This window comes from Narcine bancroftii, chromosome 8 (assembly GCF_036971445.1).
Source record: "Narcine bancroftii isolate sNarBan1 chromosome 8, sNarBan1.hap1, whole genome shotgun sequence".
Classification (NCBI taxonomy): Eukaryota; Metazoa; Chordata; class Chondrichthyes; order Torpediniformes; family Narcinidae; genus Narcine; species Narcine bancroftii.
In genome coordinates, this window is record NC_091476.1 from 152,288,051 (window position 1) to 152,349,969 (window position 61,919).

The 61,919-nt window shown below is 41.1% G+C and overlaps 1 protein-coding gene and 1 long non-coding RNA gene across 10 annotated transcripts; one reads left to right on the plus strand and one right to left on the minus strand.

The window, feature by feature from the left end:
• Nucleotides 1-8,835: 8,835 nt before the first annotated feature.
• Nucleotides 8,836-48,075, minus strand: pdik1l (PDLIM1 interacting kinase 1 like). Of its 9 annotated transcripts, XM_069895379.1 has the most exons (5): nucleotides 47,516-47,702; nucleotides 47,211-47,328; nucleotides 30,926-31,227; nucleotides 28,927-29,663; nucleotides 8,836-8,958 (listed from the first exon to the last, which is right to left on the minus strand). In XM_069895379.1, the coding sequence occupies exons 3-5, from the start codon at nucleotides 31,208-31,210 to the stop codon at nucleotides 8,919-8,921; spliced, it is 1,062 nt and encodes a 353-aa protein (XP_069751480.1). In that variant the 5' UTR covers nucleotides 31,211-31,227; nucleotides 47,211-47,328; nucleotides 47,516-47,702; the 3' UTR covers nucleotides 8,836-8,918. The 9 variants fall into 9 exon arrangements, with proteins under 9 accessions (XP_069751480.1, XP_069751474.1, XP_069751479.1 ...); XM_069895373.1 differs by lacking the exons at nucleotides 47,211-47,328; nucleotides 47,516-47,702 and adding an exon at nucleotides 47,984-48,075; XM_069895378.1 differs by lacking the exons at nucleotides 47,211-47,328; nucleotides 47,516-47,702 and adding an exon at nucleotides 39,265-39,369.
• On the plus strand, nucleotides 19,646-41,679 carry LOC138741385 (uncharacterized). The gene is made up of 2 exons (XR_011343477.1): nucleotides 19,646-20,194; nucleotides 41,426-41,679. It is a non-coding gene; the product is annotated as an uncharacterized lncRNA (long non-coding RNA).
• Nucleotides 48,076-61,919: the final 13,844 nt, after the last annotated feature.

Sequence of the window (61,919 nt, forward strand, 5' to 3'; positions counted from 1 at the left end):
TGGTTCTGTTAATTTATTTTGTTCCTCTATTTGTAGTTTTGGTAGTTCAATTTTAGTCAAAAATTCATCTATTTTCCCTTCTTTCCCTTCGTTTTCGGTTCGGTATAATTGTTCATAGAATTCTCTGAAGTTTTCCTTAATTTCTTTTGGATTATATGTAATTTGTTTGTCTTTTTTCCTTGTTGCCAATACCATTTTCTTAGTTTGCTCTGTCTTAAGCTGCCATGCTAAGATTTTGTGTGTTTTTTCACCTAGTTCATAATATTTCTGTTTTGTCTTCATTATATTCTTCTCCACCTTATATGTTTGTAATGTTTCATATTTTATTTTTTTATCCGCCAATTCTCTTCTTTTGGTTGTATCTTCCTTTATTGCTAATTTTTTTTCTATGTTTATTATTTCCCTTTCCAACTGCTCTGTTTCCTGGTTATAGTCCTTCTTCATCTTGGTTGCATAACTTATTATTTGCCCTCTAATGAATGCTTTCATTGCGTCCCATAGTATAAACTTATCTTCCACTGGTTCCGTATTTACTTCAAAGTACATTTTTAATTGTTTTTCAATAAATTCTCTAAAATCCTGTCTTTTAAGTAGCATGGGGTTTAATCTCCATCTATACATTCTTGGAGGGATGTCCTCTAGCTCTATTGCCAATAACAGGGGTGAGTGGTCCGATAATAGTCTAGCTTTATATTCCGTTTTCCTAACTCTCCCTTGAATGTGGGCTGATAACAGGAATAGGTCTATCCTTGAGTATGTTTTATGTCTAGTCGAGTAGTATGAGTATTCCTTTTCTTTTGGGTTTTGTTTCCTCCATATGTCCACAAGTTTCATTTCTTGCATTGATTTAATTATAAATTTGGTTACTTTGTTCTTCCTGTTAATTTTTTTCCCCGTTTTATCCATATTTGGATCCAAATTCAGATTGAAATCCCCTCCTATTAGTATGTTCCCTTGCGTATTAGCTACCTTCAAAAAGATATCTTGCATAAACTTTTGATCTTCTTCGTTAGGTGAATATATATTAAGTAGATTCCAAAGCTCTGAATATAGGAGATTATTACAATCTTGCAGTGTAAGAAAGTTCCTTGTGTTTATTAACATGGTGTAGCGGCGGCTACACTGCTAACTGAAGGATCGCACAACCAGATGGGTTGAGTTCAGTGAGCAAAACTGATTTATTGCAGGCTGCCTGGCTGGTCCTATACTCCCAGCCCAGATCAGGCTGAGAACCACACTGGGGAGCCCTGACGTCACCGTGGCGTCACGTGGGTTACCAAGCGCGGGCTTCTGAGCCCGGTGCCAAGGTCGGGAGAAAACCCTCGACGGCACAATTTTGGATGGCTGCCCCGCCACGTGCATGACAAGCAGGGCCAGTTCGCTTGCCTAATGGTGTACCGCCACACAGCCCCCGGTCCCAGAACCGGAGCCAATGTCCTTTTTTGCCAGACAGCCTGGCTTCTTGGGTTGGGCCACAACTACTGGCTCGGTGGGGTCGAGGTAGACGGGCTTTAACCTGTCCACCGTAAACAGTTCCCTCTTACCACCGATGTCCAGTGTGAAAGTGGATCCTGAACGCTGGATGACTTTGTACGGCCCTCCGTATGGTCTTTGTAGAAGTGCTGTGGATGGGCCCCGCCTGATAAAAACGTACTCTGCGGAGTACAGCTCGCTATACATAAGAGGCCCGTGTGCCGTGTCTGGGCGGCGGCGGGTGTGTGAAGGAGTCCAACTGGGCCCAGAGGCAGGGAAGTAGACCGTGCAGTGACTGCTGGGGGTTGTGAGGTGCGTTGACGAACTCACCAGGTAGGGCTAGCGGTGCACCGTAGACCAGCTCGGCTGATGACGCCTGTAGGTCTTCATTGGGTGTCGAGCGGATGCCCAGGAGCACCCAAGGGGCCGGTGAGGAGGGCCATAAGTGCCAACTTAAGATGGCGGTGCAATCGCTTGATTAGCCCATTGGTCTGTGGGTGATAGGCCATGGTGTAATGTAGGTCAATCCCCAGCCTGTTGGAGAGCTGTGCCCAGAGTGCAGAGGTGAACTGGGTGCCACGATCACTGGAGAGGTGGTTCAGGACGCCGAACCGGGCAACACAACCGTTCAAAAGCGCTCGCGAGCAGGATTCCATGGAGGCATCTGGCATCGGGATCACCTTGGGCCAACAAGTAGTGCAGTTACGGTTACCTCGGGAAACGGGTAAGGGTCTGACAATGTCCACATCTATGTGGCTGAACCGTTTCCGGATGTGTTCGAAATCCTGTACAGGTGCTCTGGTGTGCCTGTGTTCCTTGGAAAGCTGGCAATGGGTGCAGGTTTTGGTCCAGTCCACAATCTGCTTCTGAAGCCCGTGCCAGACGAAACGTTCTGCCACCATATGGACTGTGGACCTGATGGAAGGGTGAGAAAGGTCATGGATATGGTGGAAGACTTGCTTGCGCCACTGCTGGGGAACCACTGGTCGCGGGGTGCCCATGGAAACATCGTACAGGACAGTGCCCTCACTGTGAGGAGTCAGGAGGTCCTGGAACCACAGGCCTGTGATGGCAGTCCTGAGGCCTACATCTCCTCGTCGGACTTCTGGACCCGGGCGAGCTGTTCGAAGTCGAGGCTGGGTGTCAGCACACAAATGGCCAGTTGTGAGAGTGTGTCGGTGACCACGTTGTCTTTCCCCACCCTGTGCCAAATGTCGGTAGTGAATTCCATCATGAATGAGAGGTGACACTGTTGGCAGGCTGACCAGGGATCTCTTGCCATAGCGAGCGCCTGAGTGAAGGGGTTTGTGGTTGGCAAAAATGGTGAAAGGCCTCCCCTCCAAGAAATAGCGGAAATGACGCATCGCCAGGTACATGCCCAGCAACTCGCAATCTAAAGTGCTATACTTGCACTCTGGCGGGCTAAGAAGTCGGCTAAAGAATACCAGTGGTTTCCACTGTCCGTTCACCTGCTGCTCCAGGACGGCGCCGACGGCTGTGGCAGAGGCATCGACAGAGAGCACTATATGCAGGTCGGTGCATGGGTGGACGAGCAGGGTAGCCTTCACGAGGGCATCTTTGGTGGCTTCGAATGTTCTGCTGGCCTTTGGAGTCCAGGCGAGTGTCTTGTCTTTGGCCACGATGAGTGCAAAGATTGGCTGCATGATGCATGCAGCGCCTGGAATGAAGCAGTTATAGAAATTGACCATACCCGCGAACTCCTGTAGCCCCTTGAGGTTGTCCAAGCGTGGGAACTCCCTGACTGCAGCGACCTTCGTAGCGGCAGGTGTAGCTCCTTCAGCCGTGATGGTATGGCCCAGGAACTGCATGGACTCTTTCCCGAACTGGTATTTGGCCGGATTGATCGTTAGGCCGAAGTCAGCCAGTTGGGAAAAGAGAGTGCACAGGTGAGACTTGTGTTGTGCCCGATCTCTGATGGCAACAAGGATGTCATCCAGGTAAATGAATACAAAATTCAAATCCCTGCCCTCTGTGTCCATAAGGAGCTGGAAGGTCTGGGTAGCATTCTTTTTTTTTGAGATGATAAGAAGTAGTTTATTAAAGGAAAGGCGGCATTCTTGAGCCCGAACGGCATGCGTAGGAACTCGAACAAACTGAAGGGAGTGATGATGGCTGTTTTGAGTATGTCCTCGGGGTGCACCGGGATTTGGTGATACCCGCGCACCAGGTCAACCTTGGAGAATATCCTCACGCCATGCAGGTTGGCTGTAAAGTCTTGGATGTGAGGGATCAGGTAACGGTCAGGTACTGTCGCGTCATTAAGCCGTCGATAATCTCCACAGGGGCGCCAGCTGCCAGAGGCTTTCAGGACCAGGTGGAGTGGTGAGGCCCAAGGACTGTCGGAGAGTCGAATGATCCCCAGCTCCTGCAGGTGCGAGAACCCTTCCTTCGCTATCTGGAGCTTATCCGGTGGGAGCTGGCGTGTCTTGGCATGGACCGGCGAGCCTTGGGTAGGGATGTAATGAAACACCCCGTGGCGTGGTGAGGTGGCGGAGAACTACAGCTTGAGGAGAGACAGGAACTCGTTCAGGATATGCTGAAACTCGTCCTTGGGCGTGCTGACTGTGGCCGTCTGCGGCTGCTCTGTGTGAGAGGCGTCGAGGCTAACGGATTGAAAGGTATGGGCATCTACCAGTTGCCTACCTCGAATGTCGACCAGGAGTCCATGGGCAAGGAGGAAGTCAACACCCAGAATGGCGTTGGGAGGGTCGAGAACTTCCGCTGGCCGATCTGAAAGTGGATGGTCTTGTCTCCATACATTCTGATCTCTGTCGAATTGGCTGCACGGAGGGGAGCCTCGAGGCCAATTCTGGGACTCGATGGCTGTGGCCGGGATGACGCTGATCTGGGGCCGATGTCAATGAGGAAGCGTCGGCCGCTGACTGAATCCTGCAGGTAGAGTAGGGTGTCTTCTTGGCCAGCCACCAAAGCCATCAACAGTGGCCGGCCTGCTCGTTTCCCTGGACACTTACGAGCCTTGGCTCCCCAGCACTGGTGGAAGAAGCAGAGGCCTGAAGTGGATGGCGTGTTTCTGGCTGGGAGGCCCCTGTAGGGGCTGGGTGTTCCATTGCAGCGCTAGAGGAAGGCTTGGCATGGTCATGCCCTTGACTCGTAACCTGCTGGACTGCTAAGCCCTCCGGGAATCGTTCGAGCCATAGCTCCTGAACCTTTTGAGCGACTTTCCTAGGGTCGATGAAGCTCTCCTGGGACATTAATGGCTGGATATCTTCAGGCAGATGGTCGAGGAAGATGCGCTCGAAGAGTGGGCAGTTGGTGTGATAGCCCGTGAGCGCGAGCATCTCATCCATCAACTCGATTGGAGTTCTGTCCTCCAAGGTGTTGAGGCGCAGCATCCCAGCGGCACGCGCCCGGAGGTCGAGGGAGTCGGTGAGCACCCGTTTGATGGTCCCGTACTTATCTTCCACAAGTGGATGCTGAACGAGGTGTAGCACTCGTTTGGCGGTGGCCTGGTCCAGGGCGGCGACCACATGGTAAAACTTGGTCAAATCCAATGAAATCTGGTGGAGGTGAAACTGAGCCTCTGCGTGGCTGAACAAGGTCTCCGGCTCCTGAACCCAGAAGTCAGGAAGCTTGATGGCTTATAGCGTTGATCGAAGGGTCGTTCATGTCAGGTTCAGACGTTTGAACCTGTCGGGGTCACCAATTGTAGCAGCTGCTACACTACTAACTGAAGGATCACACAACCAGACGGGTTGAGTTCAGTGAGCAAAACTGATTTATAGCAGGCTGCCTGGCTGGTCTTATACTCCCAGCCCGGACCTGGCTGAGAACCCCGCCCCAACGTCACCGGGGCATCACGTGGGTCGTCAAGCGTGGGGTTCTGAGCCTGGTGACGAGGTCGGGAGGAAACTCCCGACAGTGCCATTTTGGCCGGCTTCGCCTGCGTGCGTGACAAGCAGGGCCAGTTCGCCTTCCTAATGGAGTACCGCCACAACAGTCCGATTGCAGTGACATAATTAAAATGGTGGGCTGCAGACCAAACATTTGATAGAAGTCCTAGGGTAAAATAGAGAGAAAAAAGAACTAAAGAAATGCTTAAAAGAGAAAATTGCAGGGCTTAGAACTGATATAGCAAAAGCACAAGAATTTCAGGTGAAGAGGTTAACATGGGGCTATACAAGAGGTTGAAATTGGAATACTTCAGAGACCTGGGAGGATTTGACACATGAATATGAATGAAAGGTGAGGAGTGAAGTGCAAGAAGAAGAGAACAATACAGCACAGAAACAGGCCCTTCAACCCATCTAGTCCATGCTGAATTATATTCTGCATAGACGCATTGACTTGTACTCAGACCATAGCCCTGCATAGTGAACCGGTGCGGACTCGAAAGGCCAACATGGTTTGTTTCCGCTCTGTAAATGGTTATAACACTCCCATCCATGCATCAATCCAAAATTTTTGCTCATATCAAAATCAAGCCCACATTCACCACTTCAGCTGGCAGCTTGTCCACTCTGCATGAATTTCTCCATAATGTTCCCCCTAACCGAATGCTACAAAGAAGCACACACAATCACAGTGTGGGAGGTTAAACTCAGATTTATTAAAGCTGGAAAGGCTCCTTTTATACAGTTGGAGTTCCCACCGTTTGTTTGATTGGCTGATATCAGCTGCATGAATAACAATAGTGGGCGGGAACATTCTTGCATGTGAATCGCCTTCTTCCCCAGCCTGTTATTGATCTGCTAGCTGGGCAGCTTGGCCAGCGCCATTTTAGGGCTGCTGGTCTTGTAGTGCTCCAGCATTCAACTGTGCCGGTTCACTGTCCTAAGCGACATGTTACAGTGTGTTAATGCTGCTGTTTACTAATGTGCAGGCTCGATCTCCACGGTGGCGGGCTGCCCCACCCCTAAAAATCTCCACTTTTCACTCTGAAACCATGTCCTCTTGTTCGTTTCACCTTACCACAATGGAAAAAGTCTGTTTTCATTTACTAATACAAGATTTAATATAATTTGGCATCGGACTGAAGGGCCAATTCCTACGTCGTACTGTTTTATGTTCAGTGATAATGCGGACTAAAGGAGGTTATAGAGATAAAGTGGGATTAGACATAGGAAATTTTAAATATAGGTAGGTATTTTAGAACTGAGATTGTGGAGTACCATATATAAACCAATCAATTATGTAACATAATGACATCATATATGTAGTTGATATTCTATAATGAAGTACACAACTTTGTTCTGGGGCATCTAGTATCTCTTACACGATAGGGCACAGACCTTTTTGCCAGTCTGGTTTCTTCATTTGGTTGGCACTATTAAGTTTTCACAAAAGTCTTAAAATTAGAGGCTCTTTTCAATCTGTAGCCATTTGGGATGGCTGAGAGCTGTAAATCCAGATGATAAATCCCCCAACAGGATAGGCAGTCCCATGTTATTACATTAAAAAATGGTCTCGAGATAGAAAAAAATGGCAATTTTTAAAATAGACCATATAGAATCAATATGTGCATGCAATGAAGAATGCATTGTTTGACTAGTTGTTAAGGGCTAAAATTCTTAGGTTTAATTTGACTTGCCCATAGAAGACTGAGGATACTGGAGAAGCGTGTTATTCTGGCTGGGTGTCTGTGATCAGGGGAGTTGCACAGGTAATGGTGTTCCTTTACCTGATGTTTCTGATTTATACAAATGACTTGGTTGAAAGCGTAGGTGTGAGGGTTACTAAATTTATGGATGGCAGATTGGTGGAGCTATGGGCAGTGAAGAGGGCTATCAAAGAATACAACAGCAGGTTAGATATGAGCAGAGAAAAGACAGATGAAGTTTAACCCAGACAAGTGGGAGATGTTGCACTTTGGGAGGTCAAATGTAAGGGGCCAGTATACAGATAATGGCAGAACTCTTAAAACCTCGGGAGGCGCAGGTCTATCACTCCTTGAAAGGGCTAAGCAAGTAGATAGGGTGGTAAAGACACATGGCACACGTTGTCACTGGTTGGAGCACTGAGTACAAGAGTAAGTCACATTGCATATATAACATATTATATACATAAAACTTTGGTTAGGCCACACTTGGAGTATGGTATGTATTTCTGGCCACCTCTATTATAGGAAGGATGTGAAAGCTTTTTAAAGGAATTACTAGGACACTGCCTGGATTGGAAGTATTAGCTATAGTAAGAGGTTGTTTTCTCTGGAGCATTGGAGGCTGAAGGGAGACCTGACAGATGTTATAGACTTCTGAGAAGCATAGATGGGGAAGACAGAATCTTTATCCCATTGTAAAATTGTCACTTTCTGGAGAACATGCTTTTCAGGAGTTGGAGAGGGGGTGAGTGGGAGAAAGAGAAGAAAAAGGGAGGGAAGCCTTAAAGGAGATGAGCAGGACTTTTTTTTAAAAAACAGCGTGGTGAGTATCTGAATTAGGCTGCTAGGAGCTGTGGTGGAAGCAAATATGATAGCAGAGTTTCAGAGGCTTCTGGACAGGCACATGAATAGGTAGGGAATAGAGAGATATGTGGTAGGTATGATGTTAGATTTTCTCTTCAACTGGAGCATGCATTCCATATGAACGGAGAAAAAGTTGTACATTTTCGGTATAGGCATCATGGGCTGAAGGGCCTGATCCTGTGCTGTACCATTCTACACACAAAATAATGGTACTGCAGAGCTGCCGCTGGTGTGGACGTGGGAGGACAGGGAACAGAGACACAGCACTGAGCTGCAGGGTCCAACCACCATGTCCTAATGCCATACAGGCTTGAAATAGTCTGTTAAAGAGGCTGACAATTTTTAATTAAAATCTTTTGGGGTCTTTGCTCAAAATGGCAGTACCTATGCTCAGCAGCAACCAGAGGGGTTGCAGACTCCGAGGAAAATAGGCAGAAGATGCAGAGGCGACAACCCTACAGGACCGTGACCATTGCAACAGACCAATGAGGTGCTCAGCAAATGAAGGATCTACACAGGCTGCAGGTAGTCAGCGACTTGCAGCCAAGGGACACACGGAACGGGGATTCTTAAGGATGCCAATGGCAAAAAGGGTTCCTAAAGGGCCTCAGGCACTGAAGGCTTCCTGATCGTGTAGGAGCTTTTGAACTGGAGCATGGGTTGCCAATGGATCGAACAGGGGTCTGTGCAGTTCCAGAGGCTGTAGTTCCACTGGAGGCACATCCATAAAAACCTATTGAAAGATGCAGCTTGTAGTACTAATGGTGACTCTTTTACTGCCTTACGGCACCAGAAGAAAATTGTGTAATATTACATTTTCTGTATTATTACATGACAATAAAGGAATCAAGGAGGTTGTGACTCTTCAGAATTGTTTATCCATACACACAAAAGGTGTCACATTAAAGCATACTAGATCATTAACCAGTTTAAGGACAACTTTATTCATAATTAATATTGCAAGGACATTAAATTAGAGAGCTTGTCACCATTAGGTCTGATGTTAAGTCTTCTCTTCAACTGGTGCATGCATTCCACATGAACTATGAAGAAAAACAGGTTGCTTTAGATGAGCTGAAAAAGAGCAGGTTCACTTACAATGGCAACACCAACATTCCAACTGTATTTCTTATACATTTACTTGTCCTATTCCAGCAAGAATTTAAATAAAATCAACATCTTCTAGCAGGACCAAGCAGTACCTGAGAAATAGAAGTTATTTGCGGCTGCATTAAGAATAAATTCCAGGTGGGGGAAGTCACGTGATGGAGTAGTGACCGGTAAGAAAATACCAGCCCTCTCCAGAAAAGTAAAAAGGTAGAGAAAAAACAAAGTCACTAGCACAGAAACCATAACAAATTGAAAGTGAGTGTGGAGAAAATGGCAGCAAAGAAAGAAAAACCAAAAACAATGGGAAGAAAAGAAGAAAGAAGGACGCCGGAAGAGGAAGGTGAAGGCCTTACCAGTACGAGGAAGCCCGCCGTGGAGAGAGAAGCCCGCTCCCTGAGGTCAGTGGAAACCCCGAACTCATGTCTACAAAGATGGCTCACAGAGCCAAACAAAAGTGCGCAGCCGCACATGCGCGATGCACAAGACATAAACAACACCGACGGGAGGGGGGACCAGCTGAGGAGTAAATCTCCACAGCTGAAACAGACAAGTATAACATGACAGCAAGATTCTCAACAGGAAAACATAGAAAATAACGGGAACAAGAAGGAAGAGAATAAAAATACGAAATCAAAGAAACAACAGATGACCAACCCAGAGGAAGAAGGCCAACACCAAGACACTTCTAATAAAAATAAGAAGACCAAAAATGCCCAACAAAATAAAACAAACAACCCAACAAGAAAACCAGAAGAGACAGAGGTAAAGGACACAGATCCTGGAGTGGACTCAGAAGAAGAGGAGGGAGAACACAGAGAAATGGAAGATGAAGGGAAGGGCAAGTACATGGATATATTTTTTTTTAAAGAATATATGGAAACAGTAAAAGAATGGCAGTCACAAAAATTCAGTGAAATAAAAAGAAGAATAAAAAGTACAGAAGAAAAAGTGAATAGATTAGAGATGATCATGACAGATATAGGAAAAAGAGTAGACAAGGTGGAAGAACGAGAAACAGCCATAGAAATGGAGGTAGATGACTTAAAAAAGAAATTAGAAGAATCTGATAAAAAAGTTAAAGAAACACAGGAGCTGTTAGCTCAGAAGATAGATATAATGGAAAATTATAATAGAAGAAACAATATAAAGATAGTGGGCCTTAAGGAAGATGAAGAAGGCAAAAATATGAAAGAATTTATAAAAGAATGGATCCCCAGGGTCCTAGGGAGACCAGAATTACAGGAAGAAATGGAAATAGAAAGGGCACACAGAACATTAGCCCCTAAACCACAATCGCAACAAAAACCAAGATCCATTCTAGTAAAATTCTTAAGATATACAACAAGAGAAAATATATTGGAGAAGGCAATGAAAAAAATAAGAGAAGACAAAAAACCACTGGAATACAAGGGTCAAAAAATTTTTTTTCTTTCCAGATAAAAGTTTTGAACTCCTGAAGAAGAGGAAGGAGTTTAATGCAGCAAAAACGACCCTATGGAAAAAAGGTTATAAATTTATGTTAAAATACCCAGCGGTACTTAAAATAGCTATTCCGGAGCAGCAAAGCAAACTATTCTTGGATCCAGAAGAAGCACGAAAATTTGCAGAACAACTACAAAACAGACAGAGAGATGAAGAGATGTAACAAGAACAGAAATGACAACAAACTATATATAGAGTATAAGTAAGAACTAAGAAGGGAAAGAAAGGGAAGAAAGGAAGTAATATATGAAGATTAAAATCTTTTCTGGGGGGGCTGGGTGGGGAAGAATAACAGTTTCTGCGAAATCAGTTGACGCTTGCAAGCAGATTCGCAAATCCAAATGGAGAGGGGAGATGTGGTTGCCTGACAAGGGACAAAGGGCAACTCAGAAAGGGGAGGGACTATTGGGATTAAAGGAATTTTAGATATGAGAATAGTGGAAATATTTTATGTTTTAGAAATGTTATCTTATAATGTGTTCAAAAAAAGAAAGCAGAAATGGATAAGAAGGGAAGGTGGTGATGAGGAAATGGAAAGGAAATATAAACAAAGTATGAAATGACTATGTTGAACTATATGACTTTAAATATTAATGGAATACATAACCAAATCAAAAGGAAGAAACTGTTAAATTTACTGAAAAAAGAAAAAATTGATATAGCATTCATACAAGAAACACATCTAACTGAAGTGGAACACAAGAAATTAAAGAGAGATTGGATAGGACATGTAACAGCAGCATCATATAATTCAAAAGCCAGAAGAGTAGCTATATTAATCAATAAAAATGTACCAATCAAAATAGGAGGAAATAATAGATCCAGCAGGGAGATATGTAATGATAAAATGTCAGATATATTCAGAATTTTGGAATTTACTCAATGTATACTTACCTAATGAAGAAGATCAAGAATTTATGCAAGATATCTTTTTGAAGATAGCAGAAACGCAAGGGAACATACTAATAGGAGGGGATTTTAACCTTAATTTGGACTCAAACATGGATAAAACTGGAAAAAAAAACTAACAGAAAGAACAAAGTAACCAAATTTATAATTAAATCGATGCAAGAAATGCAACTTTTTGATATATGGAGGAAACAACACCCAAAGGAAAAGGAATATTCATATTATTCGGGTAGACACAAAACATACTCAAGGATAGACCTATTCCTGTTATCAGCCCACATCCAAGGGAGAGTTAGGAAAACGGAATATAAAGCTAGACTATTATCGGATCACTCACCCCTGTTATTGGCAATAGAGCTAGAGGACATCCCACCAAGAACGTATAGATGGAGATTAAATTCCATGCTACTTAAAAGACAGGATTTTAGAGAATTCATTGAACGACAAATTAAAATGTACTTTGAAATAAATATGGAATCAGTGAAAGATAAGTTTATACTATGGGACGCAATGAAAGCGTTCATCAGAGGGCAAATAATCGGGAAACAGAACAGTTGGAAAGGGAAATAACAAATACAGAAAAAGAATTAGCAATAAAGGAAGATACAACTAAAAGAAGAGAATTGGCAGACAAAAAAAATAAAATGAAACACTACAAACATATAAGGAGGAGAAGAACATATAACCATATAACCATTTACGGAGCGGAAACAGGCCATGTTGGCCTTTCAAGTCCGCACCGGTTCACTTATTTTGTGCGCCCTCTTCAGGCATTGGTGATTTTAAGTGTAGTGTATCTTTGAGAATTTTAACATCTATCCATAGGTTCTCTGTACTTTGGATGCGAAATCACATATTAAAATATTCAAAAACATTGGCTGTGTGGGAGAAGCCAGTGAGTGGCGTGGACAATTACTTCTCAGGCTGGAGGCCTGTGACTAGTGTTAATGAAGACAAAACAAAAATATTATGAGCTAGGAGAATAAATGCACAAAATTCTAGCGTGGCAGCTTAAGACAGAACAAACTAAAAGAATGGTATTGGCATTAAGGAAAAAGGTCAAACAAATTAAATATAATCCAACGGAGATCAATGAAAACTTCAGGGAATTCTACGAACAACTATATCAAACTGAAAACGAAGGGAAAGAAGACAAAATAGATGAATTTCTAACTAAAATTGAACTACCGAAATTACAAACAGAGGAGCAAATTAAATTAATAAAACCATTTGAAATAGAAGAATTACACGAGATATTAAAAAAACTACCGAACAATAAAACACCAGGAGAGGATGGACTCCCAATAGAATTCTATAAAACATTTAAAGACTTATTAATTCCTCCCCTCCTGGAAGTAATCAACCAGATTGATAAAAACACAAAACATACCAGATTCATGCAAAACAGCAATAATTACAGTAATACCAAAGACAGGGAAAGATCCACTAGCACCAGCATCATATAGACCAATATCTCTATTTAACACAGATTACAAGATAATAGCTAAACGATGAGCAAACAGATTGGCCGACTATGTACCAAAAGTAGTAAATCTAGACCAAACTGGATTTATTTAAAAACGATGAATAGCGGACAATATCTGTAAATTTATTAACTTAATTCATGCAGTAGAAGGAAATAAAACTCCAACAGTAGCGGTTGCTTTAGATGCAGAGAAGGCCTTTGACAGAGTAGAATGGAATTATTTATTCAAAGTAATACAAAAATTCAGCCTACCAGAGAAATATATTAATTGGATTAAAGCATTATATAAGGGGCCATTGGCGAAAGTGACAGTAAATGGATATATATCAAAACAATTTAACTTAAGCAGATCAACAAGGCAGGGATGTCCACTATCTCCCTCACTGTTCGCATTAGCTATAGAACCACTAGCAAAACTGATAAGAACAGAAAATAAAATAAGAGGGATAAAAATAAAAGAGAAGGAATATAAAATCAGTCTATTTGCAGATGACGTTATAATATACTTAACAGAACCAGAAATATCAATAAAAGAATTACATAGGAAATTAAAGGAATATGGAGAAGTGTCGGGGTACAAGATCAACGCAAATAAAAGTGAAGCAATGCCAATGAATAATGCGGATTTCACAAAGTTTAAGAAAGAATCACCATTTAGATGGCAAACACAAGCAATGCGATACCTAGTTATACAACTAAATAAAAATCTCGACCATCTATATAAACTAAATTATCATCCATTAATGAAAAAATTACAAGACGACTTAGAGCATTGGAAAGACTTATGACTAACACTGATAGGAAGGATAAACTGTATTAAAATGAACATTTTCCCAAGGATACAATACCTATTTCAGTCATTACCAATTCTCCTAACAGAGAAATTCTTCAAGGAGCTAAAGAAAATAATAAGGAAATTCTTATGGAAAGGGGGGAAACCGAGGATAGCACTAGATAAATTAACAGAATGGTACAAACAAGGAGGCTTACAACTACCAAACTTTAAAAATTATTATAGAGCTGCACAATTAAGATACCTATCAGATTTTTATCAAACAAGGGAAAAACCAGATTGGACCAGATTAGAACTAGATAAAATAGGGGAGAAGATACCTGAACATATACTATATAAATGGGATGGAAAATTGGTGCAATGTAGGAATTCACCGGTATTGCATCATCTGCTCAACATCTGGAAGAAGATTCACGTAGAAAGGAATAAAACAAATTACCAACTACCAAAACTAATATTGACGCAAAATCAATTAATCCCTTTCACAACAGATAACCTTTCCTTCAGAGAATGGGAGAGAAAAGGGATCAAAAGAATAGAAAATTGTTTTTTGAGAAATAAATTATTATCCTTTGAACAAATGAAGGATAAATATAATATAACTCACGATGCAATGTTTGCATACCACCAACTGAAAACCTACTTGAAGGACAAATTGGGAAACAGTCTGAGGTTACCAGAAGGAAGCAATTTTGAATATGTGATTACAGACACAATGATAATTAAAAAATTTGTAACAAACATGTACATCAAACTGCAAGAAAAGGAGAATGAGGAAACAAACGGTAAATCTAAATAAAAATGGGAACAAGATCTAAACATAAAGATAAAGAATGAAACATGGGAAAAGCTATGATCCGGAACTATGAGAAATACAATAAACACGAGGTTATGCATGATACAATATAACTGGATACACAGGCTATACATCACACCTCAAAAGTTAAATAAATGGGACCCAACAGTATCTGACAGATGTTTTCACTGTAAAAAGGAAATGGGAACAACAATTCATGCAATTTGGACATGTGAGAAAGTGAAAAAAATTTTGGGAAGATCTAAACCAGATATTAAATAAAATCACAAAAAGCAATATACCAAAAAACCCAGAGATCTTCCTCCTAAGAAATATAAGAAATAAAGAATTTGGACTCGATTCGGATGGAGCACAAAAAAGATTTGTTACGATAGCCCTAGCTTTAGCAAAAAATGTATTATGTCAACCTGGAAATTAGAAGACAACTTGAGAATACAACAATGGTACATAGAAATGAATAAATGTATTCCATTAGAAAAAATAACATATAATTTAAGAAATAACATCACAATATTCGAACAAATATGGGAGCCATACATGAAACACAATAGAGAAATCCTACCGTGGACTTCCACCACCTAAAATGACAGAAGGAGAAGACAACGAAAAGAACTGACTCAGTAAAATTTCTTGTTTATTTTTATTAAGCGACAACATTGTTTAATGGGTTTAATGTATCTTATAGATTGAACTTCAAATAAATGGGAAAGGGGGTGAGGGAGGGAGGGGAGGGGGGAAAAGGGGGAGAAAATGACACTGTATATATTCAAGAGAAAAAATGTCTGTCTGTATCTTGGTCAATATGGTTTATAGTGTGAAAAAAAAAAATTTTTTTTAAGGGGTCAGCAGTGGAAAAGGTTAAGGACTTCAAATTCCTGGGTGTCAACATCTCTGAAGATCTATCTTGGGGCCTTCATGTCAATGCAATCATGAAGAAGGCTCGCCATTGACTGTAGTTCATGAAGAGTTTGAGATTTGTTACTGTGGTGAATGTCTGCCAAGCTACCTATCTCCCCTCTGGCGAGCCTTGCGGTACTAACATTGGCTGTGCATTATCTCTATTGTTAAGGACTCTCCCCTTAGGTATAACTGCATATGCACCCATTGTCATTCATTATTGTTCCATGAGTTTCTGCTAATAAAAGCCATGATTATTGTTTGACCAAAAAAAAAGAATAAATTCCAGATAGGGTTACCCCAACCATCCAACTGCACCCTCCCAAAAAAATGAAACTCACGTACATCCCAATCCACCCAACCAATTCCACTTCAAATTTTAGGATTCAACTACAAATTTTCTGTTCATTGTAACAAGTAAACAGTAGAAAATAGAATACCTTTAGCTCAGATTTATTTTAACCTGGAAACTGGATTGAGACAGTTCAACTCATTTTACAATATTATCATGATAAAACAAACTACACAACAAGATTAAACCTCAGTGAAAGGTCAAAATGTATCTGCTTAGCTCTCCATGAAAAAATGCACAAAGCCATTCACCATTTCACGTCTTTTAATTCTCAATTTCTAAATGTGATATTAAAATGGCTCTGTTACACAAAATCACACACAAAACTATATCCATTTAATGAGTTTGCAGTTTTAATTCCCTGTTCCAACAACTTTAATAGTTTAAGCTATTACTCTCTTTTGCAACATTCCTGATGCTGTCTAAACAATGCGTCCCTTGATTGATTTTGCTTCAATAAGTTACTCCTTTTAAACTTGTGAAAATGGAGAAAACAAACACACACACCTTCCAAAATAAAATATTCTCGTTTACATTCAAATTTATTGTCAGCACATACATGTCATCACCTACAACCCTGAGATTCTTTTTCCTTCAGCCCAAAGCAGAATTTCCACTTATTGATAACTGTAAACAGTACTCAAGAAAAAGATATGTAAGCGAGAGAGAAATGTGAGCAAAGAAATATAAACAGAGTAAAACAAAAGCAAAAACAAGAACAACCTACAATCAAGAAAAAAAAGTAGAAAAAGGTGCAGAAGCTTCTTTGTCTTTGGCTTGGCTTCGCGGACGAAGATTTATGGAGGGGGTAAAAAAGTCCACGTCAGCTGCAGGCTCGTTTGTGGCTGACCAGTCCGATGCGGGACAGGCAGACACGATTGCAGCGGTTGCAAGGGAAAATTGGTTGGTTGGGGTTGGGTGTTGGGTTTTTCCTCCTTTGCCTTTTGTCAGTGAGGTGGGCTCTGCGGTCTTCTTCAAAGGAGGCTGCTGCCCGCCAAACTGTGAGGCGCCAAGATGCACGGTTTGAGGCGTTATCAGCCCACTGGCGGTGGTCAATGTGGCAGGCACCAAGAGATTTCTTTAGGCAGTCCTTGTACCTTTTCTTTGGTGCACCTCTGTCACGGTGGCCAGTGGAGAGCTCGCCATATAATACGATCTTGGGAAGGCGATGGTCCTCCATTCTGGAGACGTGACCCATCCAGCGCAGCTGGATCTTCAGCAGCGTGGACTCGATGCTGTCGACCTCTGCCATCTCGAGTACCTCGACGTTAGGGGTGTGAGCGCTCCAATGGATGTTGAGGATGGAGCGGAGACAACGCTGGTGGAAGCGTTCTAGGAGCCGTAGGTGGTGCCGGTAGAGGACCCATGATTCGGAGCCCAACAGGAGTGTGGGTATGACAACGGCTCTGTATACGCTTATCTTTGTGAGGTTTTTCAGTTGGTTGTTTTTCCAGACTCTTTTGTGTAGTCTTCCAAAGGCGCTATTTGCCTTGGCGAGTCTGTTGTCTATCTCATTGTCGATCCTTGCATCTGATGAAATGGTGCAGCCGAGATAGGTAAACTGGTTGACCGTTTTGAGTTTTGTGTGCCCGATGGAGATGTGGGGGGGCTGGTAGTCATGGTGGGGAGCTGGCTGATGGAGGACCTCAGTTTTCTTCAGGCTGACTTCCAGGCCAAACATTTTGGCAGTTTCCGCAAAGCAGGACGTCAAGCGCTGAAGAGCTGGCTCTGAATGGGCAACTAAAGCGGCATCATCTGCAAAGAGTAGTTCACGGACAAGTTTCTCTTGTGTCTTGGTGTGAGCTTGCAGGCGCCTCAGATTGAAGAGACTGCCATCCGTGCGGTACCGGATGTAAACAGCGTCTTCATTGTTGGGGTCTTTCATGGCTTGGTTCAGCATCATGCTGAAGAAGATTGAAAAGAGGGTTGGTGCGAGAACACAGCCTTGCTTCACGCCATTGTTAATGGAGAAGGGTTCAGAGAGCTCATTGCTGTATCTGACCCGACCTTGTTGGTTTTCTTTATCATCTGGTGAATTAAAGCAAATGTTAGATTTTTTTGACAATCCATGGAAGTGTTAACTGATGAAGTAAGAAAGAATGGTGATAAGATAGAAAGATTAATACAACAGCTGGACACTAAATTTGAAATAGTGGATGGAAAAATTAAAGGGAATGAATGAGATTTAAAATCTTAAAGATTAAATGAAGAAAGCACAAGTAGAAGCAATTGCTAAGCACGATCAGTTAATGCAAAAATAGACGTTTCAGTGGATGGAATTTTTCTTTGGCTTGGTTTCGCGGACGAAGATTTATGGAGGGGTAATGTCCACATCAGCTGCAGGCTCGTTTGTGGCTGACAAGTCCGATGCGGGACAGGCAGACACGGTTGCAGCGGTTGCAAGGGAAAATTGGTTGGTTGGGGTTGGGTGTTGGGTTTTTCCTCCTTTGCCTTTTGTCAGTGAGGTGGGCTCTGCGGTCTTCTTCAAAGGAGGTTGCTGCCCGCCGAACTGTGAGGCGCCAAGATGCACGGTTTGAGGCGATATCAGCCCACTGGCGGTGGTCAATGTGGCAGGCACCAAGAGATTTCTTTAGGCAGTCCTTGTACCTCTTCTTTGGTGCACCTCTGTCACGGTGGCCAGTGGAGAGCTCGCCATATAACACGATCTTGGGAAGGCGATGGTCCTCCATTCTGGAGATGGATACTGGAATTTTTGGGTCAGGCCGCATTTCAAGGTGATTTGGAGATAGAACAAATCCATAGGGAACTGAGTCCAAAGGTCCCATCCAATATTTGTCAGATTCCTTCGATTTGAAGTAACAGAGAAGATATTGGAGCTCACAACAAAATAAGCTAGTGAGAATCACCTTTGATTTAAAATGGCAATAAGATTTTCTTTGATGCAGATATAAGTTTTGATTTGTTGAAAAAGAGAAAGGAGTTTAATCTGGCTAAAGATGAATTGTGGAATATATGTTTTACTGAGCCGAATGAAGCAAAGGTATATGCCAATTCATTGCCTGTTAAACATCAGCATATGGTTGTAGATACTTGAATTCATTATATAACTGAGAGGTTTTGCTGTAATTGAAAATGCATCAAGTTTCAAGAGCATTTAAAAGGGTAGGAAGGTGCGTGATCTAATGTTCTGGATAAGATTAATGGATTAAAAGGTCTATTGATAAACTTATAGTAAGGGATGGCCTGATGTTTCAAGTCAGTGAGTGGGGAAAGTGATGCTGACCACTACACTATTATGGGCACTAATGCGACTAGTTTTGCACCCAGCACAGATCAGGATGATAGAGACACTTTAACATCACGCACTTCTGGGATTTTTCCTCATCGTTCTTTTTTCTTCCTTTCTTAACTTTTCTTTTTTTGGTTCTTTGCCTGGACTGTTTATTAGATGTAAGATATTATATAGGGAGGGTCAGGTTGGATGGGGAGATGGAGGAGGATGTTGGATGGATATAGGTTTTAATTTTAATGTCTGATGGCAGGGAAATTGTCATTTATTAGTATTAATATTAATAGAATTCAGAATCCAATAAAGAGAAAAAGGTTATTTAAATTATATGAAAAAAATTAAAGTAGATGTGGCTTTTATACAAGAAATTCATTTAAAGGAAATAGAACATATGAAACTAAAGAGAGATTGAGAGGTGCTGGAGCGGTCAGTAGGGCTGTCACAGCCTGCACTTACCACCCCCTGAAGGCCCCCACCAGCCACCCCTGCCTTGATGGCTCCTGCTGGCTGCCCCTACCCTGACAGCCCCTGCCCTGAGTGGATCATGGAGGGAGATGGGTGAGTGAGATGGGTCGCAGGCTGACAGCGTCATTGTGATGTCATCAGCTCGCCCCCCCCCCTTGCCAGCTGCTTGCAGCAGCAGTACATTCATGCAGGGTTGTGGAGCATAGCACTCCATTGCTGACCCTTCCCTTGAGAGAGATTGCAGTCGGCGCCTTAGAGCCAGCCAGGGCGCACTCATGGAGGCAAGTCTCTCGACTTAAGAGCAGAGAATATCCACCTTTAGCCTCAGGTTTTTTGACTGTGTGACTAGAGAGACAGAGAGAGAGACACACACAGACAGACAGAGAAGAACAGAGAGAGATAGTCTGGGCTTTAAGGGAAACCAGAGAAGTTGATGTTAATCCTATCCATTGTAGGGTGCCACATAGAACGTAAGGCATTGTTTCTCCAATTTGCAGGTGGTCCCAGTCTGGTAGTGGACAAGACCATGGACATACTGCATCCACAAGCGAATAGAGCAGAGAATTGAAATGGGTGACCACAATGTGGAGACCACAATGGGAGCACCAGATGTAGTAGATGACCCCTGCAGCTTCACTTTGAAGAACAGTTTGGGGCCCTGAATGATGGTGAAGGAAGAGGTGTGGACGCAAGTGGAGCATCTCATGCGGTGACAAGGGTAGGTACTAAGGGGGATATTGGAGGGGAGGGAAGAAATATAAATAAACATTCTATGCAAAACAGAAAAAAAATTCCGTAATTAAAAATTTGCGAAGTCTTTAAAGGAGTCTCTGATTGAGCCTGCTGTTTAGGAGTCTGATAGTAGAGGGGGAGCAACTTCCCAAACCTAGTGATATGAATCTTGTGGTATCTGTACTGCATTCCTGATGACAGCAACAAGAACAGAGAAAGCCCTGGGTGATGCAGATCCTTGATTACTGCTGCTCTCCAACGACAGTGTTCCATGTAGATATTCTCGATGGTGGGGAGAGTTTTGCCTGTGATATAGTGGGCTGTCTCCACTTCCTTTTACAGGGTTTTATGCACAGGGGTAGTTTGCCAAGGTTTTGATGTCACACTGAAATTGAAGACGCTGACATGCTTTCTTCACAATGACATTAGTACGTAAAGTCCAGGAATGGTCCTCTGCCATAAAGTGTCATCCAGGAATTTATATTCACCCTCTCGACCTCTGATCCCCCATTGGATCATACACCTCTGGTTTTCTCTTCCTAAAGTCTACAATCATCTCCTTGGTTTTGGTGACACTGAGTGAGACAGAGTTAGCACATTATTCAGCAAAGTTTTCATTCTCCTCCTGTATGTAGCAAATATGTAACCACTGTTTCGAGCCTGAGCCCTTTATACAGCCCACTATCGTGGTATTGCAAAGAGCGATTCAATTTTGTAGTCTCATTCCATCAGAGATGAGTTGTACATAAGGAAAAGTCAGAATGGGCCACATCTGGCTTAAAGACAAAAATGGCACATCTTTATTCCCAAACCACCTACAGCCAAAAGCACTCTCCAACAAACACACTCTCCATTTGCCTGATGGTATATCTTCAGCCACCATTAAACAATATATCCCACTTCAAATTTTTCATTTTCCATGGTCCTCTCATATGAATACGAAAAGTAGAAAGATAACTGTTCATTCACTAGACTTAATCGTTTCCCAAAATTCTTTTTTGGCCAGTCTTTTCAATCTGTGATAACTTTCTACTTAAGTAGCAAACTTACTTCAATATAAAATGTGGATAAAGTTTAAACTTCAAAAGATTCATATTCTTTTCTAGTTTAAATCTACTAATTTGTGACTGACAGAAGGAATTTCAATCTTTAGACAATATTCCAGTCAAACCAGGAAATGTGCCTGTAGCAGTCAGTGCATATAATTGGCCAGAATTTAAAATTTAAAGCAACATTTTAAATATATATGAGTACAACAGTAAAGTCTGCAGACACCATAACTGAAGTACAAACAAAATGCTGGAGAAACTCAGCTGATCAAACAGTGTCCTTTATTTCTTTGGCTTGGCTTCGCGGACGAAGATTTATGGAGGGGTAAAGTCCACGTCAGCTGCAGGCTCGTTTGTGGCTGACAAGTCCGATGTGGGACAGGCAGACACGGTTGCAGCGGTTGCAAGGGAAAATTGGTTGGTTGGGGTTGGGTGTTGGGTTTTTCCTCCTTTGTCTTTTGACAGTGAGGTGGGCTCACTGTCTTCTTCAAAGGAGGTTGCTGTCCGCCGAACTGTGAGGCGCCAAGATGCACGGTTTGAGGCGATATCAGCCCACTGGCAGTGGTCAATGGGGCAGGCACCAAGAGCTTTCTTTAGGCAGTCCTTGTACCTCTTCTTTGGTGCACCTCTGTCTCGGTGGCCATTGGAGAGCTCGCCATATAACACGATCTTGGGAAGGCGATGGTCCTCCATTCTGGAGACGTGACCTACCCAGCGCAGTTTATATAGTAAAGGTAAAGATACAAAACCAATGTTTTGGGCTTGAACCCTTCATCAAGGTTTTTGACCGCAGTACCTTGATGAACTGGTGATTTTGTATGTTTATCTTTGCTATATGAAGTACATTGTTAGACCTGCTGGATTTTTGTCGGCATTTTTTTTTACATTTAAGTGTGTCAGGTTCACTGACAACCTCCCATCATCCACAAGTTACTGTTTACAGTGATTTTATTATCAACATATCACAGAATAATAGTTTGGCCAGATTAGACACTGATGTGGAGCAAATCATTTTCTCCCTGCCTCAAGGTTTTTTCTAAAGTGGCTTTAGTTATAGCAGTTCTACATTCTACATTTTAATATGTTGCATGGAATCTACAAGACAGATAATTCTGTTTAATTGAATCGGAAACCTACTCAATAACCCCATGCATCGCCAAGGGTTGCTTGCAATTTACCATATTGGACGGCATACAAGATCTATGGGCATATAACAACTCCTCTCCCCGTTTCAGAGTGAAATATCAAGAATTTTTTTTAGTGTATTTATGGATAAGCATTTAAAACTTGGAGAAAACACGCAACTAGGTCAACAGGAGTCCCACTGCCTGCTCCCTCTCGGCGGCCTGCTAGGGTTGGGGGGCGTAGAGAAAGCAGGGCAGTGGGACCAGTGCAGAGACCAACAGCGGGCCACCGGGAGTGTCTCCTGACAGCCCACCACCAGCCCCCACTGATCCTATGGCCCTACTCCCCCCCTAACAGCCTGCCACCAGCCCCCAATGATAGATGGCGGTGATGCTAGAGAGTCACCCAGTGACGACGATCACTGTCAGCGTTACTCACCATTATCACCCTAATTTCAAGTTTGCATACGAGACCCGGAGGATATTTTTGAGCCATTTTTTGGGGGGGAAAAATGGGTCTTAAATTTTGCAGCCACATGACTCTTATCTTTTAATACACAAAAGTGCTGGAGAAATTCAGCAGGTCACCCGGTGTCCTTTATGTAGCAAATATGTAACCAATGTTTCGAGCCTGAGCCCTTTATCAGAGTACAAGTTTCTCCAGTATTTTTATTTATTCAAGTACAATTACAGCATCTGCAGTAATTGATGTTGTATCTCCCAATATTCTACTGGCCTCAGTGTTGGTGCTTACAAAGCTGAGCAGTCAGAGATACAACTGGTTTGCAGATGACATTTTAAAGCAATGTCCTCAGACCATCCTTTATCTTCTGGCAACAAATGGAAAATCTTTCATTTTATTTCTATGCATTAACAATTTAACATTAGATTCAACCAATCTAATTGTAAACATCTCAAATAGAAAATACATCTTACCTGCACACCAAATACCAAGCTTACCTGGCTCTTAATTCCTTTCATAGTAAACATGTAGATTCAGTAGCAAAACAAAGGGTGAAATGTAAAGTAAGGTGTACAGACATAAAGTTGTAGTAAGTAGTAAAACACGAAAATCTGCAGACATTGTGATTGAAGTAAAAAACACAAAGCTGGAGAAACTCAGCAGGTCAAGCAGTGTCCTTTATATAGCAAAGGTAAAGAAACATAACCGATGTTTTGGGCTCACGTTGGTTTTTTTTTTACCTTTGCTATATAAAGGATACTGCTTGACCTGCTGAGTTTCTCCAGCTTTGTGTTTGCACAGACATAAAACTCAGTATATAATTTTATTGCCTTCACATTCAACTAATTCATCAATACTCGTATTCTGTTTTCCTTAATTATCCCCCATGATAGTTACTCTGTCAGAAAGATCTAAAGGTCCTAACAAATTCTTTACTCAATTTAGAGACTCAGTTTTACCCAGTTATAATCTCCCCACGAAAAGAGGGATGTGGATGAATTTAATTTTTTTTAAAAGAAGCATCTTAAAGAAGCATGCAGAACACAAATTTCAGCAGTTTATTAACAAAATAATTTAAAGACAGTAATTGATGTTGTACTTTAGATTAATTGATTTCCCAATGGTTATATAGATGATTAAAACTACAACAAATATGGTGTAAAGTTAATGTTACTGAAAAGTTAAACCAAGCAGATTGTGTTTAGTGAATTTAGCAGTTAAATACTTGCAACACAGCCTCCAACTGGATCCTTCAAACCCAAGAATCCAGTTACATTTGATTTAGCAATCTCATCAAGTTAATCATTTACAGTGTGTAAACAAGAACCAGTTTTGTTTTAAATTAGTACATTTAGATTGGATAACTCAAACAATACTTGGTGAATCATTTCACTCCTGGTTGATTTTGACTTTGTTTCATTAACTCTCTTGCTTCTAACCAAATTGTATTATGGCAAATCTAGTCAAGTTTATTCAGCAATTCTCCATGGTACAAAGACCTACTTGCACTTTAGTCTCTGCCCATTATTTTTGTTATACACTAACAGATCAACAAAAGGGCATCCTTAATCATTTACCTGGATTAGGGAAAGTTCAAAGGAAATTGATATGATTTGTTAAAGAGACATCTGACCAGTTTTTAATCACATCTAATTAAAACATATTTTAGTGATGTGAATAAAATATTCTACATGATTACATAATTAACCAGCTCCCTTTTAAATGCTGATCATGAATCTGCCTTCACTAATGCCCTGACTTCAAACATTTTTTTTTAAATTGAAATCTGCTTTCATGAGCATAAGCGCAAAAGTAAAACAAAAGTTAGATTAAATGGAAGGATGCTCTCCTGAAGCACCAACGTTATGCCAAAATGTTTTGAGATTATAAATTCCTATGAATTTGTGCCAGCATGTGGATTTTTTTTTAAAAAGAATGATGCTTTACATTTGTGCAAATTAGTAAAATATCAAATTCATCTCTAACTCCCACTAAATTAGCCTCCTCTTTTCAATAGGTGAAATTTTTAATCCTGAGAATTCTCAGTAGATGCTCAGGGCTATTTCTTTCAGAATTCTTGTCAGAATGTTTAGCCACCGATGTGAATACACAATTTCTTCAAATGACCACTTCTCTAACCTTCTGAACTGTTTGCAGAGATGCTCTTAATAAAGATTTTTGCTTTCCAAATGTGGAGAATATTATACCTTGGTTTGATTTGTTTGCTGGCACAATGTACAATTTCTTTCTACTTTTCTCAGTAGCTATTTTAGTTAAATTTACATCCAGGCCAAGACATTTGCTAGAAGCAGCAGTTATTAACAAAAATTGAAAATTCATTTCTGAAGTAGAACTAATTCCTGTCGTGAACAAAGGTTCGCTTCAAATGCAAAAAAAACCTCAGAGGAAAAAAATAGGACCACCTAATCATATTTACGATTCAAACATTGGATAAATACAAATCTAGTAAAAGCTGAAAGCCATGGAATAAAGTTGCAAAAGACAAGATTCATTGATTCAAGACTTTGTACGGAAGATATTCAAGAAAACATTAATTTTATATTTTACTATTAAACCAAGATTCCTACTGAAACTCACCATTTTACCATTCAAAAATATGATTCATTTCAAAAAAGTATCATCTAATTAATTTTGATCCTCATCTGTTATACACACCAAATCAAAGCTCTTCAATACACATTGATGGACTAAAAATCAAGCTTTTTTTTTCCAATCAGGCCATAGACATGAAAATAATTTGCATATTATGCCATTCAGTCTGCTTCACTATTTGAATCATAACTGAAGTATTTTTCCTCTTAACCCCATTTGTTTGCCTTTTCACTGTAACATTTGAAGCTTTTGCTAACCAAGAACCTATCAACACCACTTTAGATATATCCAATATTCTGGCCTCCACAGCTGTTTGTGACAACAGATTCACCACTCTCGAGTTGAAGAACATTCTCATTTCTCTTCTCAATGGATACCCTTTTATTTTGAGGCTCTCTCACCCACTACTGGAAATGCCTCCAATGTCACCTCTATCTAGCTCTTTCAATATTCGGTATGCTTCAATATTCCAGCAAGTACATGCCCATTGCCATCAATTTCTCCTTGTACATTAACTATCAACCCTGGGATCATTCTCATAACCCTTATCTGCACTGCCAATGCAATAAATCTGTCTTTGACCGACTCCTCGTGTGTATGTCTTTCCACACTTTGCAGTAGCGTGCATGTTACAAGACAAATCTTCATGATGGGTTCTCCAATATGACTCAAGTTTGATCAAGTTTAAAAATTGAGAAATTGGGTCAGGGAGTCCACTAGCCTCTCTGTTTGCTGTGGCCTTGTTGCCAGCCATGTGCAGGGCCTAATGACCTGCTCCGCCGCTGTTTGCTTTCTTCGCTCTCCAGAGCGTGGGTTGGAGTCGCTGAAGTCCTCGTCAGCGAACAAGTCAGATATCTTCAGACAGATGCTCCAGGAAAATCTGCTCGAAGAACAAGCAAGACCTCAGCAAGGGCGACCATTTCGCTCATGAGGGCAAATGGGGCCCTGACCCCTACACCGTCCACAGGCAGCAATCAGACAACGTGCTCGCGCCGCGAGAGCCCGAAGGTGTGGGTTAATAACTCCTGGAGGGCATCTTACTTTCCTTGCTCCAGAGGCTGCCAAAGGAAATTGACGACCATTTCTGCCATCTCCTGGTTGAGCAAACTCACCACATAGTAGTGATGTGTGTCGTCTGTGTTGATCTGTCGAAGGTTGAACTGGGCCTCAGCCTGTTTGAGCCACACGTGTGGCTGCGACGCCCAGAAAGTTAGCGGCTTCAACGAAACCATGTGAAGGGTTGATTATTTCATCATCTTCAGGTTCAACTGCCGATTTGACCTGTCAGGGTTACCAATGTAGCGTGCACACTACTGCAAAGTATGGAAACATGAGGAGTCGAAGTCGAAGACTGATTTATTGCACGGGCAGCTCTGCTTCACTCCTCACTGCTAATGTTGGGATTGACGTCATGGCAGCGCTGATCTCTGAATGGGCAGCGTTTCCATTGCTCAGTTTCCCATTGAGCAGGTGGTTACCTGAGACAAAGGTCGTTGACCCTCGTGGGGTCTGCGTAGTTGCCACATTCATTGGCCATTTTGTGTATTAGATCACGTCCTGGTTAGTGGGCCACTATAGTCTCTCCAAAAATCAACAAAGGAAAATATTAAAGTAATTAAAATTACTATAGGAACATCCGTATGGCTTATGTTTCAGAAACTACAAGCCAATCTAGACATTGGAATGTTAAGTTTTCCCATCACCATCAATTGTGGGCTTGGTGCGCAATTTGCACAAAATGGTAGAAAAAATTTCCACTAAACTAACTGGCCAAAATTCAAGTCAACAAACTGGGCATTTTGATTAGCAAACTTCGCTGATACAGAATTAAGTTTTCATAATTTTATTTGTACATATTACATTTGGAATAAATTACACAATCTTACAAATTTCACAGTAAACTTTAATACACTTGTGTTTTCAGTAGAAAAGGTAACCCACATAAGATAGTGCCTTAGATTTTTAAAACTAGCCTAAAGTAATTTATTACATCACTATCACTCATCCTCTTTGTACATAGCTACCGTAGATTTTAGGTGCAGTACTCTTAATACACCAATGACAAAGTATTACCATAGGAGATGTCTTAAAGATCTTATTACCGTTCAATTCATTCAAAATGTAAGCACAAGTATTAGGATTAACCTTGTGTAAAATTCTTTCCTCCAACCCAGTGTTATGTTAACCCAAGCAAATCAAATAGGCCTAATCCCATGGGCCGAGTTGCACACAAAAATTAGACACCACCTAGAATCAATGCTTGCATGGAAGTTTTGTTAGTAAATAATAATCCAAAATTATATAATTGGTTATCGATTTATATCAATGGGTCCAATGCATCAACATTTCAAATCAAAGTGAGGTTATAGATTAGTACAAGTGCAGAACCAAAAAATTCTTAGCATGGTCAGTCATGCCAAAGGTTTTTCAAAATCTGAATTAATTTGTCAGAAAATTGCATCAATTAGATCCAATCATAGAAAACCTGGCACGACCAAATGCAATAAAATCTAAAGGCATTGCAGGATAATGACAGAGACCATTGATTACATCTTGAGTAGATCAAGCCACCAAGAATCTTCCATCACAAGAAGATCTTAGCTCTACTTTGTGAAAAGGCCTGTATGTATAGGAGCTGGATTATAGATTTTTGTTTTTATTAAGGTCAACCATGTTGCCACTATTGATGTTTCAATAAGGTTTGAAGATAACTCCAGATAACAAGGGAAGAGTTTTATTGAGAAATCCAAAAGTACTAACATGTGAAAACTACCATCAAGGATGGTTTAAATATTGCCATGTTAAGCTTCCATGGTTTTATTAGATGCAGGGGCATTTGGTATCCTGAAAATAATAAGGTGTTGGATTTTCTAGGTGGTGTCAGTTTCCAAAGGTGCAGGATTAGAATGGAAAAAGAAAGAAAGGATAAAGTTTCATTAAAACTAATTTTAGGTGTAGAGCACATTTCAGATTTAAGACTGTTTAGTCAAGTAAATTCTAGGAAGATGGTTTGGTAAAAAAGATAAACAGCCATAGGCATTAGGAAAAAATAAAGTGAACTCTTGAAAATGTAATCAGCACAAGTTTCAGATATTTTGCAAAAACACGTCTGGTAAATTCCCCCTTCAAAAAAAAATTCCAAGAGAACCATATGTAAAATTACACCAAATACCAGATTACACCCTTCAGCAATTACATATTCAATGTTATTTGCAAGGTCAAGGGGTAAACACCAGCTCAAAACTTTGTCAAATCGGACCCAACAAAGTAACAGTAGTGCGATTGCTTTCCAAGATGTGGGTTCCAAAGAACAGCAGCATTTTTAGAACTGCATAATAAATTTGACCTAACCATTTCAGAATATTCAAATGGGGCACAGGGTGGGCAAAAAAAACATTTTCTGGCAATTAAAAAAAACCCCAGCAGTTAAGGTTCGTTACAACTTCCACTTATTTTCACTCAGACTTACGCAGTCCGGCTGCACTCTCTGCATGTGATTTTACATATCCTCAGTTCGAGTTCAAAAGCATCAGGTCGATCTTGTGGATTTGTTGCTAGCATTTCTTTGATTAGCTGTCTCATTCCTGCACTCATGGACTTCTTTTTAACGGGAATGTTAAGTTCCATCTTGGGGTTTAACAACAGTGCTTCACCAAGGGGCACAATCACTGATCCCTGGCGAACATAGCCTCCTAATAGTTCTTTCTTTGTTTCCGAATCTACAAAGGTAATCCTTTCCAACATGGCCCAAATGATGACGCCCAGTGCAAAGATGTCTGCTTTTGCTGTGTAATGACCTTCCCAAACTTCAGGTGCCATGTAAAAATCTGACCCACAAGCTGTAGAAAGCCAGCATCTGTTAACATTAACTGGTTCTTTTTGATCTGCTCCCAACCCAGAACACACTTTGCTCAGACCAAAGTCTGCCACTTTTAGAATAGGACCTCCTCCTTCTGCTTCTGATTTAGTTTCAGTAATCAAAATATTATCTGGCTTCAAGTCCCGGTGCACAATTTGATTTTTGTGCAAAAATGCCAAGGCGCTGCTGAGTTGAAGCATGAAACTAACGTTGGTCCGTCGGTTGGGTTTCCGCGAAAGCAGATATTCATTCATGTCTCCACCATCACAGAAATCCATTACAAGCCAGAGGTAGTACGAGCTCCTGGAATCAAAGCTTAGTTCCCCTTTCAGCGAAGTTTCCACCAGCTTTAAAAATAAACAAAAAGATTTTTTTTCTATTTCAAATGCATGCCCCTATCGCAAAGAATACATGGTTTCTAATTATCAGGTCATCTTTTTGATCACAATTTAGAATGTCAAATGTCATCCAAATGTCAAAATAATATACATCTATTGCATAAATTTTTTTTTGGAATCACTTAATAGTGACATAAATTTTTAAAATTCATTATATTTAAATATACAAACCATCATTTTCAACAATAGCCAACCCCCCCCCCCCCACCCAAAGATAAAGAGAATTAAGCAATTTGAGATTGTGCAGGAAAAGTGGCACAGAGGCAAAATATCCACCATGATTTTACTGATGGGCCGAATCCTGTTTTAATGCAAATGAGAACAAAACAAATCAGAGCAAAGCTATACTTCAGATATTTGATGAGAATTGATCATCGATCTCTATTCTCAAGTGGGTGGAAGCTAAAAGAGAATGATAGAGCAGCTCAGTTGGCATAGCAATTAGTGCAACACCTTTAGAGTGCCAGCAATCAGGACTGTGGTTCGAATCCTGCACTGTCTGTAAGTAGTTTGTATGTTCTCCGTGTCTGTGTGGTTTCCCCATGAACTTCAGTTTCCTCCCACTGTTCAAAACCTACCGGGGGTGCAGGTTAATTGGGTGACATGGACTCGTGGGCCTAAATGGCCTGTTACCATGCTGTATGTCTAAAGTGTAAAATCTTAAAATTGTAAAACAGCTTTCTTCAAGGTTGACCTACCAAGATGATTTGCCAAGACATTTTTATAGTAACACAACTTTAGTATTTGACCTCCCACTCAGAGGAATTGTGTGTGAACATTATGTCAGGAAACCACATTAACTTTGAGGGACAATTTTTAAAGTTACTTAAAATTTTGAGATAGCAATTAATTGTTGACCAGACATCTACACACCTTGATCAAAAGAAAAAAGGAAATCCAGATATCATAATATCAGAGATAATATTGGAATTTAGAGGATCATCTGCCATTTTTAAATGTGCTTTGCCAATCTTACAGCACAAAAATTGCACCCAATAAATAAAATTCCAGTACCAATCTACTTTCCACATCTATATTCAGAACCTTATATCTAGATTAAGGGAGAAGTGTCTTTGAACAAGATCCAGTAAATACTTTAATTAAACAACTATACAATTAGGGTCATTTTCAGCCACATATTTGACATCATTACCCATTTCACACAATTATTAAATTACCAGCAGTAGCAAGGTGATGGAAAAATATTTTACCTTTAAATAATGGGAAGAGGATGATCCATGAGTCATCTTTTGTAGAACTCCATCTTTTTGTAGAATGCACTCCTCAAGATGGATCACATTAGGATGAATAGTCTTGATGCTGCTTAGTGCCCAAAATTCACGCAAGGCCAGTTCCACATTCTCAGGAGCATGGCACCGAATTTTCTTCACTGCTACTCGTGCTCCAGTCTTTGTCACCACTGCTTCATATACTATACCATAACTGCCACGTCCAAGTTCACGCACCAAGTTGTATTTTGGTTCCCTACTCGCCATGAATATTTTTTTAATAACTAGAAAGAGAAAAACAAAATCAAGAAACTATATAGAAAACAATTGACGGACAATATTCATCACAAAAGGAATTTGGAAACAATTTTTGGAGGTTACAAATTTTTATTTTTTAAGATATTAAATTATTTAAAAATCAAAATTAATTTGCTAGTACAGTAAAATCCCCATTATCCAACAACTAAGGGGATCACGGTCATAAGATATGCCAATTTTCCAGTTGATTGAGACTCATTCTTACAATGCCTAACAAATGCACCATTAATAGTACACTGTTTAAAATACAAAAAACATTGTAAAATATAAAGTTATTTAAAATATCAGTATTGTAGTCTTTAACTATGTAAAGTTCACTTTAATCAAGCAATTCCTGTAACGTACAAAATTTAAATTCAAACCCCATTTGCTGGTGCTGTAGCATCATTGCGCCAGCCGCTACGTTAAACCCCTCCCCCAAGTTTACAGATAAAGTCTTACTAATATAATTAATACTAATAAAGACTCTTACTAGGCAAAGAAAGTGAGATACTTTGGGAGAGTCGACCCAGCGGCAAGCGGCATCAACCAGCTCCTCATCATGGTGTCCCAGTCAGACCCTCAGCGCAACTCAACTCACCTCCACACCAGTGTTCATGTCAGGCCCTCGGCGCAACCCAACTCACCTCCACGCCAGTGTCCTGATCAGGCCCTCGGCGCAACCCAACTCACCTCCACACCAGTGTCCTGATCAGGCCCTCAGCACAACACCACTCACCTCCTCACCCTTGGTGCACCTTACTCACTCTGACAACCCAAATCACCTCCAGGAAAGAGGAGAAAGAAAAAGAACGTGGATCTATTGAGGATCATTGCCCACTCAGAGAGGCAAATACACGCATGTCCAACAAAATCTCAGCACTCTCCCACGAGGTCCATTTGCCCAACCTTATTTATCCAACGTTATTTATTTATTTATTTCCTCACAAAAAAAAAAAAAAAAATTGTCAGTTTTTTTGAGCTTCCAGTTGATTGAATGCCTGATAATGGGGATTTTGCTGTAATATAAACTAGACATTCAGCAATAAATTAGTTACTTAGCGCACAGAATATTCATAAAAATGCATCTCTGTGACAACATATTAAATTTAAAACACAACTACTTTATCTTTACGGTTTGTTGCCCAGCTAAATTAAACCTGAACAGCTATTTGCAGCTGGTTAATATCAGTAATCATTTAAACCTTTTAGATTTTAAAAACTTAATTCTCAAATTGTGTTTTAATTGCAAAACAAGCCACTTTATCAATGATAAATTACGATTACTTAGGTAAAGCAAGCATTTTCAATATACTAGTCAATTAGCCACCAACACCACCAAATGAATGAACTCAAATCTAATATCCAGTACTTTTCTGGCTTGTTTCTGAACCAATTTCAAATTTTGTTCCACAGATCCAAACTTAAACTCATCAATTTTTCATCTAATATTTCTTGTAACATTGCTAGCTGCCCTGTTACCACAATTGTCAGCAACCCAGATTTTAATATGCATTGTCTGCAAAGAGTTTGTACATTCTCTCTGTGACCTGCATAGATATTTCCTGGGTCTTCCAATTTCATCCCACTCTCCAAAACGGTGTTGGTATGTTAATTGGCAGCCCTTATTTCAATGGCTGGAATAGGCTTCTACATTACTGTACCATTAAAACTTTAAAAACATTCTTAAAGTAGTGCAAAAGCTTTTGTAGCCTTTTATGCATGGGGTCAATTTCAGTCAAAGTGCACATACAAATGTGAAAACCTACTGTAGTCAAAAAATAATTTATGTAATCAAAACTAAGAAACTTTCAACACACATCGCAGAATTAGAAATTTAATGCACAGGTAGTTTACTTAGCTCTTCATGCCAGCAAAAAAAATCTGAGCCATTTGAATTGTGAAGGTGAAAGGCCTTTAAGTAAATGTTCCTGCAACACCATGAGACAGCAAGTTCCAAACCACCCTCAACTTCCATTGAAAGCAGCTTTCCTTAATATCACTTTCTAATTCTTCTGGTAATTAACTTAAATTTGCATTCTCTCATTCTCAACTGTGGCGTAAAGATAAGCCCTTCCTGTTCACAATTAAACTTCCCAAATTTAAAATATTTTTTTTCATGTCCTCTCACGTCCTGTTCCAAAAGTTATTTCAGTTCAACTTTAATTTCCCAGCACCAACACAATCCTCATAACTTTGTCCACTCCATTGCCATTAAATCATTCAATTTATATCATCATACGACAAGCCTGCACTTATACAAAAGAAAGCAATGTGAATCTTTAAGTGATAGTGGCATTTTTAGATAAATATTGTAGTTGGCAATCTTTATTTTGTTTTATGCTTTTAGATAGAATCAATATGTGACAATTAACAGCCAACAAATGAGATCCCAGCAAGTTTGTTGAGCCTAGAGGCAAGATAACTACTCTGGAATGTCTTGTGGTCCACAAATGAGAGACATAGGCCATTCTATCATTTCTATATATTGATGGTCATTCTTATCAATTGGTAGATTCCACTCTTTCTGACAATACACATGAAGGTAAGTCTTTGAATAGCATACTTATCCTGATCTATGCTTTTGCTTGGGGTTTTGACAAGTCTCTAGATTTCACTGGGTTCCTATCAACTCTACCCTGACTGCACCACCTCAATTTCCCAATCACTTACACCAAGTGGCTCCCTCCTGTAACCTTCTGACTTCCATTTCTCTGGAAGGTCTTCATTTACCCAATTAATATTGTCATTTCAAATTCAATTACTGCTTGTAAATTGTATTTGAATGAGTTTGGCTACGCTTCCATTACAAGTTACCATATTAATTAAATAGCCTCTGACTATGGCTTGCAACTCCCTAACTGTCACAATAAACCTAGATGCAGTAGAAGTTCAAAAATCCGGACTGCTTGGTGATTGGGTTAGTCCAAATTCTTAGGCAGTACTTTTATGTTAAATTTAAGGAAATTTAAAAAAAGAGATGAACACATAAACTTTGATAGTTTATTCATTAGCAAATTATCATTAGATAATATTCATTTATCAAAATGAGCAGTTATAAAAAAATAAAGTGAACACTTGACAAAAATGTAAACAACATTTTTTCACGTGTTCCTTTCTTCTCCCTGCATGCACACAAAAGCCGCTAAATTTTAAAAGTTTCAGAGTTTTCAAAAAGTCTGGATTCTCAGGTGATCTGGATTTTTGGCATCGAATTTTTGGATTTACTGTATTCTAGTTAGCATCAGTTACACTCTCTCTCTGAAAGGATTCTCTTTTGCTTCTCTTTCTATTGTTAGGGGCAATGTTCATGGCGTCTCATTGTTTGCTTTACGGTAGACAAAAGTTGAAGTATATTATTTATATTACATTTTTAATGTATTATTGCATGTCAATAAAAGGAATATTTGAACCTTTAATTCTTCTGTGAATGCATATAACAAGACTGAGACAACTATTAGGACTACAAGAACACAAGTCAGAGGCTGTTTAAATCCTTTACACATTTACAAATCAGGGGTGTGATAGAATGAGTTCAACTCCAAAAATGTTTAATATCCAGAACAAAGAAACTTGTTTAATTGGCACTCACCCTGAACATTCATTCATTCATTCCTTTAATCTCTGCTACATTCCATAAAATATATTTCATTATTCCATAGCACCTCTCAAAGCCCCAATGTCCATTGCCAAGGACAAGGGCTTCAGACACACAGCAATACTTACATAGTCCTCCCAAGTCACAACCCTTCCTCTATTATAAATATCAACAATCCTGGATCTATACTCAATGTTGCATGAATTATTTTGCCAAAAGAACTGCAGCAGGTCAAGATGGCAGCTCCACCACCACCTTCTCAAGAGCAGATCGTCAATAAATGCTGTCTGTGCCTGTGATTCCCAGATCACTAAAAGGAACATGAATAAAACTCCCCAGACTGTTACAGTCCTTTTGAAGACAATTAGGGTTGGACAAAAAATGCTAATACTCCAGCAGCAGCCACATCCCATAAATGAATATTAATAAAAATGTTTTTCCATAGCAACATTACAAGTCTTCACTACTAAATTTATACATTTGGAACAGAGGTTCAAATCCCATGTTCTTTGTAAGGAGTTTGTACATCCTCCCCGTGTCTGCGTGGGATTTCCCCAGGGGTTTTGGATTCTTCCCGCTGTTTGAAACATACCGGGGATGTAGGTTACTTGGGTATAAATTGCATGGCACATACTAGGACCTTTTACCATACTGTATGTATACTTTTAAAAAATAAATTACCTTTCAATGTCCAAACAGATAAAAGTAACAAAATAAAGGCTAACAGGTTTTACTGCTACAGTGGAAAAATATGTGCTCCTGAAATTGATATCTATCTTTCATCATTCAAATGTACATATTAGTCCATTGCTACAGCAAATCAGATGAGCAAGACCGAAAGTGATCTTGTTTACAGAGTACAGCCACTAGCTGCATTTCAGTCCAGTATGACATCACATTATTATGACCAATAACCTGGCATAAAAGTTATCCAGCATAAGATGAGGGTATCTTTTTAAAAAATCTAACACATTTTAAAATATCATGATTCAATTTACTATTAATCCAAAATTTCAAGACTTGCATCAGATTATGTGCATGTCCTCACACTGCTTTGTCATATAGGGTTGCTTTTGTGATAATCATTCTTTCTGCCCTCAATATACATTAATATTAAAATGGTTAACAGAACTCCAGTACTAACTTTGATAACTTGATAAATTGTATTCCTGTTGATAACAGATAATGTTGACTAATTGAAAGTCTGTAAGCCATTAAAATTTCTTATTTTTGTTTCCTATGGTTTTTTACAATTTCACCATGTATGATTGATTCAGTGCAACCTCCACCATAGGCAGAAAGGAGGTAAGCTGACAGCTGTGCCCTTACAAACTAGGGTTTCTCCAGCATTATTCATCTCAGAATACACAATTCAAAAAATATTCAACAGCATCCCACGTATCTAATTACAGTAAAATCCGTGGAATCCAGTAACTACGGTGATTGGTAGCTCACCAGATATATAAATTTTCCAGTTGCCTGAGACTCACCCTTATTATGCCTATCGAATACCAGCATTAGTAGTAAACATTTTAAAACACAAAAGACAGCGCACAATGTGAAATACTTTGAAAAATAAAATCAGTATTATAGACCTTAATTATGTAAAGTTTATTTAATCAGATCATTCCCATAGCAGTGTGCGTGTGTCTAGAGCATACCCTATTTAATAGTTTTGAAAAGCGCAGGTTTTGATATAACATGGTTTGAAATTTCTGATCCGCAGTTTTAAATTTCCAAAGTTAGTTTTATTGTTCTTGCTATTTAAATCACTTCATAAGACTAAAATATTTGAAATCTAGGCACTGAGCTGTGGAATAGAAAGTTAAGAGGCTGTGTTGAATGCTACTGCTGTCCCTGATGTGATTGGGCTCCATGCACTATCTCGCAGCATGCTGCCTCACACGGATGGAAATCTGTATTTTTTGTCTCTGCTCTGATGTGGCAGACCAAGAGTTTCCAAACAATGCCAGTTTATATGGAGGGAAACCCCTGAAATTTGCTGTGGAATAGAGAGTTAAGTGGCTGCGTTGAAAGTTATTGCTGTCCCCACTGTGATCAGGCTCCCTTGCACTATCCCGTGGTGGTACCGATCTAATTTTGGTGAAAGTCTCATGTGGGTGATTCGATACAAATCTACGTTAGGCAAATATTTTCTGAAATAAACAATGTTCACTTATTGCCAATAAAGATCAGTTTTGTATATCCCTTTCACAGGATTGGAACGTATTACATCATAGTGCATTGCAATAGTGCTTTGAACAGCCCGGTTTTCCGTAACACTGAACTTGCTTGGAATGTATTGTTATACAGGTGTGCCTGTATAGATACATATACACACACACACACACACACATATATTATATAATATTATATGTAATATACATTATATATATATTTTATATCAATATAATATATATAAATATACATACATTATATATATGTGTGTATATATATATATATGAATATATCATATATTATATACATGATGCATATTATATTATATATATTCATATAAAATATATATATTTGTGTGTGTCACACACATACATACATATACACACCAAGTTTGGTATACACATATATATACACAGATACATAATGTGTGTGTATTCACTCTAATCAGAGATTACAACACTCCACATAATGCATTTCTGGAATATCACTTGGATACAAGAGACACAGATATGAAATACAATCAGAACCTTTTGTTTCAATATTGGGGTGATCAAAAATGGTTATGGTGAAAGGGAATTTTAAAGGGAACTAGATAAAGTTTTTTTTTTCAAAATTGCACAGTGGTTAATATTAAAAACACAATGCTGGAGAAATTCAGCAGGACAAACAGCCTATTTTATACAGCAACATTTTGGGCATGAATCCTTTCAAAAGTGTGAGCACCTTGATGAAGGGCTCAAGCCCAAAACGTTGGTTATAGATCTTCATCTTTGCCTTATAAAATGCCCTGTTTTAAGCGGCTGAGTTTGTCCAGCATTATGTTTACTCTCCTCACTGCTTCTGGACACTTTTGTGTTTCACCACAGCCGTTGAGAGCTCGAATTCTCTGCCAGGGATGGTGGGGGAGTCAGATAAAGCATGGAGATTGGCCCCTTGAAGCAGCAAGGAACCCCCCCCCCCACACCATGCAAGTGGAATTCAGTTGGACAGACTAAATGGTCAGCAAAAGACCCATTACTGTGCTGTCCAAACACGGTGACCCCCGCCCCCCACACCATGCAAGTGGAATTCAGTTGGACAGACTAAATGGTCAGCAAAAGACCCATTACTGTGCTGTCCAAACACGGTGACCCCCCCCCCACACCATGCAAGTGGAATTCAGTTGGACAGACTAAATGGTCAGCAAAAGACCCATTACTGTGCTGTCCAAACACGGTGACCCCCCCCCACACCATGCAAGTGGAATTCAGTTGGACAGACTAAATGGTCAGCAAAAGACCCATTACTGTGCTGTCCAAACACGGTGACCCCCCCCCCCACACCATGCAAGTGGAATTCAGTTGGACAGACTAAATGGTCAGCAAAAGACCCATTACTGTGCTGTCCAAACACGGTGACCCCCCCCACACCATGCAAGTGGAATTCAGTTGGACAGACTAAATGGTCAGCAAAAGACCCATTACTGTGCTGTCCAAACACGGTGACCCCCCCCACACCATGCAAGTGGAATTCAGTTGGACAGACTAAATGGTCAGCAAAAGACCCATTACTGTGCTGTCCAAACACGGTGACCCCCCCCCCCACACCATGCAAGTGGAATTCAGTTGGACAGACTAAATGGTCAGCAAAAGACCCATTACTGTGCTGTCCAAACACGGTGACCCCCCCCCCCCACACCACCCCTGACATCTCCAAAAACGTACACCTGCCATCAAACTTGTGGTCATTTGGTTTGGCCTCTCAAGGATGCACTGAATAAAGCAAAGGAACTTTATTACAAAGGAAAAGTGTGGCAGTTTTACGTGAGCACAGGGTCAGGAAAGGTTAAACGGGCAGATGGCACACGGGGGCCGCGGCTGGCGACTGAGAACAAGGTGGGACGGTGGTAAAGAAAATGCTGAGAGGCCCCAGACAGGGGCACAGGTCTTTCCTGGAGGAGAGAGAGTGGGGGGCGGGTGGGCATTTCTTCTTTAATGCATCGCTCCTGCACAGGAGCCGAACTGATTCGAGCCCACGGCGAGCGACCCAACAAGGACGGACCGAGCATGGATGCACAGGCCGCAGCAGACGGTGAATCCCCTCCCCCTCCCGCCTCGGCGCGGCCTGCCTGCCGGCCGCCGGTCGGGAGCCGGCTGCGGGAAGGCCACCGATCACCCCATCAGCCTGCTGGTGGTGATTATTACCGCCGTCGCCCCGACCGTCACGAAGACTGCGGCTCTGAGCGTGCGCGCGTGCATCTTCTCTCTACCTCAGCCGGTCGGTGGGTGCTCGCTGCTGTCCCGCGGCCATGGCCTGCCTCCGACTCCCGCGTTCCCGCTCGCGAGCGCCAGCCGCCAATGCGCGAGCGCCAGCTTCAAACAGCTGCCACTCACGCACGTGCTCACTCCCCGTCACGCCCCCGCTTCCCCGCCCCCCTGACCAATCGCCGGCTCGGAGCGCCCTGCCCATCATCGCCTGGCCCTGCCCTTCACTCAAGACGTTGGCCCCGCCCCTGTCCCTCAAATTCCAGCTCGAGCGCAGTGCTGGGTCAGGCAAGAAATAGGAGCAGGAGTCGGCCATTTGGCCCATCAAGCCTGCTCCGCCATTCAATGAGATCGAGGCTGACCTGATGAGAGGCTCATCTCCACCTACCTGCCTTTTCCCCATCACCCTTAATTCCTCTACAATGTAAAAATCTATCCAACCTCGGCTTAAATACATTGACTGCGGTCGCCTCCACTGCTTCAATGGGCAGCAAAATTCCACAGATTCACCACCCTCTGGGAAAAGCAGTTCCTCCTCATCTCCGTCCTAAATCTACTACCCTGAATCTTGAGGCTACGTTCCCAAGTTCTGGTGTCCCCCACCAACGCAAACAACGTACCTACCTCTACCTTTCATAATTTTATAGGTTTCTCCAAGATCCCCTCTCATTCTTCTAAATTCCAGCAAGTACACTCCCAGACGACTCCATCTCTCCTCATAGGTGAGCTCCCTCGTCGTAGGAATCAACCCGGTCAACCTCCTCTTCATCAGCTCCAAAGCCAGTACACCCTTCCTCAAGTACTCCAGATGTAGCCTCCCCAGTACCTTGTACAGCTGCAGAAAACTTCCCTCCTCTTAAATACCATCTAACAATGAAGGGCAAAATTCCATTTGCCTTCTTGACCAAACTTTTGCGATTCATAAACAAGCACATCCTTCTGCACATTAGCTTACTGCAATTGTTTGCCATTAAAATTGCATTCTGATCTTCCATTTTTCCTTCCAAAGTGGATAAACTCATATTTTCCAACATTATACTCCATCTACCAGACCCATGTTCACTCACTTAACCTATCTCTATCTCTGCGGATTCTCTGTATCCTCGGTAGTTTGCTTTTCCACTCAATTTATTGTCATCAGCAAACTTAGATACACTAAACGTACTTCCCACTTCCATTTCATTTATATATATCACGGGCACTGTATTGGGAAGGGTTGTGGCTGTCATGTGACAGCACTGCCCCCCTACCTAGTCGGAGGACACACCAGCTGCCAATCAAGATTTGTTTCTGTCCCACCCATTAGTCCACACCTTGCTGTTGCATCCATGTAAATTACCTGAACTGGACTCTCCAGCCTGCTTGTACTTGGCCTTGGGCCATTGGCTGTTGTAATTGGATTAACCCTCCCGGTACCGAGCCATTGGTTTCCTGTAAATGAACTGGGTGAACTGGGCTGGAACCTCCAGAACTATAAAGGTGCCATGTGTTCTTTGTTCTCTCTTTTTGCCAGCTTGGGACTACCCTGCTTCTCTCCAGGCCTAGAAATGTGGAAGGGCACTGGAGAAACTTGGTAAGATGTGCACTGATAAAACGGTTGGCAGCATTTCATTAGTGTCCCTTGTAGCATAGAGCTGGGGCTACACTGAATCAAGGGGTGGTGGGGCATTGTAGTGGTTTTTCCTTTATCATTGTATGTATCAGTTCTGTGTGTGTGTGTGTGTGTGTGTGTGTGTGTGTGTGTGTGTGTGTGTGTGTGTGTGTGTGTGTGTGTGTGTGTGTGTTGCATCAGTTACCATTTCCCACACTTGCCTTCTGTAAATAAAATCCTTCCCTACCAAAACTGTGTTCAGAGTCCTTGCTTTTGAAACCTACCAAACCTTATTCCTCACTCACAACAGGAATCTACCTACATTTTGCTCATACTTTGATGAAGGATTAAAACATGAAACATTGGTTATGTATCTTTATCTTTGCTCTACAAAGTAAATGGCACCTGCCTATATTTTGCTCATACCATGATGAAGGGCTCAAGCCCAAAACATTGGTTGTGCATTTTTATCTTTGCTCTATAAAGTACAGGATGCCTGCCTATATTTTGATCATATTTGTTGAGGGGCTGAAGCTCAAAACATTGGCTATCAATTTTATCTTTGCTCTATAAAGTAGATGGTATAGCGGGCCGGGTCAACCCCACACATGACAGGCTGAATCGCCGTAGTGAACAGCCAGCACGGCAAGGCACAGGGGATATCCCCCCCCCCGCCCCACACCACTGCACAGAAGTTCCAGGATGCAGGAGCGTGTTGCCAAGGGAACAGCCAGGCCTCACAGCAGCATTATGACATCACTCCCATGAGCCTGTCACCTCCCCTAAAAAGGAACGCCCGTGGTTTGAATAAATGGCAGTTACTGGTTTACTTGCTTGGTGTGGACAGCATTTATTTCAGCAGCTCTGCCTTTAGCAGCGCTACAACAGCACCTGTCTGCATTTTTCTCATACCTTGATTAAGGGCTCAAGCCCGAATCGTTGATTATGTATCTTCACTTTTGCTCTATAAAGTACCCTGTTTGACCTCCTGAATTTCTCCAGCATTGTGCTTTTAATTTCATCATGGTGTCTGCAGACTTTATTCAAACTCCTGCATCTTATCAAAATGAAAAAGAGAAGCAAAAGAGTGAAACATTAAGTGTCTCCTCCAATACTGCCACCTCCTGCACTCCTGTAACCTCTGTAGTCCCCTGGCCTTGGCCTCCTGTCTGGTCTTGTGGTGAACCTAAGCTTCAGACATCCAATTCACCTTCCTCAACCTCTCATTCCCAACCTGGATATGATTAAGAACCTGTTTGTACCCAAGACCTTATAAGACCCCTGTTCACTGTTAGCACCCTCAGGAATCTCCATCCCAATACTTAGTTCCCAGAAGCTGGTCACCATCAGCCTGCAGCCTGGTCCACTGTGTCCACTACCTCCCATAGGCTTCTTCTTTTTGTGGTGGGGTGGGGCGAGTGTTCTTTACCCCAGTGTCCTGTGCCTGTCTGAAGCTCCCCTTGGAGCCTGCAACCATCAAGGCCTGGGCTGCCAAGCACAGACACCACCATCTTGGCCATGGTCTCCTGTGGTCTTTGATGTAAAAACAAAGCCTCTGCTCCCATTGTGCAGGCAGTTTAACCTTGCATCTGACAGGGCATCTAAGCAGTAGGAACCCGGGGAGGAGCACTGCACAGTGCATCTCCATTCCCTGCTCCTACCGGGTTCACACCAATACTACAGCCATCGTAGTGGCTGCAGCATCACCGCTGGCTAGTAATGTGTAATTGATAAGTGTAAACACCAATGTCAAGTGTGCAAAAGAGCAAGTGTGTCACTGGCAGAACCAGTAATATAACCTGCAGAGTCAAATGAGTAACTAACATGAGGTAAACAAGGAGTTCTACAGATTGCGGAGAACTGGAGGAACTCATCAGGAATCCTGAAGAAGGTCTCAGTTCTAAAATGTTGTTCTCCATGGACACCATGTGACCTGCTGAGTTTCTCCAGCACATTTGTGTATTGCTGTAACTACCCAATGTCTATTAGAAATAGGTGTGTAACCAACATGTGTAATTATCAGTGCAAAGAATCCAACTGGACGATGTTTAACATCAAATGTGCTTTTCAACCACACTACCGAGTGTGTATACGGTAAGTATTTTCACGCACGCCAAGTGTGCAATCAGCAGTTCCAGATGCATAATGAATGGCGTGTAACCAGCAAATCTATAAATACTAGATGTAATAATATGTATTTATATTGGCACAAGATGTGTATCTGGAAAGAGTATAACTGCAACGACTATTTATGTAATCAGCACTTTACATTACCAATTATAGGTGTGTATCTGCCAGGTATATTTGGCACTGTCAGATATATCACACGTATGTATCCTTTACCATTTGGAGTAATTGGTTGAGTGTGACCACTGGCAATTACAGTACAGCAATGAGATCCTCATTACTGTCAGCTGGGTAGGCCACATTGTTTGCATACATGACACCAGACTCCCAAATAGAAGCACTATTCTGTGTTCCATCATGCAGACAGATTAAGGGCCTGTAATCGTGCTGGATCTCTAAATGTTGTTAAAAAAAACAAGTAATCTCCAATTCAATCAACAAACGATAAGAATCCTCTAACATACAAAAGAAAACCATATAACCATATTAACCACTTACAGCACAGAACAGGCCAGTTCGGCCCTACTAGTCCATGCCGTAGCAAATCCCCACCCTCCTAGTCCCACTGACCAGCACCCGGTCCATACCCCTCTAGTCCCCTCCTATCCATGTAACGATCCAGTCTTTCCTTAAATGTAACCTATGATCCCGCCTCGACCACGTCTGCCGGAAGCTCATTCCACATCCCCACCACCCTCTGCGTCAAGAAATTTCCCCTCATGTTCCCCTTATAATTTTCCCCCTTCAATCTTAAACCATGTCCTCTAGTTTGAATCTCCCCCTTTCTTAATTGAAAAAGCCTATCCACATTTACTCTGTCTGTCCCTTTTAAAATCTTAAACACCTCTATCAAGTCCCCTCTCAATCTTCTATGCTCCAGAGAAAAAAGCTCCAGTCTGCACAACCTTTCCCTGTAACTCAGACCCTGAAATCCTGTCAACATTCTCGTGAACCTTCTCTGCACTCTCTCTATTTTGTTTACAACACTTTGTAACCTGAAGAAAATAGAGCAAATTAAATGAGCTGCACTTTGATTTATTGTGCCTTCAAGAGAGAATCATCTGAATTATACGGCATCTTTTATAACCTTGCAATTAAAAAACAAGTTGATCTTTTAAATTCACGTACCATCACAGGCAGAAGCCACAGGTTGATGGTGAAGCATTGAGGAATTGCTGTGAAATATCATCTTTCAGATGAGAAATTTAACAGAGACTTTGGCTACCTACTGAAGGAGAAGTAAAAGACTCTACGGAATTATATTGAAGAATTGCATGAGAGCTATCCATTCATCCTTGAAATGTACATCTTCCAAATCACCTCAAACAAACTAGTTTTATCATTTCTTTTGAAGCCTGACACACCTGATTTACTGAAGTGTTTAAAGAGTCATAAAGTCAGACAGCTCAGAAACTCTTTTTCGGTCTACGTATCCATGCCTATCTACACTAATCCAATTTGCCCACATCAGGACCTGAGCCTTTCATGCCGTTATATCCAAGTGTCTGAATAAAGGCCTCTTAAATGTAGTAATTGCATCTGATTCCACCACCTCCTCTTGCCGTCTGTTCCACATATCAACCATTCTTTGTGTATGTAAAAAAAAATTCCTTTGGTCTGTAATGAGCCCAGAGGACCCCAAAACCCAGCAGCAATAGATATTCACCAAGACAAATGGCTACTTTAACAAAAGTTGCTTTTAATTAGCTTTAAACATGAAAACAGGATCAAACTTGATCTTATCACTATTGATTTAACCTAACTTTACGCCTTCTAATTCTAAGCGCACCTGTATGTAATATGCATGTAAGTTCAGAAAAGTTCTTTGATTCACAGTCCAATCTCACTTCTCGTTCCTCAAAGTTTACTGATTGCAGGTAATTACTGTGCACAGAATTTGACATTTATGAAGTTCACCAGGCTTTGGTGCTTGAACGGTAAATGGTTACTGCTCTGGAAGGTTCTTGTCGGCATACTGAAAGAGATATGTTGTTCCTGGACACAAACTGATCGTTTTTAATCAGCCACGTCAGTGTCTTGCCAAAGAAACTTGCCCCATCAGGGTTTTCCAGATGATAACCTCTTTCTTTTAGGTCACCACAGAGTTCCTTTTTGTTTCTCTTATTTCAAGTGAAACATTAGGCAGCCAATCTTCTCCTCTTGTATGAACCACAAGGGCTTGAACCAGCCTGAACAAAGCACACACAACCCGTCTTCAAAATTGGGTTTTTCCATGAGTTTGCCAGCTTGTCCTGTTCCAGTCCCAGCTGTTGCTGCTGGCTGTAAAACTGCAGAACTGATCTCCCTCTCTGAGAAAAGCCAGTTTGACTCTCTCTCTGCTTGCAAAACCACATGACCCACTTCGAAAAGCAAGCAGCACTCTCATACAGCCTGCATCTCTGAACCTACTTTTCCAAGTTCTTTAATCTGTTGTTTTTCAAAACAACAATCCATTAGTGAAGTCCTTTAGACACTCTTTAAAGATTTTGCAGATGGTCTTGGAGCCGGCCAGTATTTTAAATGAGAGCTGTTTTGAAATGTTTATATGTGACCTATAATTTAAAAAAAAAACTACCCCAATTTATCTCTGTGGTGTGCTATTAGACAGAATCAGACACACACAAGGTAAAGACTTTACAACAGGCTTTAATCCACAAAGACTTCCACAGTGCCAGGCTGGCTGCGGCTGCAGCAAGTCTGTGTGAGGCCTCAGGAGGCCGGCGCAGGCTTATATCCCGGAGGATGATTGACACCCGACTGGGTGGGGCTTGATCCATTCAGGCCGACTGATTGACAGCCGGCCAGGTGTTGTCCTGTCCCCTTACACTCCTGCAGGTACAGAGGTTGCCCCCTGCAGTAGGCCAATGGTGTACCACCACAATCTCCTTTAAAACATATCTATAATCTGTCATAGGTTGCCTTTAAATCTCATTGTAATGCACGTCAAAAGAACCAAAGACTTGTTGATCCAAACCAAGGCTTTTATTAACTGAAAGACTGGAGCATATCACAAGTAGGTCGACCAGACCAGAATGACCTGGTCTGGCTAGGAGCAACCCTTTAAGACCTGCCAGTAGGTGTGGCTACACTCTCAGCCAATCACTGTCATCCTACGCTACCATCTGTACATATGTACATATACACATTGGTGATAGAATCTCCACTATCCCACTCATATCTTCAGATTTATTGTCAGAGTACATACCTGATAACACATACAACCCTGAGATTCTTTTTTCTGTGGGCGAGGAAGAATTACCACTTATCGGTAGTGCAAAAATAGCACACAACATACACATGTAAACAGCCACACCATATTTACAGTTCTTTTATTTCTTTACATATGTACAGTTTATTTTTTGTACTACCAATTAGTGGTAATTCTGCAGAAAAAACAATCTCACGGTGGTATGTGATGTCATATATGTACTCTGACAATAAATCTGAAATCTAAACAGACAATGAATGAAAACAAACTGTGCAAAACAGAGAGAACCAAAAAAATCAATGAATTGCGCAGGTAAGAGTCCAGAAATGAGTCCCTGATTGAGTTTGCTGTTGAGGAGTCTGATGGTGGGGGAGTAGCAACTGTACCTGAACCTGGTGGTGTGAGTTTTGTGACCCCGATATCTCTTTCCTGATGGTAGCAGTGAGAACAGAGCGTGTACTGGATGGTCTGGATCCTTGATGATTGTTACTGCTCTCTGACACCAGCATTCCCTGTTCTTGATAGTGGGGAGGGTTTCATCTGTGATGCTGTTGGCTGTGTCCACTACCTTTTGCAGAGCTTTACACTCAGGGGCATTGGTGATCCCATAGCAGTTGATGATGCAACCGGTCAGCAAGCCTTCCACCACGTAACTGTAGAAATTTGCCAGGGTTTTCAATATCATACAAAACCTCTGCAAACTTCTGAGGAAGTTGAGGCACTGATGTACTTTCTTCCTGGTGCCATTAGTGTGTTGGATCCAGAAAAGGTCCTCTGAGATAGTGACTCCCAAGAACTTAATTTGCTCACCCTCTCCTCTTTTGATCCCCAATGATCACTGGATTGGTTTTCTCTTCCTAAAGTCAACAATCAGCTCCTTAGTCTTGGTGACATTGAGCACAAGGTTGTTGTTGGTGCACCATTCAGCCAAGTTTTCAATCGCCATCCTGTTTGCTGACTCATCCCCTTTCTTTATACAACCCACTACTGTGTTATCGTCAGCACATTGGGCTCCCACCTCTCACCTTAAAACTGTGATCTTTTGTTGATGATAGATCTCCCCAGGGAAGAAAATTCTGACAATAATTTTGTGCATTTCCATCAAGCCACTCCTCAGCCTCCTTCTCTCCAGGGAAAATAAGTCTAAGAAAATAGAAGCAGTTTGGTAGATCGTGGATAGAGTTACATAATGTAAGTTCTGTATCATTAAAGTGCATCAACAGTTTCACGCAGATATGGTAAGACTGTTTATGTAACTGACAGCCACATAGTTAGAAACCAGAAGAGAAATGAAAACTACTTTTTATAAAGAATATGAAGGTTCACTTACATCACTGTTTGAATGGTGGTGAGAAGCAAGATAGGATGTATCTTGGACTGACCTCTAAGCTGGGTGTGAACAATCCAGGTAATTCACTAATATCCTTAGAAAAGGTGATCTGCTATCCTTGAAAAATGATAAAAGTGATTCCTGTCCCACCAATATAGCTACATATAAATTGAAATTTAATTTTTTTAAAATTTAAATTCAGACAGGCCTTAATATTTAGATAACCCCTGCTGTCTAATTACGCCCAAATGACCTACCATCTCGCTATGTTTTGACGGGTGGGAGGAAACCGGAGTACCTCGAGGAAACCGATGCAGACACAGGGAGAACGTTCAAACTCCTTACAGACAGCACCAGATTCAAACCCCAGGCATTGGTGCTGTCCGTGCTGCCCCTTCTACTCTTCATTTCTCATACTTTCTAAATTGTGGAAAGGAGTGCATAACATCCCATAAAACCACCACCTACCATCTGTGGCAGAGTCTGCATATCCTGCACGGGACATCCCAGATTCCATAGCACATGAGTGGAATAAAGTCATCCTCAACCCCAAGGATTGCCTGAGTGAAGACAAGAGACCGCCAGATTTCAATGACTGAGCTCAGCTGGGCAGAATGGTTTCTTGAATTCTGTAGCTGAGGATTGTCAACTCAATTGAATCAAAAGGTCAGCAAAATGCAGCCTTCGGCAATAAAACCAAGCAATTTTATAACACTTTTAATGCAGCAAAATGTCCCAAGCTGCTCTACAAAATTTGGCACAAGAGGGTAATCAGAGCAGATAGCCAAGTATTAGTCAAAGCAGGTGGCTTAAGACCTGCACTAAAACGGGGATGGCCAAAAGTGCCGCATTGGATGATTAGAAGTGGTGCATTGCACCCCAGTGACAGTAATAATAAAAAAAAATAAAAAGCCTCCTCTCATACAAAAAGTATTAACCAAAAACCGATTTGTAGAAAAAATATCTGTAACAGGAATTCAAGTAGTTGCTCTCAGTAACTAATTTAACTCCAAACATTAAAAGCTTGGCAAAATCTAAATAGACTCAAAAGTATCATTAAGGTAAGTAATGTTCATCTTGTTTTTATGTTAAATCAATATATCATGTAAAAATGCTCAACTTGCCTATATTAACATATTTTTACAAGAATTGAATGGGTGTACAAGAGTTGTATGGCGTATCTGAACTTGTTCATGAAAAATTGGCACATGGAATATGAAAAGTTGGCCACCCCTCTGCTAAAAGAAGAGAAGACCAAAAAGGTTGAGGGGAAAAATTCGAGACCACAAGATTGCTGCAGCTAAAGGCAGGGCATCACTGAAGGGATCACTGAGTTTGGGATTGATCGATGGACAGAACTGAAGGGTCATATTTACCTTGTAGGGTCATCAGGGAAGAGGGCTTTATGGAATTGGGAAGGGGTGAGGCCAAGGAGTGATTTAAAAACAAGGATGAAAACTAGCAAATAGAGGTATTGTTTAACCAGGAGCCACTCCAGTCCAGCAAGCATAGGAAACAGCCTTTAGTGTGAGTTAGCATGTGGGAGCTAGACCTCTGGGTAGACTCCGAACAAAGTTTTGCCTGTGAAGGTGTGGGGAGAGCAATATTGGGCAAAAAACAGAAAACACCTGGACACTCTGACTTTATAATGTAGAGAGGAGAAACTTACTGTCTGGCAAAACTCAGAGCCAATAGTACTGTGTGGAAAACCAGTACAAAGTTATGATTAACTGCACCTTCACGTTGTTTTTAATTAAATCATTCCTTTATAGTTATGACAACACAGTGAAAATGTAACATCACAAAGCTGCCCCAACTGATCTTCTAGAATGTTAAAAATTGCAAAATTAACATTGAGTTCAGAAACTATTCCCATATCGAGCATCACAGCAGAAAATGCAAACTCCCTGATACCACTAAGTAATGGAAGGAAAGGGACAGATGGAGGCCATTCAGCCAGTACCATGAGTCAGTCTCCAGCAGTCCACAGCCTTATCTGAGTACTCTGGTCGCCAGTCACCAGCACCCTATATGGGTTCTTAAGATGTTGATTCCCTCGCTGGTCTGTTGGTGGGGAGGGGTATTGGGTGGAGAAGTAGGGGTGGTGTTTTTCATGTTTCTGATGCCCTGCCCTGTCAGCTGATCTCATGCAGTCCTAACCTCACATTCTTTTCTTCTTCTACTGCCAAGCATGGAGGCCATTATTTTGGACTGGGACCTCCATGGTTTCAGGATGTTAAAAAAAAACTCGTTGGGCCCTTTAATAAGCTGTATGGGGCTATCAGCCACACAACCAGGCAGTAGGGCTCTATGGAGGAGTGTTGCATGTTGGCTCCCCGGGTCCACACCAGCGGCCACATTGCTGTTACAACAGCTTCAGAGGCACTGCAATTTTCACTGCCATCGCAACCCTAAGTCTCTTCGAGTTTTGTTTTATAATTTCAGTCATGGCAAAATGGAACTCATTGGCTCAAATAGAGGTGTCAGAAAAAAAAACCTAACTACCTTTAAAATGTTCTTACTGTAGGTGCGCTGTTGGCATTCCAGCCTGCACAGTGTCATCAACAATAGAAAGTGGAATTTGACTGAAGCTCTTATTCTGGTCGGACCAAAGAAAATAGACCAAATAAACTGTTAACTTTGGTGGTTCAATAAATCTTTACCCATTGTCAAAAAGGAAGGCTACACCATAAGAAGTTTTTACAGAAATTTAAATTGGTGAATTATGTGAGGTTTTACTTGTTACATCATATTGTAAGCTAAAAAGAACATGTAACATCACACAAAAAAAATGAGTCAAATCACTATCTTCAAATACGTTAGTAACTCGTTCACTATTCCTCCCGCCCCCCCCCCCCCCCCCACTACCCCCATTCCCATGTTCAATTTCATGGTAGGGCACTCATGTACTTGAGCTTCAGCCCAAGCAGTGAACATTGACAAGTAATTCAACCAAGAGCATCATGTCTCATCTTGTCTGCACCCAGTGCTCAAACACAAATGATCAATGGCAGGAATTCTGTTCCCTTAATGCCAAATTGCTGAGAGCAGGTGTTCCACTAGTACTTCAGATGAGGCAACTGAGGAGATGACAGGATCAAATTTGGAATGATCCTAGTGCCCTGGAACAACAGGCAAGAACAAGACCTTGGCTTATGACTTGGAGAACGACGCCTCATATGCCAGGTTGTTGTTTATTGACCAGCTCAGCGTTTAATACAATCATTCATTCCCCAGAGGCTGGTAGAGAAGCTGTCCTCACTGAGACTCAACCAGTGATGTAGCTGGGGACGGGGAGTGGGGTGGGGGGGGGGGGGGGTGGTGGCGTAGGGTAAAGTGACCAGTTCTCAGAATACGCTTGTTCAAAAGTGATGCCTTTTTGAACTATGTGCTCACCACTGGTGAATTAACCAGTAGCTTAGGCAGAGTAGGCTCAAGCCTAGAGGCCTGGAAAGGAGGGGGGCCCCGATAGCAAATTGGTTATAGCAATCGCTGATTGGTGACAAATGGCTTTTCAGACCTGTCATCGATTGGAGCCCTGCCTCAAAAAGTCAACTATTTTATTTCTCCCCCTGAGTTCTTCTTGCAGATTGTGTTCAGCTTCTGGCCACGGGATCTGCGTCCAGTCAATTTGGTGTCAATGGTATAAGCACCCTGCTGACTGGGCACTTTCAGCCCTTCAGCTATTAGCTGGTGTGGGTTGAGGTTTGCATTCCACGCTTGCATGAATCGCTGTGAACCCAAGGCACGAAACAATATTCAATTTATGTTCAAAGTAAATCAGAGAGTTGAGTAAAATGTTTTATTTTAAAACTGAATCCATTATATGCAAATTTTGCCGCACAGTTTAGGTAGGCCACAGGGACGGTTCGGAATCGGGCGATGGGAGCTCCGGTGTGTGGTAGCCCGAGGAGAGGTTTTGGAGTTGGGGCGTCAGAAGCTCTGGTGTGCAGTAGGCCAAGGGGAGGGTTTGGAGCCGGACGTCATACAATTTCTTCAGTGCTTCAGCCCACCGGTGGTACTACTTGTGGGTTACTGGGATGTATTGAGCTCTGGCAAGAGATCAACTGCACGAGGTATATCAAAATATATACATACATTTGCTTTAGAATTTATCTGTCCTTAATGATCACTAACTGTTCAGGTGAGCGTTCATTTTCGGCACTGAAGAGGATCAAAATTTATATGCGCTCAACAATGAGTGATGAGAAACTTAGTCATCTAGCACATTGAATCATATATGCTTTTATTTGTTGATTTACATGCTGTTATTGTCACTTTTGTAAATCAAAAAAAATGGAAGTACAAATGTAAAGAAAATGAAAAATAAATAAATAAAAGGGTTGTAATTGATTCATGTAACTTTATATTATACATGTAGTACATTATACATAGTATAACAATACAAGTTATTTAACTCAACATCATTCAACAAAGGGTGGGGCAGGTGGGAAAGGGCAGGGGGAGTTTTACTAAAGCTTTACTTAATCCACCATTGGTGCTCACTGTGGCTCACAGTCTCCTTCCTGGTGGGCCATCAGCGCATCACAGGAGACTGTGAACCACAGTGAGGGCAGAGTTGAAAAAGGCGCCACTTTTGAACAAATGTGCTCAGGGGGAGCAGTCTGGCCGTAGGCATCTGGGGAGGAATAGCTCCGAAGGTATTTATTTCTCCTTGGCTTTCAAGATTATAATATGTTAGTGATAAAAAGTGTAAATGCATTAGAAATAATTAAATGTTGGAAGACTGGAAAGAACATCAAATTATATTTAGGCTAACAGCAAATTTTGTGTTGTTTACAAGCTAAAACTCTTCAGCACTCGCAGCCTAGCCAATGCACTTTCTTGCTCTCCTACCATAGGTGCAATCATTATTCCCCTGACTTTTGGTACTGTCACAGATTTTTTTTTTGATAAGGAATACCACAGACAAAATTCTAAGAAGAAACTGGGTGGGACAGAAGTTGATGAAAGAAGTTGAAAATTGAGATAAAGAATCGTCAGAATGTCAGAGATTGGACAGCTACTTTTCATTCAGCAAGCACAGGTCTGCTGCACCAGAGGTGGAACCCTCTGAAGACTTGCTACCTTCAGCCCAGGACCAGGGGATGGAGACAGTGCCCAGGCTATTGTGGTTCCACCTGTGGTGAAACCCTCTAAAGACTTGTTAGTACCTACTTTTGGCCTAGAGGCTGGTGACAGCACCTTGGCTGTTGAGGCTGTGCAGGTGGTGAAAGTGGAATCTCCAGAAGACATGACCACTTCAGCAGACTATCGTCCAGAGGTGAAAGATGGCACAGTAAGACTATGTGTGATCATTGACACACATACAGAATACCCAACAGATCCACATCTGTTTTGTGAAACACCTGTGGGCTCCTTGAATTAGGTCTTTGTCAGCCAGGCATTAAAGATAATTTTGACAGTTTTCCAAAAGATGAAGCTGGACGTCATTTCAGTGGTATAAGAAACAAGTTAAAAGTGATTGTGAAATGGATAGACACTGACTGGTTTACTCACCAAGAGTAAACACTATGCTCTTTTTGCTTGTTGGTTTTTTGCAAATAAGTCAGATGGTTGGAGTGATCCAAAACCTGGTTGCAAGATCTTTGTTAAAGTTATACACAAAATTGAAAAACGTGAAGAAAGTGAAAGTCACCAAAAAGCATAGAAAACTCTTTTCCTTACCAAATTTAGTTTATTGAATGACAGAATGGTATTTGGTAGCCTTGTAATGGAGGAAAGAGATAGAGAAAAATAAGATGATTCTAACCCATGTTATAGATACGGTTCTCTATTCGGGAAAACAGAGATTAGTATTCAGTGGTCATCACGACTATCAAGGGTTAGGTTCCCCAAGAACAAATGAAAGCATATTTTTGGAACTTATTAAGGTGTTTGCTAAAAATGATACATTACTGGAGTGACACTTATTACTGAGTGATCGAAATGCAACACATCTCAGCCCTGACATACAAAATGATCTGATACAGTCTTTATCAGCTCAGGTTCTATCAACGATAATAGCTGAGTTCAAGGTGGCAATAATTGTTGACTCTACTATTGATATCGGCAGAACGGATCAATTTTATTTATCCTTGTGATATCTTAACGATAAACGGTGATGCAGTGGAACGATTTATAAAATTCAGCAAATTACCTGGAGCAAGGGCTGAAGATTTTTTCAACATTCTTCTTCCAGCAATCAAAAACCTAGGACTGTCAATAACTGTGTTATGGCCAGTCTTATGATGGAGCAGGTACCATATTGGGTGAAATATCTGGTCTCCAAACAAAGATGAAGGAAGTTGCTCCAAATGCACTCTTTGCGCACTGCTGTGCACAATAATTTAAATTTGTTTCTAATTGATGTAGTATGCTCCAATATTCAAAGTTGTTTTTTGGAACTCTAGAAAGTGTCTATACTTTTTTTTTTCTGGTGGTTTACCTTGACATTCAGTACTAAAAGAAGAACAAAATAATCATATCTAATCTTTCACACTGACTCTGGAAAAACTTTGTGATACTAGGTGAGCATCCAGAAAGTCAGCAGTAGAGGTAGTTCTTTCAGAATTTATCAGCTCTAGTAGTTGCTCTGCAAAGAATTCTGGATGGTGAGATAAAAAGCTGTACCTCCAAACAGCTCGCTGAGGCAAAGGATATACTGGAAACACTCAGTACTTATGAATTCTTAGTTGTTATATTCTGGAGTAAAGTGCTAGACAAGGCTTTCAATTTATCCATATATTTACAGAAAAGTAGTCTAGATCTGGTAACAGCTTTTCATTTGATTCAGCTTTTTGAAAAAGACATGAAAAACATGCAAAATGAGTATGAATCTCAATTCAAAGAGATTGGGAATGAATCAACCCAGTTGGCAAAAAAATGCGATATTAATGTGGAATACAAGCAGCACAGAGAACGTAAAAGAAAAATATTCCATAAAGAAAATGCAGAGGATGAAGGAATATTTGATGCCTCAAAGAAATTCACAATTGAATTCTATTTAGTGTCCTTAGATTCTGTTATAAATAGCACAAGTAAAAGATGTGAGCATTTTTAAAATGTGGCTTCCAAATTTAGTGATTTAGATCCAAAGCATTTTGACAATGCAGATAATGTGAACAAATTAGAATTTTTACCAAACACATACTCACATGTCATCGACAGTCAAACTGAAATTGTACAAGAGTTTCTTTCATTCAAAGAGATAATGGGCACAAGCAGGAAGGCAAATTCAAGTGTCGAGAAACTGAGCATCAGCAATGTACGAAAATTCATGATCGCCAATGACCTGTCCACCTTGTACCATATTTATCTGACCTTACCAATAACTGGCAAAGTTGCGGAACAATCCTTTAGCCGGCTCAAACACACAAGGTCCTATCTTTGTTCTACAATTGGCGAGGATATATTGTCTGGGTTAGCTGAGGTAGATTATAATAAAGTAATAGATAACGTTGCTAGAAAATGAAGCCTCAACGAAGGAGGCTGCTGTAGTTGCTTCATACATTTTTCCTATTGCTTTGTTTTGTTTTCATTTTACATTTAAAATAATTAAATAACACACTTGGCTTGATTTTAAATACAAATAAACAATTATGTACTTCCTATAGAACTGTATCTTCCTTAATTTCCTGTGTTTTGATGTTAAATACAAAATAAAAAAATATATAATGAATTTAAAATTATGTGATGGACATCATGGACATGTGCACATTAATTTCCTTTGTGCACTGGTTGCAAAAGGTGTGTGTGCACACACGTGCACAGCTTTGAGGGAATAACTGTCATTGTGCCTTTTTTCTGTGCTTGCTTCCTCTAACATTAAAATACTCCACACCCTTCTCTGTAATCATCCTGGACTTCCTAACGGAAAGACCACAGTCTGTCTGGGTCGGTATCAGAATATCGAGTGCTGTCACGCTGAGCACTGGTGCATCTCAGGCTGCACCTGTTTAGGCTACTGACCCACGACAGCATCGCCAGATCCAGCTCCAACAGTGTCATCAAGTTTGCAGTATTTGGCCTCATCAGCGACAACGATGAGTCGCACGACAGAGAAGAGGTGGAAAATCTCATGAAATGGGGCGAGAATAACAACCTGAGTCTCAACGTGGACAAGACAAAGGAGATGATCATAGATTTCAGGAGGACCAGGAACAACTACCCTCCACTACACAACAACTCTGTAGTAGAGAGAGTGGAGAGCACTAAATTCCTTGGAGTTCACTTAACCAGCGACCTATCGTGGAGACTAAACATCTCCTCAATTGTCAGGAAGGCACAACAGCAACTGCACTACTTGAGAAGACTGAAGGGGACATGGCTATCAGCCACCATTATCACAGTATTATATGGAATATATCAAGGCTGTACATCACAGGACAGGTTTATACAATAGAAACTGGTTCGAGATTGAATAGTCGACAGTGGAATGTTAGAGCAGGTTACTTTGATTTTCAACTCCAGTATTAAATATATTATTCACTGTTATTTGAGTTTCATTGTAAAAGAAAAGCGGGGTTCTCACAACTCCAGGGATGTTTGATCTTTTAGTTCTATTCATTTAGGAACCCAACTGTAAAAACAACAGCAGATACAAGTCCCACATAGAGTGAAATACAGTAAAATCCCTGTCATCCAGAATTCAAGTAACTAGCAAAAAAAATTTTGAAAATTAAATATGTAAATTTAAAATTAGCATCATTTCTGCATTTAGACAACAAACAGATTCAAGCAACCAGAAAGCTCGCTTATCTGGTATCAACCAATCCCCATAGGTGCCAGAGAGCAGGGGTTTTACTGTAATACTAACTCCTCATGAAATTGACAATGCTCTCCACAGCTTTGATACAAAGAGTGCTTCAACAATAGAGCTGCCAGCTCTGCACGATAGGCCAATGTCTCCACGAAATGAAGATCAATGTTTTGGAAATGCTGTGAGCAAGATCTAGGGGGGGGGAAAGACAGAGAGAAAAGCATTTTAAAAAAATGAAAATAGAAATTGAATACCATAGTCCCAACTAATAGCTACCATGTTGTGAAGTTTGCCTCACTTTGCGTTACGATATGCAGTGTTAATTCCTGAGTGCCTTGGTCCACTGAGAGTTGTCTCTCACTTTCGGTAGAGTTTTGATTCTTCCTATTGGTTTTTCATGTTTTACTGTCCCTATTTCTCTTGAAACTGTGATATTTACAATGCTCAAACTGCATATTTCATTCTGACTGAGAAATGTGACCTCCTAAAACCTTAAATGTCATGATTGTCCATCAAGGTGAGGGTCATGGACACTCTCATCTTCCTAATCTCTGATTCCAGGCTCTTGCACTTAATCTATGCCACATTTGGCAATTTGGTGCTCACTGCTGCATTCAGAAGCTCAAACTTTGCATCCAGAAAAATAAACAATCTATCAGCCGATGAGAGCAGTCACATACACGTGCCTGCATTGCAACTTTCCCACACTGCATGCATTCACTCAATGAACCTCCCTTGCAATCTCTTGTCTGTGATGCCTGGCTGTATCCCTGGAGGGCTTCAATGAATTGAAATACACCAATTTACAAACAACTCATACTCGCATACCGAGAAGCTCACCGGAAGTAGAAAGCCGTGATCTTCCGGTTTGAGCATGGTTATGCTGTAGAATACTCTCGTGTGATGCTGCTATTTCCCCGCAGGGAGGGGGGGAAGGGAGGAAACGAACGACAGAGTGAGTGACGGAGGGAGGTAGGGAGCTGGGGGGGGGGGAGGAAGTGAGCGATAGGGACAGAGGAGGGTGTGAGCAAAGGAGCAGGGCACGGATCGGAAAGAGTGAAGATGCTATCGTCCAGCTTCGCGAGAGAGTAGCCATATCTCCATCATCTTCTTTGAACGTGAATTTTAATCATGATCTTATGACTGTACGTAGTTACTTTATCATCATGAACTATATTATTATATTTAAGATGTTTTAGTGTATTCGGAAATATTTTATATGCATATAAATGTAAAATGCACACTATATACTAAAGGCTTTTTCAGCTGCATTCTGTGCTAAGAATGCGCCTGAAGAAGAAGAAGCGGCCCTTTAAAATGCCGTTCAGGTGGCAGCGTTTAAAGCACAGCGCTGGCCACCTGAAGGAACACAGCTGCACAGGATGCGGCACTGAGCACACTCCGGCTCCTGCCCAGTGTCGGCTGTGATTACTGTGATCAGCAGCCTGACCCTTCAACATCCGCTTTCAGCCAGCTGCATTCAGGTGGCTGGGGGGGGGCACTGAACTGAGCTGATTATCCCTCTCGGAGGAGGGTTACGTAGCTCGCCTCAAGAGCGCCTCTTGCACATTCACATTCAGGTGGCCTCAAAACAGCTGTTTATTGCCAAAATATGTGGCTTTACATGCGGGGCAATTGGCCACCTGAAAGTGCCTTAAGATAAACATTTGACTAACTGACACTAAATAAGGACTGTATGTACCTGTTCTGACTTGCATACAATTCCGAATTAAAGAGAGACCCAGATAACAGAACTATTTTTTAACCTGGGAATTGCCTGCAGTGCAACTTGTTTACACACTGCAACTGTGAATACTTATCCTTTTTTCATTTGTGGTACATTGCATATTGTTTGTCAGTGTGTTTTATGTACCAGCGCTGCTGCAGTAAGAATTACACTGTACAAATAGATTGAGATAGATAGACATAAAAATAATAAGCTCTCACCTCACAGCTGCATCTGCTACAGGTGAATTGGTTAGGAAAAGGTCAAGAAGGTTAATTCCTTATCTCGGTTCACTCACCACCTTCTGCAGACCTAGTCTGGCAGTTCCACTCCCAGTGATACCATTAAGACAAGTCACACCTTGTCATGGACATAGAGGTCTCCTCCCAGATTACATCCTATGCCCTTAACCAGTTCCAGTGCTTCACTGTAACCGGGAGGATTGTCTGACAGGAAACTGGCCAAAACAAAGGCATTTCCACATGCATACTCCAGGAGGGTCATCTGACCAGCCAGTCAGGAGGCAGGTTGAAAGTCATTTCCCCATGTCAATCAAGGTTAGACTTACCCACAGGTAAAGATACTTTCCAATTGGTCCTCATCCAAGGTCACATGGGCCAAACTGGGCTGGCTCCCTAACTGCCTGCAGAATACAAATCCAGCGCATGTACACTTTTCCCCATGAGACTATCCCTGGGCAACACTAGAAGATATGTGCTGGTAGAGGATGGGGGCTATTTGTGACACACACCCAGGTGAAACTGTCATGTCTCACCCATTGTAAGTTGTAGCTAGACTTGTGTATCTTTTTTGCTCATTGGTATGCCTTGCCTGCTTGTTGGGGAGGGGTGACAGGTACTGTTCGTTTTAACTCTGCACCATTGGGAGTTGCAAACATTAGCTAACATATATCTGACATGCATGATTTGCACATGTGTGTGTGTGTGAGAGAGAGAGAGAGAGAGAGAGAGAGAGAGATGAATTGTGGTAGATGCAAGCAGACACAAAACACTAAAGACTGTACTACAGGCTTTATTCTGCTAAAAGTCTGTACACACCAGCTTCAGATGTGGTGGCTCCCCAGTGACTGGCTCAGGAGGGGCCGTCTCAGGCTTATAGTCAGGTCGGCTGATTGACAGCCAGCCAGGTCAGTCAGCCCCAGGTGGTCCTCCTGCAGGTACAAATATTGCCCCCTGCAGTAGGCTCGTGGTCATATCACCACAGTGTGTGTGGCCTGTTGAGTATTCCCCCAGTTTGTATAAATAAAGCCTACATTTTGGTCCTAACACATGTCCAGGAATGTATCTCTTTGAACCTTTCAAACTTATTCCTCACCACAAATGTCAGTGCACGTGTAGCAGAGTTAAAAATGGGTTGTAATAATTTTTATTCTCAATTCTGTATTTGTATTTAATGTCATTTTAATAATGTTTGTGGTGGGAATGAGTTTGGCAATGTACACCTTTTATGCACCTCCTAAACCTCTCCCTTCCTGTTTCTCACACTGCTTGCTGCCTTGCTAAGGGTAAGTGTGAGAGCAGATTACTGCTGGGCTCTCAATGTTTTATTTGGAAAGTGAATTGTTTATGTTATCAGCCTTAATGCATATTGTTCATTGCTAATGTTGTTACATTTTACAGATAGTTTTGATTTGTTTTAACCGTTAATGTAAGCTTTATGGGTATTTTCATAAAACTTGTGTTTAGGCATTATTACGGTGTTGGTCATGTGGTCCATGTAGCATTCCTGAGATTTCAGAGTGTAAATTCTATTATTTTGCATGCTTAGGGGAAAAAGAGGCAGAAAAGGATGAAACCCCCACATCATTTTATGTATTATGTATTATTTTGCATTCCACAGGGAAGGAATAAATGCTGGAAAACAATTCCATGAGTCGTCTCTTTTTCTATGCCCTATGCGAACCCATTAAGACATGCAAGGTTCAGTGAATTTCAACCAGGCAAACAGATTATTGTGATGTTTTTGAGGGCAGCCTTTTGGTTACTGGCAGGGATTGAGGGACACCAACACAAAGCTCTGCTTGGGTTAATATAGAACTTAATAAAATAGGAGAAATTAATATACAGGATTTTATTTACAAGTGGAATTCAAAATTAATAGTGGGAAGTAGAGATACACCTGTTTTGAAACATCCAAATGAATTATGGAATAAAATTGATTATGAAATAGACACCATCAGTTTAATTTCAGGAAAAATGGCTTCATTTCAAAATAGACATTTCATTTTCTATGGATAATCAATTTTTGAGGACTTGGATACAGATGGGTATTGAGAGGATAGAAGATTGTTTTGAAGTGGGAAAATTTATAATATTTGAATGAATGAAGAGTAAATTTAATGTGTCAAATAATACTTTTTTTCTGTTATTATCGAGTTAAAGCTTTCATGATTGATAAGATAGGCCCTAATTTGACATTACCTAGTCAGAGTGATTTGGAATTACTGATTCATAACAGTAATGTAAATAAATGTATCTCTGTCATGTATAATTTACTTCAAAAGAAAGCACTTAAAATAGGGATGCATAAATCTAGATTAAGATGGAGAGTGGATTTATATAGACCAACAGACTGGATGGAATTATGTGAAGATAATATGACAATAATTATTAATGTTAGATATAGGTTGGTTCAATATAATTTTTTTGCATCAGTTGTATTTAACTCCTGAAAAATTAAAAAGATTGAACCCTACATTATCAGATTTGTGCTTTAGATGTGGACAAGAGACTGGATCATCTTTTCATTCTCCTAAAGTTAAACATTTTTGGTTGGAAGTTGCACATTTTTTGGAACAAATAAAGGAGATTAAGTTCCTATAGAATCTGATGCTATTTTTGTTTGGTAATATTAGACCTAAATTGAAACTAACTATGTATCAAAATGAAATTGTACAAATTGCTTTAGCAATTTCTAGGAAGTGTATAGCTATTACTTGAAAATCAAACACAGATTAGGGATGGAGAGATGGTATGTGCAATTCATAACTGTATCCCACTTGAGAAGATTCCTTATAGTTTACAAAATAAATGTCAGATATTTTGGAAAATATGGCACCCATATTTGCAAAATGTGAGAGCAGATGTTTTACAGATTCTCTGAAGACCTCATCTCTTGGTAACCTCTAGCATTAATATTATTAAAAACTTTATGATATATAGTTTATCCCCTTGACATTCTCCAGTCTTTCTTTTTTTTCTATTCTCTTCTCTTTTTCTTTTTTGGCGTGTTTGGGAATGGATGGATGGGAGTTATATACCACATGTGTAATTTTTGAAGACTTTTATTGAATGAAATGCATTTACTGTTGTGGTTTTAAAAATTGTTAAATAAAATATTTTTTTTTAAATCAAGGTCAGATCCACCCACAGGTAAAGACACCCTCCAATGGCCCTCATCCAAGATCACATGGCCCTAATTGGGCTGGCACCCTAGCTCCTTTCAGGATTTAAAAAAAACCAGCACATGAGCTAATTCATTCACTTTTCCCTTTGAAACTATCCTCGAGCTCCACTCCAGTTTGTGAGCCGTGGGTGACGCCTGGAAGACTAATTTTAGGGTATGTCCCGGTATAGGATGGGGGCTATTTGTGCCATACATCCAGGAGAGACTAGTGTGTCTCACCCATTGCAAATTGTAACTCGACTTGTATTCCTTTGGTAATTGCTGTGCTGTTCCTGCTTGATAGCGGAGGGGTGACAGATACTGATTGTTTTAACCTTTTTGGCACTATTGGGAGTTGCAATTGTTGGTAGCTAACGTGTACCCGATGTGCATGATTTATACATTATTTGTGTGCATCTGGTACTAACACATGTCCAGCATTGTCTCCCTTTGAACCTTTTAAACTTGTTTTCCCACCACAATCACCAAGTGTCAATCAACATGATATTGCA

Coding starts and splice junctions, on each gene's coding strand:
- pdik1l (XM_069895373.1), bottom strand. CDS start 48,056: ATGACTTTATTCCACTCATGTGCTATGGAATCTGGGATGTCCCGTGCA. Junction 31,228..47,983: donor TGCAGACTCTGCCACAGATG/GTAGGTGGTGGT, acceptor TTCTCTTTCTAG/TTATTAAAAAAATATTCATG. Junction 29,664..30,925: donor CCTCTTCCCATTATTTAAAG/GTAAAATATTTT, acceptor TTATTTTTAAAG/CTGGTGGAAACTTCGCTGAA.